Source organism: Cajanus cajan, chromosome 3 (assembly GCF_000230855.2).
Source record: "Cajanus cajan strain Asha chromosome 3, NIPB_CcT2T_4, whole genome shotgun sequence".
In the NCBI taxonomy this organism is placed as follows: Eukaryota; Viridiplantae; Streptophyta; class Magnoliopsida; order Fabales; family Fabaceae; genus Cajanus; species Cajanus cajan.
This window is the reverse complement of record NC_138519.1, coordinates 75,812,869-75,884,957: the sequence shown is the minus strand read 5'-3', so window position 1 is coordinate 75,884,957 and position 72,089 is coordinate 75,812,869. Positions and strand designations below refer to the sequence as shown.

Genomic DNA, 72,089 nt, shown 5'->3' with positions numbered 1-72,089 from the left:
GCAAACCATGGGGACCACGTGTTGTGTAGAGAGACAAATTTGTCCATTTGAAAGACTTGGGTAGAGAGATCAATGCCCCACCCAACAGCTTAATTGCACGATCATGTCCATTTTAAATGGAGAGAGAGAGAGAGCATTTTTCGTTGCTTCATTAATTTAACAAATTCCTTTTCATTTGAGCCTTACACTTTTTAGGTGCATTATGAAAATGGAAAATGCCCCACTGATGTGCATGGTCATGGTGTCCACAAAGGAATGGTTGGGAGGGCAAAGCAGAGCTTCCCTATTTATGGGGTTTGGATGTGTTCTCCATTACATCGACCACTAGTAAACGTCTTTTGAGGATTTTTTGGCCAACTTATAAAGAAATCTAAAATATTGTGACTAATTTCCCTTTCTTTTTTTTTCGGTGCTTAAGATTTGTGGGAGGTGTTGCCCAAATTTCTCGTCTGGTTACACTACAACATAGACATGACGACATGATTATATGGGACCACGGCATGAGGCAAGATACATCATCCGGCATGGGTGCTTCAATTCGGTCCATTCACCCTTAAGCATGCATTAAATTAGAATCGGGGTGCTAGTGGGGTATAATAAATTTCTCTCATAATCAAATTCTAATATTCTTCATTTGTTTGTCTCGGATTCATATTTGGATTCCATAAGTTTTATCTCATGATCAAATATCATTGGTCTTGGATCCATATTTGCATTCATATTTGGATTCAATTATGCAGCTTGTCTTTCTTCCCCACTCCTCCTCATTAATGTAGCACCATATTCAATAACATGGTCTCTCGTATTCTTGTTTAGCCGAAAATGAAAATAAGAGGCCCAATAATTAGTAACATGGTATATACTTTAATCTAAACATACAATAAGTTGTAGTACAGTAATCAGTAGCTTGACTTCTTCCTTAGACTACGTGTTATTAAACATAATTCGATGATCGACTCAATCAAGTAATTAAATTATTGAATCTTTGAGAAACCGGCTGAGTTGGCTTTATCATCATATCGCGTAATTGATTATAAATATCATATGGTATTTAATTAAAAAGATATAAAAAAAGTTATTCAATTTAAACCATCAATTTTAAACAAATGATTTTGATTGATAATCAATAACTAATCTATACTTACAAAACGGAACTTCTAGTTATTAAACATTATTTTCACATAAATAAAAAATCAAACTTAAATATATTAAGTCAATCCTCTATATCGCAAAATAAACCTTACAATTACTAGATCAAGAGATTTGGTTAAATATTTTTACTTTAATCTTACATATTACTCAAAAAAAAATATTTATTTATTGCAAAACACATCGTTAGATTTATAGATTTTATCTTATAAATTATATTTTCAACATTTAATACCAACAAATAATTAGTTATTATTAATTCACAATCATAAATATTAACATAAAATAAATTAAATATATATATATATATAAAGTTAATCATTTAATTGTATTATTATTTGTTTAATTTTTAATTCTTAAAACTATATATTGAATAATTCTTAATTTCAAATGTCTATAAACAATTTTCTTTTTGACAATATAAAGAATATATTGTTTTCACCGATCAATGTATAAATATACAAAATAAACATATTCCTCGCTCATAAAAGTGACTTTCACACTAATGCGTTATTCATATGAATATAGATGTAGGGAGAAAATCTATTTACAATCAAACTTTGTAATTTAAATATCACCTGTAATAAGACCAATCAACATTAGTATTTATTTTCTAGCTGAAAGAACATGAGTATAGAAATCAAGCACGAAATAGTAGTACAGAATTGCTTAAGCAATAGATTGAAACTACTACCAACACATGATATCATACAACAATAACTCTCGATAAAGGCGCTCCAAGATTTAAAAAATAAAATAAAATAAAATAACAACAACAACGGAATCGCTAGTAATTGCTAAACACAAAAAAATTCATTCACTCCAATTCCTTGCGATACTATTACAGATATACACTGACTTACGATCAAATTCAAGCTGAACTACTGATGCGCTCTTTTGTACAGAATCTGCAATCTATGTTTACAAACAATACAACATGATGTTGACGAAGTAAAGAACATTAGATGCACCATGTTAAGTACGTACTAGATCGTACTAATCGGATGCATCAGAATCTTCAGATGTCACATCAGAATCTTCTTCTAGGTCTTCCATTTCATTAATTTTGAGCGTTCGACAGGCAGAGGACATCTTGGTCATTGCTGCCGTTTTGCTTGCTCTCTGTGTGCGACTTTTTACAGTATTATGAGTAGCAGGAACCACAGAAGGTGAACCTTCATCAGAACTATCTTCCTCAATCCTTACCCTTCTCCTAGAACGTGCGGGCTTGGCTGGGGGTGCAACTGGTGTTTGTGGCATTGAAACAGAAGCATCCAAATCAAGGTCGCATTCAAGTTCCAATTTCCCTTCAATAGATAAGATGAAAAGGAACGTGTTAGCAATAAAAAAGGTTTTAAAGGAGGCTAAAAAATACGACTAAAACAGCTTAGCACAATGAGAAGTATATCAAAAATTAAAATTTGCTTGCTACTAACGCATTTCTTTTTCAAGATATTGATCAAAAGCTAGTTGGTTCATTTGCTTGATTGAACAAACCCCTATTTCCCCCACGACATCATCATCAAAGTTTATAATAATAAAATCAAATAGAATCAGATATCAGTATCAAAGCCCGATCACCATACGAGGTTTTTGACAGTTCAAAAATTAAGTCTGTTTTTTCAATTCTAACAACTCGAGAGAAAAATAAACAATTACCCAAAATAAGATTTACTTCTTCTTGCAACAATTCCTGATCTGGCTGCCCATCTATTGTCATGAGACGATCAGCCATGCGTTTCAATTCTTTAACAAGATCCTTCTCTGTGGACACACATTCAATCACACGATGTAAAAGCCTCCTCATAAATTTTATTGGCCCTTGTTCTGATTTCCGAAACTGAAGCAAAACAAGCACTCTGCATAAAGCCGACACATATGCCTTCTCAGCAGCTGTCTTCTTAGATTGAAAGCTTGCCACCTTAATGAATTAGAGGGTAAGAAGCGAAAAGAAAAAAAAAACTATCATTAAATAAATTTGAATCATGCAATTCAACTATCTGATACAAAGCATGTACATCATTTCATTAATTAATAATTTTTCCTTCAATAGATAACAATAAATTACTTTGGCAATAGACTTGAAGTAACATCCACCAACTTAGGCAATATTGGTGGCAATCGGATGTCAAGCATCAATGAGCACACAGTTTAAACCAACGATCGCATTATTTCGATATAAATCATACAGTGCTGATTTCTTGTAGCTCACGTTAGAGCTCTACTATAAGTGTCGCTTTTAGAACTTTGTTCAGAAAGGTAGACGAAACTCCAAGGTTAGACAAAGAACAATGCTCGTTATTTTAATTTTAAGACGTTCTGTTCCACATCCAATGATCCAATCCAACATCCACTGACGTTTATCCACTAAGAACGAATTTTACAAATAGTTTCTATATCAAATATAGAACGTAGCAAATAAAGAAGAATACCAAGGACAACCATTATCGATTCGTACTGAGGTGAAGCTTTAATATATTATGTCAATTACCAAGTAACAAAAAATCAAGTATTAACAACTAGCATATCTTAAATAACTGCAAATTTGTGGACCGTTACCTCTGCGGCTATGCGTAGTGCAAGCCCCTCTTCACAACATTCAAATGGAACTTCAGCAGAACTGTCTATGACTTGTGGATGTTCCGTGCTACTATCTTCACAATCTGGTTGAGTCTCTTTAGTGTACAAGGGAATCTGCACCATCTGCAGCATAAAACGGGAAGCTTGAACAGCACGCTTACGCATCTGAGACACCATAAAAGGAGAACCCGCAGAATTGCCAAAAATTCCGGGCCACATTGAACGCATTACTGGAATGAAACTCTTCGTTAAGCTCCTCTGTAGTTATAGAAATAAAACAATTAAGGCGTTATCTATAACATTCAAATAAAGTAAATACAAAATAAGGTGGACAAAGAAACACACAGAAAATAGTTATGCTTGCCTTATGATTGGCTGAGAGACATGGGTAAAGCTCAAAGAAAACAGATAAGCATTGCTTCAACCTGGCCGACAAATAAAATATGAATGAGCTGCTGCTAGTGCAGTGCAAAAATAGTACAAACATTTGGCGGGGAGGTGGGTCACCTGTGTAGATGTTCCGACACATCACTAAAATACAAGTAAATGAGTTTTGATAAAAGAACATGATGCAAAGAAACCGGTATGCTTGGGTAGTTGTCACTTAAAAGAAGAATTTTAGCAAAGCCCTCCCCAAGTATAGCATGAACGCACTCATCTTCGTTGCTAGGTAAAGGACTCGCCATATCATCATTTTCAAAACCGCTAAATAAGATATCAAGCGTCTCAATATCTAAATCCCCTTCTGAATCAGAAAAGTTCACAGGTGAAAAAGTCGTCTTTTCGTTGTTCATTTGGCATGGAATATTGAGCTTTAACGCCTTGTCAATTTCTTGAGGTCCATGCCACATCACAAGATCAATTAAAGCTTTACAAGACTCTATACTGATTGAATGCGGCCCCTTCATATATGAAATTCTCAGTTGTTTCAAAAGTTCGGCACTTGGTTTTCTTTCCAAAAGTCCAAAAAGGCCAAGGCATCTGACAGCAATCCTCTGCACATCCAAGTGAGATTGTTTCGCCTGCGCATTTCATTTCCCACACCAGTAAACAATTAGTGATCAATGCCCTCAAATATGTACCTGTAAGGGCTGATTTAGCCTTCATAAAACCATTTTCTTAATAATAATTGTTTTTCTATTTCATGTCAACATCAAATATTATTATGACAATTCACCTAGCCATAAGGAACCAAAATTTAGGAATGACATCAATAAATGAGGCATACATTATTCAACACGGAATAATTCATAAATTTATGTTATAGCTATGAATCACATTTTACTAAATTTTGGCACCATTTTAGTTCTTTTAGAAGATTGGTCAACTTCCTCAACAAATTTTTGATGATGAAAGAATCAATTCCTGTCGTGATAAATATGCTAAAATTTATTAATAATAAAATTAAAGATAACTAAAAGCCTAAAATCAATAAGGAGGTGCAATAATTTTTTACCCCAGGAAGTAATAAAGATTGGAGTAGCTCATCAGGTTCAATAGCCTTGCCCTGAAGAAAGCGCAGCGATTTCGTATTTTTGAGAAAAAGACCAGTAAGAGAGAGACTGTGCATCCACTGCACATAATTTGCTGTTCTCTCCCTGCAAGGTTGGGCGAGCTCTTCTATGATTGCAAGAACAACTTCTTCAAATTCACCAGCAGTGGCATGAACTTTCCTTGCTAAACTTGCTACGGCTTCAGCCCATTCATTGTCTCCACCAAAACTTAATCCATCTCCAAGAACAACTATATTTCCCTCATTATCATCCTCGTGCTCAGGAGGCTTGCACATAAGCTCATGCAGAAATGCACCAGCGGCCTTTCTATTTGAAACATCAGAAAAGTCAAACATAGCACCAAGCAAAAGCAGCTGCCGTGATGCAAACCGATGATTTGCTCCTGAAGAGATTATGTTAGCACAGTTAAGCAAATATTAAACGGTCTTGGGATGTATCAGCACCATCCATAAAAACGTATACTAACCGGCATTAGTATGAGCTCTGACCAATTCTATATATTCACCAACTGTTGCAGGAAGAATTTTTTCTAGAAGGTCATTTTTATCTGATGCTTCTGCTGCATATACTTCAGCTTCAGTGCCCATTGTGGCCGCAGCATCAGAGCCTTTGGCCTATTTGGGGCAAAAATCTTAATCCTTAGTGCTTTGAAAACAAATGATCTCTAATAATTGTAAATTAGGTTCAAAAAAGTATGATAAACACATGATGAAACTAGTAAGTTAGAATTTTGACAAAAAGAGAGGCATTCTGATTTATAATTTCTTACTAAATGCACTGACATGCTAACACGTGCACTGATATGCTGGCAGACTGTAGAACTATAAATGCAGAGAGCTTCACTCACATTAGAGATGAAAACTTAGTCATTTCTCCTAGGGGAAATAAGAAAGAATAAGCAAATCATGTAAAAACCAGTGAAAATGCAACCTTATCACTTTACAGATATATTTAAAAAGTTTTTTCTTGGAATAGGATCGGATAAGGTGTCAGGAAGTCTTCAAGATGATCTCAATAAAAATACACTATAAAGATTAACTCTCTGAAGTCAGGACAAACTTCCTATTAGTATTTCAGAATATGGTCACATTGTCACAAGATAGACAAGTGACTTGATATCAGCTTGCTCTAATTTTCTATTTAGCCACTAATGTATAATAAACAAAGTGAGATAAAACATGTCTCAACTACTTTCTTAGGTTTCACTTAATGTGACAAATCAATGAGAAAATTGGATATAGTCATTTTAACTCACATGTGCTTCTGACTGTAAATGCTTGCAAACAGTCCTCCAATAAAGAGAAACCTCTGCTTCCATTAGCTGAATTCTTGGTGGGCAATGAACCAAGTCCCCTACAATTAGAATGAGAAACAATAAAGTACTCTACACAACAGCCAGACAGGTTTATCCTGATTTCTACCTAGAAATAATTGGTTAACTTCTAATAATAGCATTCAAGAAACGAGATTACAGGAGGCAATAAAATAGCTGAAGATGTTAAAGTACAAGATGATGCAGGGATAGAGTCTCGCAGCCATCTATAAATCTCTTTGCCTTCTGAACTCGTGCTTATGAAATAGTTAGATGTCAAATATACAAAATTTAGTTCAGTATTTTGCATGACAACAAACATGATATATCAACCTAGAATTTTATATTGGTTTTGAAAGATTTAGTCAAGCAACATGTAACAACACTTAAAGATAAAACAAATAAAAACAAATTAAACTTTGAAAGCTTCGCTAACCTTCTGTCCTGTCACCATTTGATAATATGTACTGCTGGATACTTGCACCATTCTGCAGCTTTACTAAACCAGCTTTAAGAAGTGCCTCCATGACAGACTCGCTCACTGATTCATAGGTTTCAACATCAAGATACTTCAGAAGTTCTAAAGGATCACCATTACAACACTTAATAAGCCACTCATCTTTCAATAGTTTAAAACATTCCTTAGAGACAGCAACAGATCGATCAGCAAGTCCTCTGCGAAGAATTACTGTCCTAAGTTTAATGCTACAGAAACCAGGCAAATAAAGAGAAATTGGTTAGACAAGTATACTTAAGTAAATTAATAGTGGTAAAAATTAAAATGACTGAAGAGATTGCAATAATAATAGTAGGATATCTACCTTTGGCCACTGTAACTATAGGATGCGATAACGTTACATAATATTCAAATTTATATTAAAAATCGAAATCTTCACATTTGTTTTTAAAAAGGGGGACAAAGACAAACTATACCGATTACAATTTATTATATATGAAAGGTTAGAAAAGAGGACAAACATAGATGACAAGTATGAGTATTTGTACAATGGAAGAAATGATAGAGAATTTGAGATTTTCTCACTTGTAGTGTGCATGTTAGAAAGTGACCGTAAACACTAACGAGAAAATATGTGGAGTGATTTACACTTGTTCACATTTTAATATCCATTATTTATGTGCCTTGCATTTGAAGTGAAAAAATCCTGCACAGGATGATCCAAATCCTAGGGACGGTCGAAACTAGTAGACACAATGTGAGACGATAGACATAAAATTATTATTTCACTACACGTGCCATTTACCTTAAGCTTTGAAGAGGAAATTTATTAGCTAGAACACAGTAAGCTGCTTTGCGTACAGATTCACTCACATCCAAGGTACAATCAATGATAACTTGAGAAGTTGCACTAGAAGGAGGCAAAGATAACACAATCATCTTACGAACATCCTGCACATCATTTCAAAATTAATGACAGTAAAACTGCATCTCAGCATTGACATGTAGTATTAAGATGCGCTCGGGTAATCGTTAAATGTTCAGTCCAGATATTTTCCATTGAAAGACAATAATACATAAGATTCGAGACCCCATAATTAGATTAAGAGGAAAAACACGTTCAAGAAACTAAGCATACGGTTTAGGTACAAATCCAAAGATATATATCCCTTTCAGTCAAATATTTTAAGTAACAGGAAACCAAAATTTAATGTACCCAAATAACCATAAGGTGCAGGGAAGTCTCTGAAATAACTCAGCGACCATGGTCATGTTACAACACAATCAAAGACATGCTAACATGAGAAGTTAATGACCAACAGAATGAAATGCTTTCGTCTCAAACCCTCAGAACAGCTTGCACCTAATCTAACATTAACAACCTACTAAAAACCCTAAACACGAAACAGGGAAACTGAACAATCATCAGGGGAAACAGAAAGAAAAAAAAAACAAAACAATAAACATTCACATTATCCAATTGGTACACTCACCGCATTCTGTTCCAGAGGAAGCATCTCGAGGAACAAATCAAGGATGTCACTATTCACAGAGTCGTTCACAAAACGCGAAAGCGCTCTAACCGCAAAAGTACGCACCACAGGAATCTTGTCTCGCACCCTCACCATCATCCACTCTATCACCTCATCCCATAGGTCACTGCTCACTTCAGCGTCATCTGGAAGCCGCAATATTATCTACAATTCAACGAATCGAATAAATTAACTGTACTTTCCATTATCAGGTTACACTCACATCTCCAGTGTAATTGTTAACCATTAAATTATATGCGTTTTTCACTTCAGTTGCTAATTATGTAAAAATATACTAACATTAATATATTTTTTTTAATATTTAGCAAAAACAGAGGTTAAATATTTGGTTGGAAATCGAGAGAGTAGGTTACCTCGGAGACGATCTGGCAGGCGCGGTACCTGGCGGTTTTGTTGGATGCGGCGGCGGCTACGAGGAGGAACTTGAGGAAGTGGTCGAGGAATTCGTCGGCGGCGGTGACGGCGGCGAAGGTGGAGACGAAGGAGACGACGCGGTCGGCGGAGGCGAGGCGCCTTTGGAAATCGAAGAGAGGAGTCAGGATTTTGGAGAAGGCGGAGAAGAAGAGGGAAGGGGAAGGGGATTTGGATCGGAGGAGTGAGAGCTCCTTGAGCTTTCGGTTGTGCGTGGCGTAGGAACTTCGAGCCTCGTCCAGAATCGCGGCGATTTTCAGCATCAATCGCTTCGCTTCCTCTGCGTCGTTCTCCTCCATGGCTTTCGCCTCTGGGATGGCCATGGTGAAGATGATTGGAAATGAAGTTTCAACTCTGAATTCAGCAGAATCTCAAACGTCGCCTTTTGATTTTGAATTTAAGCGGGAGTTAGAGTTTTGGTTGTTTTGGGCCTCAATTATTTATTATGGGCCGTCGCGCCTGACACTCCCCTTAAGGCCCTGACGCTTTTTCTACATATCATGGACAGAAATAATAAAACATACAATACCCATCTATCCGAAATTCTGAATTATATAGATTATATTTCACTATCTTGTAATTTTAGTTAGTTAGTTTCTAATATAATACTTACCTGTGTTGACAATTTTTTTATTATGTTAAGTGTTAAATGTAGGTAACTCTCAGTTAAATAAAAAATAAGAAGATTATTGCTTGTTTTAAAGTTCATTTAGAAAGTTAAATTCATTTCAATTTAATTTTCTAACTATAATTCAAATATATATAATTTTGTTGGTGTTATTTTAGGATAAAATTGGAGTTTTGTTCTAATAATGTATACTAACATTGCATGAAATGTTTTATTACTTATCTATATATTGTATGTAAGTAAACTATAAAGTTATCTTAATGATAGAAATTGAAGTAATATACATAAGGTCCTAAATTTTGTTAATGTGATTATAATTTCTATAGTTAAAAAAACATATTTATATAAATTTTATCTTTAAAAAAATACTTACATGAATAATAATAATGTATTAAAAGTTATAATATTATATATTTATTATCTATTTAAAATCTTATATCTATATAAAGAGTTTATCAAACCTAGTAATAGCTACATTATCAACAACAACAAAAAATAATATATATATATATATATATATATATATATATATATATATATATATATATATATATATATATAAAGAGCTCATAATAACTATACGTAAACAATTTGGAAGTTCATATTAATCATAAAATGATTTTTTTTCTTGCAACCGATATTTTTAAACACTTCATCAATATCATCTCTCTTTTTATTTTCATCACTTATATTTAAAAATTTTCTCTCTTTTCTCTCTCTCACAAAGTATCTAACCATTTGAGGTGTAAAAAATATTTTTTCCTTAGCTATATGGTTTATTTCACACAATAGGATACTTTTAATTTCTATTGTTTTGATTATTTAAAATAGGATGGCATGGAGTTGAAGTAATTGGAATGCACTTCATCCGATTTCATTTAATGGGAAGTATCAAAGAGCTAAACCCATAGAGAAATATAAAGTCTTGTAATTGGTATCCATCAAATTTTCCAATTTAGCATCACCACAATTTTTACAGAAGCATCCAATGTGTTCCAATATTCAGCATAAATGCAGAATCAACCTCTGTATTCAATTGGGTGCACATGATCACAAGACTACTAAACAATTTATGAAGTACTGAACTTATTATAAAACAATCCAATCCACACATGGATCCTCATTCCTCACGTATCCATCACCCATTTTACTGTATTTCAATACTCACTTGATCGATCGATCGATCATCCGGTTGCACAATCTTTTGAATCATTGATGAAATCAAAAATACCAGCGTGATTTTCCATCAATCAGAAATGAACAAAACATAAATTAGACACTAGATTAATTCAAATCCTTATGTTATTAGATGTATGACTCCCCACAATTCACGTATATGTTGCTCAATAATAACATTTAATGTAAAACTTCTACCAGTGCATGATCACACTCTAAAACTTTTACTCTTTCAAATTGCACCAATACAAATAAAATATCATTATAATTAATATAATACTGTCAAGATCAAATCGAGGTATAAACTGCACAATTTAAATTAGCTTATGTCATGTTCCATTGATGCTTTACAGCATATCAACTTATCACATTAGTCTCGATCATCTAAAAAGTCCGATAAATTTTAACTCGTCTATAGGTATCTGTAAATATATTAGATTTGTTCAGATTTTGAACAGGTGTTTATTATTTAAAAGTAATTAAGGATGATACAGTTATCATTGATTTAACTATTTAAAAGTGCATGATGATATAAACCAGGTTGATATATAGCCCTACAACGTTGTTTACAATGACAAACTCACTTGAGCTTTTTTTCATTATTATCAAAAAGTGATGTTTTTTTTGGTGATTATAAGACAAAATATGATCTGTACAAGAGCTTTATCCAAAAGGATACTTTATTTAATGGTCCATGACCGACACTCTTTTTAAAATTTTACCTTTAATTGGATATAGATATGTAACGTATAATACTTTCAAAATACTAGAATATGTTCTATGGAATCAATATTATGGTTGAAGTGTTGGAAAATTTTAGTTCTTAATTTAAAATTTAAATTAATTTTTTTATCTGATTAGTTTTATGTTAACATTTTTTTATGATAATCAATTTCGCAATTTTACTTGTTTTACCAAGTTATATACCGTATTATATTACTTATTCACAACTGTGAATAACGGATACTTTATACTCATTAATGTTAATTTAATATTTAGATTTATTACTGCACAGTCTCCAGGTAGCAAATATTGTGCATAGCAGTTTTGTTTTATATTCTCTAAATATACTAATATATGAAGAAAATTTTAAAATAACAAGTAACAATTCACCCATCTTTTCCTTTTAAATTTTTTTTATTCTTAAATATTTTAAAATAGTGTTATTTGATTTAGAAATCTTTTATTGCACACAAACAATATGATGAATTCACATATTTTGAAAGAAGTAAGCATTATAAAATTTCAAATTACCAATATAGTTGAGGTGTTTTCTCTTTAAAAATATAATGTTTTGAGTGTTTCAACTTATATTAATCTAAATTTATTATTCATAAATTTAATTTACTTTGTGTTTAATTAATTGTTTTTGATTGTTTTATTTTTTTAATTTAAAGTATTCATTGTATTATTGACATAGATTTTTTTTATATAAATATATTTTTTATTTATTTACACTCTTTATTTTCAAGTTTTAATCGAAGGGTAATTATATCTTTTATTTAAATATATAGTTATGAGTTTCATTCTCAATTTTTTTTAAAGACAAGTATTTTCTAGTTCATTACACTATAAAATCTAATTCTATTCAATACATTGTAACTATTATTAATTCAAGAGATTTTTACACATAATCAAATATAAATTCTCCATTAAATAAATTATTCTTACATTGAATTAGTGCATAATATTTAACTTCTATATCAATCCATCAAATTTGTCATTCTTGAATTTATGTAATTAAAAGAATATGTGTTTGAAAATGTGGAATGTCTTGGACAACAAGAAAAGAAATGTTCCTCGGAGTATACAATATTAGTCTACAACTGGCATTTGTGATCTCTATTGAAAAGGAAAAGGAAAACAGCAACATTACTACTCTGCATTTGCAGAAAAAATATAACACTTGTATTTGTAAGCTGTCGAATGGGAAAATTTTATGAAGCTAGACAGAGTGACACACATTGCAGATGGAGACGAGAACTAAAGTCTGACATTGAGAAATTAGCACTAAGCAGATTGGTAGATGCCACCCATTTTAAGACTCCTATAAGAAGGAGGTTGTTTCATCTCTGACATCTACTGCACTTTTGCCCCTTGGACTCCTCCAATATTTATTTGACACAAACAAAGAACAAACTCATTCCTTGCTTTCGATAAACTCTATTCCTTTAGTCTATAATAATTCTTACAATTTTTTATATAAATTGAAAATTAATATTATTAAAGATTTAAGTACAAATATAATTATTTTAATATTAAAAAATTAAAAGAATATAAAAATGAACAAAAATACCGGATTGAAACGTTCATCCTTGCCTTTATATAACTTAAACTTTTGATTGAGATATGTATTTCAACTCAAATCTCATTCGACTAACTTTTGAAATAAGAAATAAAAGTAAATTAATCTAATGTTTTAATATAATATATTAATATTAATATGATGTATAATTAAATTATAAAATAAAAGAGATATAAAGTTTAAATTAAGGTATTCTAAGATAAATAATATTATTATAAATATGATAGTGTATTATACAAAGTATTGTTTATATATATATAAAAATTGAAGGGATATAAAAAATATTATTATTACTATTATTTTTTATATAAAAAATAAATAAATTAGGATAATCCAAAACATAACACAAATCCATCTTAAAAATTATATCATGTCTAATTTTAAAATTTGAACCATTCAAAATTAATAAAATAATATTTCTTTCATTTCAATCTTTTAATTTTTAAGATTGATGTATACAAATTAAAATATATTTAATAGATTAATGAATAAATAAAAATCTCTTATTTAAATATCTATTATCTCAACTATATCATATTGTTTCCATAAAAGTAAGAGAATAGTTAATGAATAATGTGTGTATTAAACAGAGTATAATTGAAAAAATATTAATTAAATATTGAAATTCTAAAGTCAAATATTTGAAAAGAAAAAAATAAGTTACAAAAGACTGCAATCGAAGACAATTATGGAGCTAATGTTTTATTTCTTACATACTTATCGTAAGACAGAGAGAATATATGATACCTAATACTGATGAACAAAAAAAGAGAGTAAGAGAGAACATATGAGAGTGGTAACCCCAAGTGTATGGTTCAGTAGTAGGGGTTGATTCACGCTTAAATAAGGTCAGAGGTTCGAATCATGTCTTGTGTATGCAATCGCGTTAAATCTTGAGACCAACTATCCCACCTTTTGAGATGTCTCCAACGTAGCGAGAAGATTAGTCACTACCATCAACAGTGGATACTCCAAAGACAAACCAAACAAAAAAAACATGCGGTAATTTACACCAAGCATAGGCCAGAAAAGGTTCTCGAGAGTTTTGTATCCGATAATGAAAATCAAGTTGGGTTCGTGTTTGCATATTTGATTCAGCGTTCTATACATATATTGTAATAAATTTTTACATCCAAATATTATATTTACGTAGAAATTATGAAGAGTTACTTCAATTTCACCTAAAAAGTTACTTCTACCCTCATTGGATTTGATGGGATTCGAATAAATGTACAGGCTATTTCATAACATTTAATTTTTTATCATTTTATTATTTATACATTTTAAATAAATTAAAATTTAAATTAATAACTATATTATAATGTAAATAATAAATAAATATATAAAAGATCTTACAAGTAAAAAAATTGAGAATTATATTAATTTATAGTTAAATATATAATTTTAAATTTATTACTTAATTATTGAAATAATTAATTAATTTATATTTTAATATTCATAAAAAATAAAATCCTCACTTTAATTTTTTAAGTAAAAAAGAAAAATGTATGCCCGATCAAAACAAGTTTTTCCCGTAAAAATCAGATAAGATCAAATAGATAGCAGCGAGAGGTTTAGTTGTCGTGCATGGTGCTTCTGACGCATAGGCCGGAAAAAGAAAATTGTTATATGGTTATCAACTTACCGTATTATATTAAGTTATTGACGAAGATGAATAGAAACAAAGAAAAATGAATGAATCCATGCAACATTTCGTCATTCTCAATGTTGACTTAGCTATAAAAAAATTGACAGGTAAACCTAACACTATACGTTAGCTGAATTTTCTCTTATTCTAGAAAATAATATAGACTCTTGAAAGGCATTATTCATTCTTAAACTCTCTCTCTCTCTTTGTCTTTGAATCACTATAATTTTTTTCTATTTAAATATAATTTATAAATATTTTTCTGAGTTTCTCTACTTAGAAAAATAAAAGTATATTTTTTAAAAAGAAAAGTTCTTAAAGGAACTTCACTTATATCCTAAAGGGCTATATATGTGTGTGGTTACAATATTAATTGAAGCATTGGACTGTTAGCTAGCTATACTTTATTGTTGTGTTTGTCTTTCACATCCTTTCATCGTCACTTTCGTCAAAAGTGATCTGTATGATAAAACTCTTATTCACATAATAAATCAAAATATCTTTTTATTATATGGTTGTTGTAAGGTCCAGAGGGGTAATCCTCAATGAGAAGTCCAGAATCATGTTATTGTATGGATGGGACGTCTATCAGATTCTTAGATTATTAATTTATTTAATAATTGTACATGATTTACTTAGATATTGAAAATAGTTTTGAGAGAATAAACAATTAAAGGGTCATATTAGATTTTCACGGGACACTTGATGCAAGTTTACTAATTGATTGGTATATTGTTTAGTTGATAATTTAAAATGATATGTGATGTTAGGACTAGACGCAGCAAATATATTATTAATAAGTAGTTTATAAACATAAGATGTGTATATTGGTATTGTCAAACCCACAGCAATTAATATGTCAGCTCATCGGCAGTAATGGAATAATTCACATTAAAGAGACGAGCGAACGTTGGAGAAATCTGTCCTTTGAAGCCAACCAAATAACATTCAATGAGAGCCAATACTGTAATCGTATTTTAGCATGAAATTTCCTATATTTTAATATTTGAATAATATACGTTACTAACAATTGTCAAAGAAATGTTGTAAAAAAAATAAATAAAATGACACGTCATAATCACTACAAATATGCGTCACCAATAATAGTGGAAACAACTAAATTATCTAAAATTAATATGTTTATAATGTCTAAATATGTATATACATATATATATATATATGAGTTAATCACCTATACACTACCAGTGTAAAGTTTTTTTACAGTGGCAACTAATTATATCTTTTAATTGTGTCATATCACTGTTAAAAGTAAATGTGTTTATAGTGACATGACATAATTAAAATATATAATTAGTTGTCAGTGTAAAAAAAATTTACACTAACAATATATAAGTGATTAACTATATATATATATATATATATATATATATATATATATATAAGTTTATGTTAAACATAAGAAAACTAAACAATTATATATAATTATATGTTGAGTCATCTATCTATGAAATATAAATCATGTTGTCAGTCAATAAATTACTACCAACATTTCTCACCAAAAGTAGCATCAAGTTACGTGCCAGCTATATGGCTTCTCAAAATATAACCTGTCCCCAACTAACTTTGTCTAGCTCTTATATAAATATGATCATCGTAGTCTAATCACCAGAAAAACACTATGAAAGTAAGTTGGATTTTAAAAGAGATAAGCATACACAAGTATATAAGTATAACAACTACATTATCAACATCGACATAATAACCAATTCATCATGGCATTGAACAACCTTACCAAAGCAAGCAATTCAATTACATATGAACATTCATATATCACCACACAAATATCATTCAACAACATCCTCAACCAAGTATATGAAGCACACAAAGCAACACTATATCATATGCAAACCTATTGAACCAACTGATCATTTTCACGTCTTACACACCTGCTAGATCAACAGCTAAATTGGGATATTAATTCCTACCACATGATTTCTCAAATGTTGTCACTTAAAGTATGAAAGTTCAGTACCATCATCAAGTATAGTATAGTTTAAGTGTGGGCTTATCACAACATTGACACACATTATCCAAGTCACTTATGGAATTAACTCACTATTTATCCTTGTGATACCACATACCTCGCCAATAATCAACTAAGGGTTATACCCCTTAACTTCATACCTTAATTTAACATTAGTTAAGGATTTAGAAGAGACTCAACAATTAACTCCAAGAGTTATCGCCTACTCAAGGAGGATTTTTCAACAACTAGAGCGTCACACTAATATCCACACAGTGGGATATCTAACCTTCAAAAACACCTTCATCTCTAGTCTTAAGACAATCAACATGCTTTAATGTTTATAGCATTCTCAACACCAACATCTTAACAACCATTGTCTATATGCATTACCCTATATCAGTGGATATAAAGATCTAACCATTATTAAATTATAGCATACCAGTGTTTCTCAATAATTTTAACCATACAATCATCTATACATGTCATTCCATATCAATATACATAAAACAACGTCACCAATCAACATATAACATGCAATAGATTCGCCTAACCTAACCATATTCACCATTTTATCATACAAACGACATATTTTCATAAGATAATATGCACCCAATGTTATCCAACCTACACTTAATGGCATCGAGGCAAGGAGTTGTCTCCTTCACCCATGCTCGGTTCTATGCCCCGACATGGATTAGGTAAAGACACCTAGGACTTCGTGTTGAATCCTACCTAAATATAAGTTTTAATAATGACAAATTCTTAGTTTAAAATTTTAAAATATAATAATTCTCATGTATGTGCTAATAATTTTATTCAAGTGTTTTAGAAATACATATAATTGATCAGAAGGTTATTTGAGTTTGAACAGTCAAAAAGATTTACAAGACATTCTTATATATGAACAAATTTGGTTGGACTGCCTATTAACACTAAAGTATTGTTTGTCTAAAGTAAGAAGATGAACATCCTGTGTCTCTATTAAAAAAAAATAAAGCTAAACATTTATTCTTAAGATAAATGTTTTGAAGACTTGATTCAGGAGACCAACACTTTAGTATGTCTATCACAAAGCTTCGATTAAAATATAGTTTCTCATAAAACTAATATTGAATACTCTGTTTAAAAGACCCAAAGTGTTGCTTTACATAGAAGGCACTTTGTCTAAAGAAAAAATTGATAGGATAAAAAAAAAAGTAAAGTACAACGATGCCAGTTATGCTTAAAGTATAAGCAAGCCTCAATGAATCTACTTTCAATGGCTATAAAGGGAAGATTAAAGACAAAGGTCAAGTTTTGAAGCAAGAAATATCCAAAAGATAAATCAACAACAAAAGCTAACAAGTTGCAATCTTTGTTTCGTACTTTGATTCATTCATTGGTTTTCCACTTCAAGATTTTTATGTCAGTCTTGTAATAGAAAAAAGAAGTGTGAATCCTTCCATAATGGAAGCTCTATCATAGGAGAGTTGATAATGATCTTAACAGTGTGCAAGAACACAAAACCTATTTCTATAAACATTTCCTATCCAAATCTAAGTGTGCAAAGGTGTAGGAAAGTATAAAGGAACCACAATAGGTGTTGTGTAATTTCATAGCAAATGGATGTGAGATTGTTTTCTCAACAGGTGGTTGAGTGAGGAAATTTCAACAAGTGTTTAAGCATTTGCTACTAATAGTAGGTGGTTGTGTAGTAGTATTTTTGTATCAACAAATGGTTAAATTTATTGAACAGTAGTTGGCTATGACTAGTGAAAATCTCACAAGTTTGTGTGATGACTAGATGTAGCCTAGTTGGGTGAATCATTATAAATCCTATGTCCAATTTCTACTTTCCTATCTCCTTACTTGTTTATTCATATTCTTGTATCTATTATTACGTTGTTGCATAATCAATTTTGCAAACAAGTAAGCTTTGAAACTATTTTTCAAATAAATACTCTAAGTTCCAATACTTAAAAGACTTGTCTTCTAAAGAATGGATTTTCATAAAGAACTAATTTTTAAATAAGATAACAATTCAACCTGTAGTCTAATATTCACTTCAACTCGTGGCTTGCATGGTAAAGTCCCACGCCCAACTATAATCCAATCCAATACAATTCTCTCTCCTCACACCTAATGTCAATTCTCTCACCTCATGTTCAACGTCATTCAAACCACATTTGGTATAACTAAGTGAAAGGCTTTTCGTTATCTACTGTCTGATGCCATTAATCTTGTGCTTGATAAAAGCAAAACAAAAAACCTCTAACATGAGTCACGCCCAATATCATGAAGCTGTGTCCGACATAATGGTAAGTTCTACACATAACAGACTCACGAATTAACCCAATTTGCACTTAAAACTTGAGAAATCCAACATCCATTACAACCATCCATATATACTTATCATCAACAATTCGCTTTCAACTAGAATTACAACATGATACAATCAAATAACTCAAATCATCAAAATCTTCCTTCACATGCTCACATGCACCAAAACTTAACAAATCTCAATCATTTAATTTGAATCCAACCAACATAACAACATTTCATTCATGCATAACAACTCAACACTCAATAACAATTTTGGTTTTAACTTCTCTTACTTCTAAAAATCTCCAAACTGAGAAGAAGAGAAAGAAGAAAGAAACAAACTCTGAGCTTCAAGAAGCTCCACACCACTCCTCTACAAGGATGATCTTCAACCAAGAGCCTTCGATCAACACTCACGCACCAAACAAATATCTACTGCTCTCCTCAAGAAGTCTAGAAAGAAAAGAAGAAGGATCAGAATCTCCAGAGTTTCTTTCTCTAGTTTATCTTTTTAAGATTCTCAAGAATTGAACTTATGAACCTCAATTTTTAAAAAAAAATCTTATATATTTTTTCCTTAAGATCAACCTAGGTTTATATCCAAAAAAATCCTCTAAACACCTAAAAACACTTTAGAAATTCTTTAACCCCGAGAGTTTCTCAGCAACAACTTTAAAAACAACACACCACATAATCGACACATCATAAAATATTTTTGTAATTCATTCCAAACATGCAAGGTGATATAATTGAAGATATATTTTTTTTTCACCTTCAACAAAAGTATTATCTCAATCGGTCGTCAAAGCAATTGCAGTTGCACAAATCATGTAACTGTGATTCGACTCGACTAAATACTAAACCTTTAAAAGACATTATTTATCATGAAATCTCTTTTAACAATTTTTTCATAATGTCCTTCTCGATATTTCTCTTCTCTTTAATTTTTACACAACTAAAAGTTATGTAATTTATGTTTCTCACCGGCAGTAATCTTCACTATACGTGTCCAAATCATCTTAATTAATTAATTTAATGTCATTTTTTTCTCCCTTCTTTTTTGTCTCATTGTCCATTTAAAGTCTAACATTAATTAATGTCTCTCTTCTTTTTTCCTCCCATTTTTTTTGTCTTATTGTCCCTTTAAAGTTGCACATTCACTATCATATAGTATAGATGGATATATAGTAGAGCAATAGAAATCACTTATTTTTTTTAGGTACTTACGATCACAAATAAATAATCTTTTTATGTCTCTCTTCATTTTTATGTATTGATGAGTTTTCTCATATATTTAAAAACTTAGAAACATGTGGTATGATACATTCTCTCGTTTTTACATCCAAGTCAATCCTTTTGTCTTTTGCTAAAATTATTATACATATATTATTGTTTTACACTCTTACCACTAATTAAGAGAAAACCCTTCCCAAAGCACAGATTTAAAATTAATTGTTTCCCTTTATTATCATTGGGGACTATATTTTTGAAAAAAAAATATAAAAAAAGGCATACATAATCTTTTGTATGTTCATGGTAAGTACATCTAAGACTAAGCTATATTAAACAACTAAGGACTTAGGAATGGCCTTTGTGTAGTCACATATCTAAAAGAAAGTCCTTAATCTTTTTTCTTTTTTTTTAAGTTTCATATTAATGATTACCCATTTACGTGTCGTGTATAGATAGATATTGTTTCCCGAATGGTATGAATTGTTTTTTTGGTTCATTGATGTCAGCAAGTATTATATACAAATTTGTTGATGAATAAAATCAATTCTTAATTGCAGCAACCAAAAACTACGAGTCGATAGTATATGTCGCAAATTTACCCATTCAATATAGTTTTAATGAAAGTACGTGACGTTTATATGACGCAACAAAAACCATTCACGAGCTAACTAAAATAGAATATCAAAAGGTCAATTTACATCCAAAATAATATAATGGGTCAATTCAAATCCTTATATTATCTCCTGTAAACCCAAAAGAATAATAATTATGGTGACCTAGGTTATTAACTAAAAGTTTATAAGTTAATTAGTTGAAAATTTATAAGATAATTAATTGGATTGAAATTATTTGATATATTAGTTAATAAGCTAGCAGGTTAATATAAATGATATATTTGTTTAATTAATAAGGAGAGTAAAAGATTAATGTGTAATTAAAAAAAATAAAAGGAATTTTGAGTAAAATAATGATAATAACAAAAAATAAAGATAAAAAAATAAGTTAAGCGTTTATAAGTTATGAACTACTTTAATTAACTTATAAAAAATAATTATGAACTCTTAAAATAGACTTATCTACAAAATAAATTTATTTTGATAAAAAAAAGTTATAAATTGATTAAATGGATTTATAAATTTCTAAAATGTGTAATCAAACAAATTTGTATTGTGGATCTGAACCTCTAAGGATTTAATTGATTTAAACTGTTTTCCAAATGTCAATCAATAATAAATTTAATAAAACGGGTAAAAGATAAATTTACTAGAAAAAAGAAACTATAGATGTCTGAACTGATGATTAGTTTACAATCTAAATTTAAAACATTAATTTATGTATTTGATTTGTAGTCTTATTGTAATATTTCAAATTTTCTAAAATAAAATAAATTATTTTTAATAAAAATATATTATGAGCTTAATTAAATAATTAATTAAACTTATAATATAAATAATATTTTTATTAATTAAATAAAATAAGTATTTTAATAAAAGAATTATATTTTTGACTTAATTAATTAAATTAATTAGGTTAATGATATAATTAAAATATTTTTGAAAAAAATTTGACATTGGGTCAAAAAAGTGTCTTAGATTGGACTCTTGAATCTAACTTAAAGACTTAATAATAATAAGAGAAAGAGAGTTAGGTCACGTATACACGTTAATTTTTAAAATTCTAAGAGTTTATTTAGAGGAAAAACCTAAAGAATAACATGATGACATGTGGAGTAGTCTTAGAATAATAGAGATCGTGTCTATTATCTTGGAATTTATCATTTGAGGAACTAATAAGAAAATACAAGTTGTCACGGTTCAAGAGGGTAAGATAATAAATAGGAAAGTGTTATAAGAAATGATGCAAATGATAGTAATAACAAATAGGAAAACCTATAGGAGATCACTAAAGAGAGTGTAGAGTAGCGATTGAGATTGCAAAAAACACGCTTGTATTGTGGAATTATTTTACTATGCATTTGATGATATGAGTATCGTTATGAAATCATTATTGTGTTTGGCCATGGATGATGGTGAAATTTTTTAATTATGATGATTGAGTGGTGATATGTTATGTATATTTTGAAAGTTTTTGTATGGTTTGTTTAATTTTGAAAATTTTGGTATGTACATATTTTAGTATTTAGGTGATTTCTATCCACGTGATTAACCAAATAGAATTTTGCTTATTGGATTAGAAACTAGACATTTGGGACTTTAGTTTAGACTTAAGAATTACATAAAAAAGAGAGATTTATAACTCAAGTTATGATTCAAATAGTTAGCAATGGTTAAACTGTCGGAACTAGAGAAAATATTACAATTTTTGTATTTTTTAAAATATTAGATTGTAAAATTAACTTTTAAAGTCAACATAAAAGTTGTAGATGATTAGCTTAACTTTTTGATAAAATTAATATCAACTTTATATCATAAGTATAACTCTAAGTATTGCATTTAGATCGCACGATGTCATAAAAGCTCGAGATAAGAAGAAATAATTTGTAAGTTGTATTATTCTTTAAGTATCTATATTTGATATGAGTAATAGTAATGTATAATGTTATGATATGTGGTGATGTTTAAGGTTCGATGATGATGTTATGATAATGATGAATGTTATGTGATAAATGAATTATGATATCAACTTGATACCACACATGTATAACTCTAAATATCCTGTTTAGACCACATAATGTCATGAAAGTTCGAGATAAGAAGAGATAATTTGTGACTTGTGTTATTCTTTGGGTGTCTATATTTGATATGAATAATAGTAATGTATAATGTTATGCTATGTGATGATGTTTGAGGTTTGATGATGATGATGATGTTATCATGATAAAGGTTATAATATGTGATGAATGAATGATGAGACTTTATAGTAATGATGATGTGTATATGAGATGATATTGATATATTCTTGTGAGTATGAATGATGGATTTGTATGAGTATTGTTATATGATGAATGATATAGACGGGTGATGTATTGAGTTATTATGAGTAATGTCATGAGACGTGAAAGTTAACGCTAATGCTACAAACTAACAAATGAGGAAGTTGCTTATTACATATTGTGTGGTTCAAATGTGATTGTTATAAGTCTATACATTCATATTTTGTTATCGGAATAGTGTGAGTCTATGTTGGGGAATATCACAAGTCATTTACCTATGTCCTAAAGGGTGTTATGTGGAGAAACCTTTAACAAAAATGGGAGCCTACCATAACCAGCAGGCGTAACACTTCGACATGATCGTGATAAACATCTCTTGATTGAGGGTGATTCAGGGAATTACTATTGATGAGTGATCTCATTTCATGACTCCTAGGTATTTTGTATTGACGATGATCAAGATGAGATTTGGTAACACATACATGTAGAGTTAAGTGCATATATTTGCATGAGTCCTTATATTTATAATTATGAATGATTGAATTACATGGTTATTGGTTATTGATGATGAATGAATGTATTTTGGGAGGTGTGACTAAAAAGAATGTTGTCTTAGATGTGGAGACGCAAATATATATATATATATATATATATATATATATATATATATATATATATAGGAGAATGCTAATATACTCCCACCTATTTTTTAGTGGGAGTATGTTAGTAACCTACACCAAAAATTTTGGACAAAAAAATCACTCATTTATTTTGATTTGGTTAATTCGTACAAAGGATATTATAGTAATTTAATTTAATTTTAAATGAAAATAAAATATTTTCTCTCTCTTATTAACTTCATTCTTTAAGTCATTTCTCTTTCCTATTAAATTCTTTCTCCAACTCATTTCTCTTTCCTATTAAATTTTTTTTCTAATTTATTTATCTCTCTCCTATTAATTTTAAATTCTAATATAAGATTTTGTGTATATTATTTTAATTTTCAATATATATATAATTATTTTTATAATATTCTTAAATATTATTTAAATTTATTTATTTCTGATTGTCTCACCAATAAAAATTCACTAAAAGATTATAGAAGATTTAATTTGTATTAAGCTATTGAAAGAGAACTAAGAGCAACTCTAATGGGAGTTGTTTGTCCCATGAAGCAACTCAAGCCCCGGTTTCTTACTATTGGAGGACTCTGACGTGGCAACATGAGTTGCTTGAAGAAGAGAGAGAGTTGCTTCCTCAAGCAACCGTTTCTTACCAGATTTCAAGCAAATCTTATTGAATATATTTGGGAACGTTTCGAAAATAATAATGATAAAAATTAATTTCGTATAATATCTATGTATTTATTATTATTTTATTTTATTTTTAATATCTACTTATTGTGTATTTTTTCTCGTAATTTATTTTCTTTCATTGTAGTGCAATTACCCTTTTTAATAAAAAATTAAAATTGGTTCATAAATGATTAGAAAAAAAATTCTAAAAGTTGAATTTCTTAAAATTTCTTACCATTGGAGTAAATTTGCGTTTGAGTTGCTTAATACTGACATGGCACACTCGGGACCACTTTTTTCATTTTTCAATGCATGAAGCAACTCAAATGAGTTGCTTCCATTGGAGATACCCTCATGATGTCTCTCCTCTATCTTTGAACAAATAAAAATTAATTAATAGAAGAAAAAAATGAATTGGAGAATGAAATTAATAAGAGAGAGAAAATATTTTATTTTCATTTAAAATTAAATTAAATTACTATAATATCCTTTGTACGAATTAACCAAATCAAAATAAATGAGTGATTTTTTTATCCTAAAATTTTGGTGTAGGTTGCTAACATACTCCCACTAAAAAATAGGTGAGAGTATATTATTAGCATTCTCTATATATATATATATATATATATATATATATATATATATTAGAGCTGTCAAAGTGGGCTCTAGCTCGTGGGTCAACCCGGCCCACATTGAAAACGGGCCGAGCCGGGCCAAAAAAATGAAAAAATTTATGATGGGTCAAAAAATGTGACCCGGCCCACCCGGGTTCAACCCGTGGTGGGTCGGGCGGCCCACCTGACCCACTTACCAACCCATCTCCTAAACCCACTAACAACTCACTTAACTATTTATTATTATATATGCATTATTTTAATAAGATATCATTTTTTATAGATAAAGATAAAATCAATGTTAAACAATATGAAATTACTATAAATTTATCTATCCAAACCTCTAATAAAATTTAATATTGATGAATAATCACTCTCATGAAAGATTTTTTTATTTTATTTTTGTTTTAATTTTAAAGTTACATACTTATTAATTTAATTTTAATGTTGTATCCATGATACTTAGTTTAATAATTTTTACTTTAGATTAAATATTATTTTATATTGAAATTTATTTTAAATTATAAATTTTTTTTTTAAATCAGGTGGGTTGGTGGGCGGCCCGTTTAGCCCACCAACCCGTGGTGGGCCGGGCCGGGCCGGGCTAGAAAAATTTGCATAATAAATTTGATGGGCCGGCCGGGTTGGCCTACTTAAAAAGTGGGTTGAGGTGGGCTGGGCCAAACGAGCCAGGCTGGCCCGTTTTGACAGCTCTAATATATATATATATATTGTACATGAATGAAATGTATTTTCACTTTTTGCGTGTTGTTGTGTATGTATTTCAACTAATAATCATTTGTATACTTGGATCAAGTATAAGATGAGAAATTTGATAAAGACAAAGCTTAGAACTTCACTTATGTTAAAATTTATTCAGATAATATGACATTGGGATTGAGTTTATAATTTATTAGTTATAGTTAAAGTTAATTTTTATATGATCATTTATATTTTATACTTAAATATGTGTATACAGATAATTTATACCTTATTTTTAAATTTATGCAATTATTTAATCACACTTTTATCTAAAGAAATTTATTTTAAGAATTGTGAACCTCTTTACTATAAAATGATGATTAAACAATTTAATTTTTTATATATACCTTTTATTACATTTTTATTGAAAAATTTATTTTAATTAAATTTAAGACAGAAGGAATTACACTTATTCACTCTAATATATTAATTTTGATAATGTTGGGACTTGAAAGCGTGCAACTAATAGTCAGCCCTCAAAAAAGAGATAGAAGAATCCTACTTGTCCGTTTAAACTAATTTATCAATGAGCGAAAAACACAATTTGATTCATAAATAAATAAAAAGTCACATTGTCTAATGATTTTTTTAAGAGAGACCTAGTAATATATTTTTCTTGAAACAATAAGTTATGTAATAACAATATACAATAATTCTATACTGACATTTAATTATAAACTACTATAAACATGTTTGTTTTCTTGTTTAGCTTCGTTGAACGGAAAAGTTATATAAAATATTTTTATTTTAAACGAAACATTAGAGTGTGTGATTTGTTCAAAATAAATATGTTATTTATAATAAGTTTGTAACTATTGTAATAAATAAGTAAACAGGTATATCAATTTTTTATGGTCAATAGTGTAATTAGTACATCATTATTAAAATCATTTTTTTAAAATAAATTTTCAGTTATGTTGAAATTTATTTATTAATAATAACAAAATCATAAATAAGATTCATTAAATAAAAAAATGAGATTTGAAAAGAAAAATATCATTATAATAATTTAAAATAATAATAATAAAATGTTAAAAATATATATATACTACACTTTCTGTTTTATTAAAATAAAATCAACTCCCAGAAGAGTATTTTTGAAACTAACATGCATGTCATACTTTGTCTATCATGGGCACAAGGAAAGTTAATAACACAACTTGAGTCTTGAGGACTCATTAGAAAAAAAATAATTATGTTTTTGGTAGTGCTAACTTTTTTTGACTTTTTCCACCAACCATCTTCATTCTTCATCTCCTTTCCTTTTCACTGTTCCTTTCATCCTTTGTATACTTTTAAAAGTAATGAAAGGAAAATAAAATAAAAATGTCAATTTGTTATTACTTATTTGAAAGGAAAATTTAAAATGAAATTTTAATGAGTAAGATATACGCAAAAAATCCTCAACAGGGAAAAAAATGAGAAAAGATATATTTTTTAACTTAAAACATGTAAATAAATTATATTTTAAATAATACATTAAAATCAATAGATAATTTATATGTTTAAAAAATAACTTAGTAAAGACTTAAATTTGGACGTTAAATTTATTTTTATTTGTATGATATTTTAGAAAAATTATTTTCCTTTTATTTTATTATTATTTTATCTAAATATATATAAATAATATTTTTAACTATCCAAATGATGTTCTTTTACATTATGTTTATTCCTTTTTTTCTTTTACTTCTAGAAAATGTATATATTTCTTATTATTCTTCTTTTCTAAGGAAGCTTCTATGATTTCGTCTTCATGCAATAATCTAATTTAGAGAAGAAATAGTGCTTGGTGGTAGCTGATTTTTTGGCGTAAAATCAAATATTTGTGGGTATAATTTAGTCAAATAAAATAAATATTTTTTTAAAAAAAATACATAGAGATGCTTATTTATATATGTGTGTTCATTTCAAAATTAAGTTTTAATAAATTTATTTCATGTATGATATAAATAAATAAAATCTTTTTGGAATTTAAACAAGATTAAATTAATAAAAAAATATTATATTTAAATTGGAAAGTATTATATATTTTTTAAAAATTCAAATATTAAAGTTTATGATAAAATGGTATTAAATTATTGAATAGATTAAATTACTCATTTGATCCCTTAATTTTATTATTATTTTTATTAAAATGAGATGAATGGTATTTACATTTTGTACACATGATATAAGAAAATGAGACGTGTTATTATATTTAAAAAAAATAATATTATAAGTGTCAATTATAAAAAATAACCACGTGACATCATTTTAAAAACTTACAGAGCGATAAAAATAAATTGAAAAAACAAGAGTAATTTAACATATTAAAATGCATCATGATTCTCCTTTTATATGAAAAAGAAAAGTTAACATATAAAATATTTTTCCACTTTTGATTAAGTTGAGTGGCGGTGGGGTATGTATGAGACTATGAGGATTCCGCATTCGCCGCTGTGCATTGAATTGGGAGTGGGTGAGAATCTCGAGACTAGCAGAAGACAGACACGTGTCGGTAAAAACCCTCGGGTTCAGTGGCGTCCTTAACCGTACATTCACGTGCATTAAAATCCCAATGCGCCCTCGCTTTAACTACACTACACGACAGCACAAACACAGCTACCAACTTGCCCTAGCCCTACTCCCTTCACTTTTATCTTGTCTACACATTAAATAATCTTACTGCCCACCTTCCCCTGTTCAACGTCTTTCCCACTTTTAACCCTTTGTCTTCATTCTCACCTTCTTTTGCATTTTTATAACATCATCCATATCATCAATAAAAAGTAAAAACTACTACTCCTATTGATTAAATACTGTCTCCTAATCAAGTTATAAAATAAAAATCTACCATAGATAACATTTTATATGTGGAATTCTTTTTTAGATCATTGATACTCTCTACAGTTGTCAACATATTACATTTTATATGTGGAAATACTTCTATTATTAGTTAAACTAGTAACCAGTAGGATCCAAACACTTTGCTTATTTATATATAAGAAAGTAATTCAGTTTATTATATGTTTACAATGATTTAAAGTAGAGCTTCAATTATTAAAAGTGAGTGTCTACGCATGATAAATAAATAAAAAAATTGTAATTATTAAAGATAAATGTAGTTTAAGAAAAGTATAAATTAAAAATAATATTTTCTTTGTGTTATTATAGATTTGTATGGACATTTATATTTTATGTGTTAAAATTTTGTTTAAATCATCCAAGGATCTCTTATTTATAATAAGGTTTTTCATCTAATATATATATATATATATATATATATATCAAATTAGATGTTTTATTATTCCCAATTATTTTATTCTCATGTATATGTATACATATATTTAGGTAGCGTGAATATATTAAGAATTAATCACCTATATATTGTTAATGTAAATTTTTTTTATATTAGCAACCAATTATATCTTTTAATTGTGTCGTGTCACTGTTAAAAGTAAATGTGTTTTTAGTTACATGGCACAATTAAAAGATATAATTAGTTGTTAGTGTAAAAAACTTTACACTAGCAGTGTATAGGTGATTAACTCATATTAATCATAGGTAGTTGTAGTTATTTTTCGCTACTAATTGCTTAATTCCGTTAAATGTAGGGACCATAGGTGTCGTTATAAGGAATATTCATTGGATCAAATCAATTTAACAAATCTAAAAATCTAAAATGAACCAATTAAATTAGTTTTTTTTTTCTTTTTTGAGTTCAACTCGAACCAAACCAATTGAATATGATATTGATTAATTTAGGTATTAGATTTACACATTTAAAATTTAAAATAACTCGAATCAAGCAAATTAATTTATATTATTATTTTTTTGTTAACAAATAATATGTATATACCATTTTGATTATTTTAAAGATTTTTTGTATATAATATGTGGATTTTCCATTTTTTTCTCAAATATTTAAAGAAATTAAGATGAACTATATTACAATATATTGAGTGTCATTTGTAACGACCCGCCATGATCTCTGCACTTAGTGGAATCGCACTAGTGTTAGTGAAAATAAGAAAAATATTAAGTTGGATAACTCATACATACATGTACAAATAAAAATAAAAATAGTTAAGTTTCTGGTTATAAAATAAAACTCCATATAAGTACAGTCATCCCAAAAATAATATTTCTTAGTGCCGATCAAGCACAGACAAAACCGCTATCCAAAATGATAATTCTAACACGAGGATCAAAACTCCCCGTCTCACAGCGGACACCTCAACTCCAAGCTAGCCCGGACCTGCTCCCATACCAAGTATGATCATCGCAGTTCCACCACATGGAAACAAAAGGGTAAGTTAGAGTTTAAAAATCAATCATACAAGTACAGACAATAGTCTATACCACACAATCATCCAACTATCAATCATGTTCATAGAGTCACACCATACTCTATCCAATACTACTCATGTATAACATACAATCCATCAATCATGAAGCTAAACACCACACACTTCATCATATTAACAATCATGTAATAAATGTATCTCATGACATATATTAATACAAACAACCATACAACTCAACATGAAAACCCAACTCATTCATACAACTTAGAAACAACTTTAATACAACAACAACAACAACAACAATATACAACTTAATATTTAATGCGTCGTCACGCATGTACAACTTGAGATCTCCAACAACTAAGGTTGAGCAGTCTAGGTGGCATAAACCCTACCGAATCCAGCGTTTGACCTATCTCAACCAGGTCAGGTATAGAACAACGTTAGGAACTCCGAAGAGAACCAGGTATAGACAATAATAGTCAATTACTCAGGTGTGCCACTTATACTCGGAGATCCAGTACTACTGTCAGGACAGAAGGGTTTGGGTATGAGCCTACCATGGCCTTGGCTAGCATCACCAATCCACATGTGGAGTTAGCCCACCCATTGTCCTCCAAGTACCACGCACCCTCTAGTACCTAGTCAAAGACTACACCTCTAACTAGATACCTTACTCAAATTGGTCATTCAACCATGTCATGGATCGACTATTTCCATGTCGCCCACACAGTACTAAGGGATTTAACTTTAAAACAACTTTCAGCTTATCACCTTAATACTATGTATCTCAACATAGGACATATATCTTCACCATATGTCCCCAACTTTTCAACTTTACAACAATAGACACCATAACAACTTTACAACAATAAACATCTGGCCACTTGTAATCGGTATAGCTCGGCCTGGCCCCTATACCGTGGTCGCTTTGTACACGTGTGCCTCGACCTTGCCCACACACGGGATCAAATAAGTCCTAGAGGAGAACAACACAACGTCCACTCCAAGGGACAACTTCACAAGGAGGGTTTTTCAACAAATTGGGTTCTCAGAGCACCACAACTATCTCAATCCACATAATGGGATGAGCAACTTCGAAAACATCTCTCCTAGTCCTAGTGATCAACAACTCATCATCACAGCTTAATCAGCTTAACAACTTAAATAACATACAACTTTTCAGCAATAAACATCTTAACAACTTTACAGCAATATACAACTTAACAACAATAGACATTATATACCAGCTTGACAACTTCTTATTCAATCATACAACTATGCAACTTTAATAATTTTAACAACATGCAAACAACTTAATTAAACAACTATAATCATTACAATATCAACTTAATGCAACTTAACAACTTTATAAATAACTTCAGAAATATACAACATATTTAAAATTCATCTATCATGTCAACTTACACATAAATAGCATAAATCAACTTAAGCACCCAACAACTCAACTATTTCAATAAAAGAACACCATACATAAAGCTTCCCTAATTCTCCTGAAATTAAATAACCTACATTCTAGCTTCCCTCACCTGAAGATTGGCTAAAAATAGCCAATAACTGAGAAGAAGTAGAATTATCTTCCGAAGCTCAACCCGAAACTTCAATCCTCCCAAAGCAAGCTTCCTAATTTGAATTTCAAGAAAAGACAGAAGACATTAGTGATCTAGAGGAGAAAAAGAATCATACAAAGAAATTTAGGAGAGAAAGGAGCTCACAGACCTAGAGTCCTTCTCTCTAAAACTTCTCTCTAAAAACCTCATTTTCTCCTCAACCACCCAACCCCTATTTATATTAGTTCAGGAGTGGTCACAACGGCCTGTTTCGAATCCGGAACAGCACGTTTTGGGGTTTGGAACAACCCGTTCTCCCTCTAGAACGGCCCGTTATTAACTACAATTTATAAATCAATTCAGTAATTTGGAATGGCCCATTCTAGTTTGGGAACGACCCGTTCTGGCTACAGAATCACCTAACCTACTACGTTACATCATTTTCACACTTTATAGTGTATTTGAAATCCTTATGTAGATTAAGAAAAAAAAAACTATATTACAAATCAATTAATTAATTTATTTTTATGACAATATATCAACTTAGTTAATGTTAAAAAATCTATTTACTTTAAGAAAAAAAATATTTTTGTATTTTTTTTTAAAAACTCATTGGATATCCGATGACCTGAACCAATTAAATTAGTTTTGTTTGAGTTAAACAAAAAAATTATGAAATCCGAACCAATTAAATTTAATTGATCTAAATTGAATATTCACTCAAATTTAATTCAATCAACCCTTGAACACATCTAAAATAATCCATTGGTTTTTTTATATAAAATCTTGAAAAATAAAAAATAGTACTTTCTTAGACATAATTGTTGGTTTCAAATATAATAAAATATCAATTAATATTATTCTATTTAATATTTTCATCTCCATAATATTTTATTTTTATATCAAGTTTCAAGAAAAAATAATTTTAAAAATAAGTCATGTTTAAAAAGTGATTAATAAAATTAAATAATGTAAATATTTTTTTTAATTAATATAAATTATTTTTTTATTACTTATATTCAAAGCAGGAAAATATTAAATATTCACTGATTAGAGTGTAGTCAAATGAATTAATATTTTTAAAAGATATAGTCTGCTTAGTATTCTATGTCATTTTTCAAATAATAAATAGAAGTCAACATTTAGTCATACCATAGTCATACTTATAATTTTTTTATAATAGCCTTTACCATATTAATTAATATTTTTAAAAACATTCATCTGGTTTTTTATTTTTATAGTTTTTAATAATATTAATAATACTTTAATCTTATAAAAAATTCACACCTTTTCAAAACTTTATTAAATTGTTTATTTTATTTTTAATATTTTTAGTTACATTTTTACTTTCTAAGGAATATTTCAACTCATGGAATGCATAAATATATTTATTATATAATTAAAATTTATAATAGATTATATAAAAATATTATATTTAAATATATAAATTATATTTAAAATTATCATAAATATATATTTTTAAATATATAAATTATATTTTAAATTTATGATAAATAATTTATATTATAGTACAACTTTTATTTATTGATTGATAATTTATTTTAAAATGTTAATATTTAATTTATAAGTAATCATTGTGAGACCCGCTGCCTTTCTTTCATTCTCTCATCTCCTTCACTTGGTTTTCTCCCTTTACCCTTACACTCTCAAACTTCATTCCTCTCTATAGCTGAATTTGTGGACTCCTAGAGATTCAAACTCTCAAACGCAAGCCGTGTGGAGCTAGCCAGAAGACGAATTCCTTCTCCATTCTCTTCTCTGTTGAGCCCTCTTCTTCGTTTAAGCTTCTTATTCTTCCCAGAGCTCGGATTCTTCGTACCGAGGTAAGGGAAGTTAGTTTTGGTTGTGATTGATTGTTGGGAGTGAGCTAGAAACTCACATGATGGCTGATTGTTGCGGATTGATGGCTGAGATTGATGAAAATGGATTTTTCCGGGGTTTCGGGGTTTTGATGAAAATTCGGAGATTTTTCTTTGTTTGATGTTGCATGTGTAAAAAGCTGGGATTTTTGAGCTGTTGGATGAAAATGTGGAGTTTTGAACCGATTGCATGTGTTTGGATGACTTGATTTGTGCAGGATTGATGAAATTTTTGAAGTAGGTAAGGGTTCCTAATTGAATTTGCGCCGGGCGCAGTCCTTCGCGCCGGGCGCGATTTGAAATGGGAATCCCTGGGTGAATAGCGTCGGGCGTGGGGAGAACCGCGCCGGGTGCAATAGACATCTGTAGGTCTCTGGTTGAGAATGGCGTCGGGCGCTCTTTTAACGCGCCGGTCTTGCATTTTATTTTCAGAATTTGACTTTATAGTCTTCATAAAAGTTGTAGCCTTGGAGGTTAGCTTTCCAATGGCGCCGGAATCACTCAAAAAGGAGTTTTCGAACTCTAGATATGGTTGTTTTAGTGAAGAGGGGTCAAGCTGCTCGCATTACTTTTAGCTGTTGCGGTTTTTAGAATTTTTAACAAGGTAGATGAAGGAATCAGGACTTGGTGTATTCATGAGAGTTGTAAGAAATCTTCTTATCTTTCATATGAGATAAGGATGAGTATGGTAGGAGTAGTATAACTCCTGATGCGCTGTTTTCTGTGAAGGCTACCATTTCACTTTTAGTGATTTGGTTAAGTTGAAAGTTGTTTTAGGTGCTTAGGTGTATTGATGTTGTTTGGGTGAGTAATTTGACAAGATAGATGAGTTGTAAACAAGATGGTTGGGTCGTATTATGTGTTGAACATGTTGTACGTTGTGAAGTTGTTGATCATGCTGTTTTAAGCTGTTAATGATGAATGTTATTGAGCTGAGCTGTTAATGATGAATGTTATTGAGCTGAATGATGATATTGATGTGCTGCGCTGAGCGCGGCCCTTGTCGCGCTGGGTGTGAGACTCCTTGGGAGTCTCTGCCTCGAGGGCGCTGGGCGCAATTTGATTTGCACTAGGCGCGAGACCAAGGGAGGTCTCTGCCTTGCCTGCGCTGGGCGCGGGTTGGGGCACGCCGGGCGTGTGAGACTCCTTGGAGTCTCTGCCTGGCCTGCGCTGGGCGCAATTGGGTATTGCGCCAGGCGCGAGAGACCTTCGGACTCTCTGTCTAAGTCTCGCCGGGCGCAGTCACGCTTGCGGCGGGCGCGCTGGCCCTGGAGCCCTCTGGTTGTGCCACGCCGGGCGCGACCATGAGTGCGCCGGGCGCGTATGAGGATGTGAAGTTATATGCTGAATTTGCTGATAATATGGTTTTATGCTGATTAACATTGCCAATGTTGTGTGATGAAAGGTTGTGTTATGCTGTGTGATGCTAATGCTGAACCTTATTGTTTGAGTCGAGCTGAATGATATGCTGATAGTTGTTGAATTATGCTCTAATTGCTGAGCTGAGATGTAATTGATAAATATGTTGTGCTGACTAGGTGTAAATGCTAAAAAATGATGTTAAGCTGTAATAGATGTATATCCCTATGCTGAGCTGGGCTGTTATTGATGATTTTAAATGCTGATTTATAATATGGCTGTGCTCTAGAATGATAAGCTGAGTTGTGAGTAGTAAGCTGTGTTGAATACTACTTAGCTGTTTTGGTGTGCTGTTTATTGCTGAGCTGTATGCTGTGTTTAGCCACTATTGTGGTGCTGTTATAGCCGCTATGTCGGTGCTGTTAGCCACTATTGTGGTGTTGTTATAGCCGCTAAGTCGGTGCTGTTGTTGCCGCTTTGCGGTGCTGTTATCGCCACTTGAGTGGTGTTGTTATTGCTGCTAAGCAGTGCTGATATTGCCGCATTACGGTGCTGATATTGTTACGTGTTGTGAGTGGTATAAGCTGTACAGGTGTGCTGATAGTTGTAGCGGTTGTTTATCATATTGATATATATATATTTGTATGTTGATTTTAATTACACTAGCTTACCATTTGTTGTTTCCATGATGTTTGAACTGCAATGATCATACTATGTATGGGAGCAGAGCAGGAATAGGTGGGAGTCTTGTGGTGAGTCTTCAGCAGACCGGTGGAGCTGATCTCTTTTGTGATTCTTTTTGTTGTTGAGCTACTTGGGATAGTAGCATATGATTGTATATTTGGTACACTTTAACTCTGTTTCAGATCGGATCATGTATATGTATATTATAGACTCTATATGTATACAGTTGTTCTTTTCTGTACGGTGTTTCTAGTGTGCTGTGCTGTGTGTAGTGACCAGCCGGGTCGTTACAATCATGATAGAAAAATCAAATTAGATAAGGAGTTAAAATTTTTGTGATTTTTTATCTTACTTTTTAGATTCATTTTGATTCTTTATATGTTAAAATATTTATTTTGGTCTTTTATTTTTTATATTTGAATCAATTTTTCTTTTAAAACAATAATCTTTTTTATTTTTGTGAGATAATTTTGAATTAACTTTTGACTGATTCAAAATGTGAAATTTGTAACATTAGATTCACTTAAATGAAAACTATGAAATACAATTGATATTCAAATCCAAAAGGGGGTTAAATATAATGAAAATTGTGAAAATATATATCTCATAAGTAACTAAAAAATAATATGAAATTATGTCTTTTGAAATTTTTATTTTCACTATGTTTATAACACGTTTTTGTTTGAACTTCAACTACATTCAATAGTTTTCATATATGTAAATCTTATGAGATGAGTTTTAAGTCCTACATTAGTAAAGAAGGTTTTACAAGGATCAAATTGATCTAAATCTAGAAGATAAAGAATAAAAATAAATATTTTAAAAGATAAAAGATTAAAATGAATGTAAAAAAAAAAGATAAATGATTAAAAAATATAATTTAACCTAAATAATATTATAAAAAGTAGCACAATGAGACATTAATTTATTAATTATAGACAATTTTAATATAAATGTAAGTAATAAAAAATGAACAACTTTTAAAATATAATTTCTTTCCAAATAAATTTATTTATTATCTATTTAATAACAACAAACAACTCTTCATATATAATACACATAAATACATAATATTTCCTGTTTTATATAATATACTTGGTTTCTAAGAATCAATTCTAAAATTAAATATGATTTTTTTTTCTTTTATCATCAAATTTCTCCTTTCTTACTCTCACCATTTTTTTTAACTTATTTCTTTCATTTCTCTTTGTGAAATTTAAATCCCTCATAAATATTTGAATATTTTTCTCTATTAATGGTAGATTCATAGTAATGAGATATGGTATCTCAAAGAGACCTGCATGATTAAGACAAAATTTGTAAGTATTACTTTCTACTTATATTTTCTCTTTACCTAAAACTATTACTATAAAACCTATTTTATTTCTCCAACAATTCAATATTTTTTCTTTAGTTTTTGGGTTTGTGTTAACAATTTTTTTTGTTCATTTCCATTGGTAGATTTTTGTACTCTCCCATATGTATTATTCTTTGTGACAGAGGTAAATTTAAAGTTTATTTTTTGAAATCATTATTTTATTTCTATAAAATATGATTTTTATTATTTTTCTTTCATTTCATCTTTTTGAAATTTTCAAAATAGTATGTAATTTACTCATAGACTTTAGTTTAATTTGTCTTCTTTATTAGAAGTATTTGTTCTCTTTTCTTTAATAGTTAATTAAGTTTATTATCCGTGGATTATGGTGAAGACTCAAGTTGTAATGTAATATACACATTATCATTAATATATTATATAACATTTATATATTGAGTAATTATTATTATTATTATATATATATATATTAAAATCTTATATTAATCTTATTTTAATAATATTATATTATTATTGAATTAATTAAAAAGTTATTCGTACATCGTACATGTCACTGATTTAGTTAATTATTAATTAAAGTGATGTTTCTTTTTATAAACGTCTATGGTATTTATTTTTATATAGTTTTTTTTTCTTTGTTTATGTATTTTTAAATATTTATTTATTTATTTGTTACTGGTATAAAGCTGAAACCAGTCCATCAGTTAGCCGGTGAAGGAGTACTCATGGTCCCCACCGATTTAGATTCTTTCCCCATACCATTCCAAACACATTTTTAAAACGGACCTGCCAAATTGGCAATTTATTATCATTTTTTTATTATTTAACAATTCCACCTAACATCATGCTTATCATTGTTATTAATTCATTACTGTTTATAATGTGATTAAAATATCAAGAATTCAAGTGAAAATTAATTCGAATTCTTAAATAATATTTCTAAGGTTAAATTTTATAAATGGATTTGACTTCTCTAAAATAAATAGTGTATTTTAGAAGATAAAATATAATAATGATTATTAATTAAGAAATTAAAGACAAATATTATAAATAATTATAAATATTATTATATATATATATATATATATTTGATTTTATTATAATTTTCGATGTAAAAATTATAATATCTAATATTAATTTTTAATCAATCGTTATTATTATATTTTATTATCTAAAGTTAAATATTTTCATTTTAGATGAGTTAAATATTTTATAAATAAATATAAAAATTAAATATATTTTTAGTTTCTCAAATTTGAGACATTTTTTTTAGTCTCTCAAATTTAAAATTGATCTTTTGACTCTTTTTGATCTTATAATTTTTAAAATTTTATTTTAGTCTTTATATTCAAGTTTTAAAAAATTGTCAAATATTATTGCATAAAATTTATTTATTAGTGTCTTTATTAGTTAAAATATTTCTGTCTCAATTTATTTTTTTAAAAATATGTTATTAGTGACTTGAAGAGCTAAAACAAAATTTTAAAAAAATTTAAAGATTAAAAAATAATTTTAAATTTAAGAGATCAAAAATATATTTATTTTAAATTTGAGAGTCTAAAAATATATGTTTTAAAATTTAATTAAAAGTAGAAGTTTTATTCAAAATATCAAATCAAGTTTTTAATAAAGATTAATTAAGTTAACAGATATTTTATATCAACAATATAATTATTAAATAAAAGTACATTATTAAAAAATTGATTTCTAAAAGTTCATAATTATAATAAAATATTCGTTTGAAAATGTTAGTTTTTTTTTATATAAATTTTAGAGCATTTACAATAGCTGTATCTTAAGTAATCTTAATTTAAGATACCATATTTATTTATTTTTTTAATTGGAGTCAATCTAGATGACGTCATTAGTTGCATAATTTTAAGCACATATCTTATATAAGATATAGCTGCTTCACATAAAAATTATTTGGATGCAAAGTTCAGTACATAAAAAAAATATAAATAACAAAATAACAAAATATGATATCCTTAACCGTTACTTAAAATCTTACTGTTCGAGTAAACTTGTATTAAGTGACTTACTAGCTGATTAAATGTGATCAATCCTTAATAAAATAAAATACATTTTTAAGGTTAGATGCTCTTAAATGTTAAAAAAGTAGTCTTATCTCTCGACCATGAATATTAAGATTTCACCCACTAAATATATATATATATATATATATATATATATATTATATTATTATATAAAAACACCGCGTTAAAAATTTCTCACATAGGTTATTGGAAAATATTGTAATTATTTTCTATAATGGCACCTTATTATTATTAATCTTTTCAAATCCATTATTTTAATGAGTGTTCAGACTATGTTATGTAATTAAATGATTATTTAAACACATTAAAAGAACCATTTAAAAAAAAAAGAATTATTTGATCAAATAAAGCTAAAATAAGTAAAGATTAAAATGATTAATGGATGAAGCACTAGTGTTGAAGTTAAAAAAGAATGCAGGAATTCTGGGGGCATTATTATAATTTTAATAAAAAAAAATATTAATATTTAATATGGTTAGATTAAAGGATGAATTGATTAGAAAAACAAAAACCTATTATTGTTGAAGTCAATTCCAATGTGTAAGGGACTATAAAATCCAGACGCAGGCCTAGCTCTGCTCACGTCTACTACGCTTTGAATTGAATCTGAGGATTCAAAGAAGAAAGAGTGAGAGAGGTTGCTCCGGTGAAGGGTCTTGTTCTTCATTTTCGACATGTCGTTGCTCTCAGATCTCATCAACCTTAACCTCTCCGACACCACCGAGAAGGTGATCGCAGAGTACATATGGTTAGTTTCTCGCACTCACAGTCTTTCCTTCTTGTTATTGTTCCTTACGTATCAATAACAGCAGACATCACAATATGGGAAATGTTTTTGCGTCTGTCTGTTAGTGTATGCATGATTTTACGTGTGCAGGAACGTTTTTCTTGGATCAAATGATGGCTGTGGTTAATTTTCATCAATCTTATACATGATCCATCACTCTGCTACTTATTTTTGTTACACTCCTTCAAAAACACCCTATAAAATTTTGATCCCGGGGTTCTGAGTTCATCATATATCATTCACTTTAGTATTGCAAGAATGAATTTTTTTCCTCCTATTATTTCCCCTGTTTTTCTTTTTTATTTATTATTTTATTATTTTTTATTACTCTCTTGCTCTGTTCCATTTTTTTGCCCTTTTTGTTATGTATTTTATTCTCTCTCTATTTTTCAGCCCCTCTCTGAGTATTGGTTTGTTTTGGGGGTTGAATCTAAGTGTTTCCTCTGTTTTGGCTCTGTCTTTTGGTGATTATGCAGGCTTGTTTTTTTATAGTATTTGATCACTTCAAAGATGAGTTTGCTTGTTTGTTTGGAAATGATTTTAAAAAGGAAGAGTTTTTTTTTCTTCTCTGTTTCTTTGTTTGTTGCTTGTTACTTAGTTTCTTTCTTTTACACAATACAATCTAAATTAACCTGGATATTCACTCCCGAACGACAACAACTTCCTGTAGTACCTTTTTTGGGGGTTAAGATTTTCCCTTTTCATAAATTCTAACTTTTATTTTTCATTATGGTAGGATCGGTGGATCAGGAATGGACCTAAGGAGCAAAGCAAGGGTAATTCACTTTTGTAGAAAAATAAAAAATTGAAAGAAAAAAAAAGGGTGCGTTTGTTGTGTTTTCTGTTTAACTAAATGTAAAATGGTTTTGGCATATAGACTCTCCCAGGACCAGTTAGCGACCCTTCAGAGCTGCCCAAGTGGAATTATGATGGTTCCAGCACAGGTCAAGCTCCTGGAGAAGACAGTGAAGTGATTATATAGTATGTTTATTTTATATTTTATTTAATCATCTTTTTCCTTAATCAATACATATTTGTAAACTTTTGATTCCATTTTATTGATATTCCATTCTTTACTGATTTGGGCTTTATTCAATATAGTCCACAAGCCATTTTCCGGGATCCATTCAGAAGGGGCAACAATATCTTGGTGAGTTTCTTTTTGCCTTTACAACTTGGTTTTGCTAATAAGTTCAATTTTGATGCACCCAGTGACAGATCCACGATGTTTCTTTTTGGGACAATTTTTTTTACAACATTTTCATTAAAACGAATTTTTTATTTATTTACAAAATACATAATTGTTGAGTTTCTTAATCTCTCTCTATTTGGTACGGTGTTTCTTCTTCAAAATCTGATGTCTTGTATCGCTGGGTGCTTAGTGTTAGAAAAGTGGTAAAAATTGGGATACAATTTATTCTCTTAAATCTCTTTTAAGTTTTACCTTTCTACATCCATTTAAAAGAAAAAAGTCTTGCGAGGAGCAACATTACTAAGATTTTTATGTTGCCAACGATCTAGAAATTACTCATTTCTTTTAAATTAACTATTATATCCAACAATTTGCATACCCAAAATGATTTGTTGCTACATTAAATCGTTTAGATAATAACAGCTTAAAATTATTAAATTACTTACCAAATGTATGTAGTTGACCTTGTTTCCATGGTGTAACATTGTTTTTCATCTGCAATTCACTCCAGGTTATCTGTGATGCTTACACTCCTGCTGGAGAACCAATTCCCACTAACAAGAGGCACGATGCTGCTAAGATATTCAGCCACCCTGAAGTTGTTGCTGAAGAGCCCTGGTATCAATTTTTGTTTCATTGCTGTTTGTAGTAACCATTTGCCGCTAGTTTTCTTTTCCTCTGACCAACTCTTGCATGGTTTTTGGTTAGGTATGGTATTGAGCAGGAATACACCTTGTTGAAGAAAGAGGTCCACTGGCCTCTTGGGTGGCCTGTTGGTGGTTTCCCTGGACCTCAGGTGAATACTCTCTTTCGTTGATGTGTTAAATTTTAGTATAGTTACTTTACGCATGAAAACTTATATTGTGCATTTCACAAAGTCACTAGATTCGGTCTAGTGATGGAAGAATTGGAGTAGTTTATATAATATTTGAAGTTTAAATTTTATTGTCGTTATTCTAATAATTTTTTAACAATAAAAAACATTGGCCATTTCACATATTAACTCGAATTATCAATTTACACACATGGGGGATCTACATGACACTAATCACTTAGCAGTATCAAAACATATCCTTAACCCTTTTTAAAATTTGTTGGAACCGTAATTTTTTATGGAAGATGAATAAGCCAATTTATGAGTGACTTTTGTAGGGAATGATACTGTTTCCTTTTCTTATACACGTGCTCTACTTTTATTTTGGAATCACAATGTATTTTATTTGTTCAACAGGGGCCATACTATTGTGGTGTTGGTGCTGATAAGGCTTTTGGCCGTGACATTGTTGACGCACATTACAAAGCCTGTCTCTATGCTGGCGTTAACATCAGTGGAATCAATGGAGAAGTGATGCCCGGTCAGGTAAATTGGATAAATAAGAGTATGTTTGAGGAACCTATGAGTTGATTTATTATGCAAGACAGTACTTTTTTTTATTATGTATCTAAACAAAATTAAACTTCCTATAAATACTAAAAATACTTTTTTTTAATTTTATATATAACAAATTTTGTTTCCTTTCTTTTATACATATAAATATAATCGATATTGTTGAAATGATTTAATTCTCACTTTTGTCTCAAACACATCCTACATTATGCCATATTTTCGTAATCATCGTTGATTACCCTTTATTTTCATTTTTTGTTTGGTAAAAATGTATTTTCAATTAAATATCACTCATGGTTTTGATACTTTTAAATATATAGTGGGAATTCCAAGTGGGTCCTGCAGTTGGTATCTCAGCCGGTGACGAATTGTGGGTAGCTCGTTACATCTTGGAGGTAGGTGGCACACGGCTACGTGACTAGTGTTACTGCACCTATCTTATGATTGCAACTAACTTTCTTTTTTCTATGGTAAACTATCAGAGGATCACTGAGATTGCTGGTGTGGTGCTTTCCTTTGACCCCAAGCCAATTAAGGTTAATATTTTCTCACATCGCTTCCAACCCCATAGAAAAACTTGGATCTTTTATTTATTTTTCTTTATGAGGAATGCTAATGACACTCTCTCTAACACTATTAATTATTGGTTGAAATTACAAATTTTGTAAATCTTGAATTTTTTTTCTTCTAATTTAGTGGTAAGATTCACAAAAATTTATAATTTCAACAAATAGTATAAAGTGTTAGGAAGAGAGTTTTTGAAGAGAGCTTAGCTAATTCTATTGTCATTTGGGTTATTACAAAACCAGGGTGATTGGAATGGTGCTGGTGCTCACACAAACTACAGGTAACCTTTATTACTTGAACTAAAGTGCTAAATTAAATTTTAATCTCTATGCTTTTATTAACAAGTGCACAATGACGATGAGAATAATAATAATAATTTTGCAGCACCAAGTCAATGAGAAATGATGGTGGCTATGAAGTGATCAAGACAGCCATTGAGAAGTTGGGGAAGAAGCACAAGGAGCACATTGCTGCTTACGGAGAAGGCAATGAGCGTCGTTTGACAGGACGACATGAAACAGCCGACATCAACACCTTCTTATGGGTAAAGCTACAATATAAAATGACCATACCATGTTCCTTTGTAGTTTGAACCACCTTCTATTTGGCATTATTTTCTATGTGAAACCTAACATTGGAGGGACCCTTTGAGAAGATAATGTTTCCCTTTCACTTTACTTTTTGCCACGTTTTTGTAATCAAAAGTGAAACTAGAAAATATTTTGTTACACCAAAATTTCACTAATTTTCTCATTGCTTAGACTTTAGAGTTTAGACCAAGTTGTAAGGTGTTTATTTATATAATTTGATTGATTTTTCAGGGAGTTGCAAACCGTGGAGCTTCTATTAGAGTTGGGAGGGACACAGAGAAAGCAGGGAAGGGATACTTTGAGGACAGAAGGCCTGCATCAAACATGGACCCATATGTGGTTACTTCCATGATTGCAAACACAACCATTCTCTGGAAGCCATGAGTAGCAATGAATGAATCTCACATGCAAATTGTTGTTTCCCCATCGGATGGAACGAGGAGCAGTTATGCTTTTCTAAGTAGGATTTTCATTTTCTTTTCCTTTTCCTAGAATTTCGATTTCAATTTCAATTTGGGCTATTGTTATGGTTGGCACTGTGCTTGAGAACCTTGGTGGTTGGTACAACTAACTACCCAGGATTCTTCACTGTTCATTGCTTTCTATTTCTTCCCCTCGTTTACCGATTGTTATAATAATAATAATAATAATAATGTAACTGTTCTCTCTTTTAAACAAAGAAATACCGATTGTCAAGTATGTTAATATAATATATGAAACTGTCCGTTGCAGTATTTATTCTTAGCGAGTTCCTAATGTATTCTCAAACATCGAGGACTTTTGCTAATTTTTTTCAGACATGTCCCAATAAAATAAATATATATCATTTAATGAAATTATATTAGTATTTTAAATAATTCTTATCTTTTATTTTAATTTTTATATTATTTATGTTTAACTGGCTGTTTATAATGTTTTAAAATAAAAAAAATATTAATCAGTTTAAAAAGGTTGGATTTGTTGAAAGTGTTATTTTTTGATCAAAGGTGTTGTATGTGATTTTTCAATCAAAGAGGGTTTTAGGTGGTTTTTGGATCAAAGTGTTTTACACTTTTTCAGTTTTGACCAGAGTGTTTTATGTTTAAATTGTACAATTCTTCATGACCAATGAGATTTGGAGTGTGAGTGTAATTTTCTTATCAAAGAATGTGATTTTTCAATAAAAGAGTGTTGTATGCAATTTGTCAATCAATGTCAAAATCCTAAAATTATTTTCAACGAAATCGTCTTATTTTTTATTTATTTAATCTTTGTGTTGAACAAGTTAAATATTATTTTATTCTATGATTTTATTAGGTGACATCCAAGTTTTTGCCTGTCGAAGTGCGTTAGAAGTGCATGATCAATGCATAACTCGATCACACCTTGGGACTAGGGATGGCAAATAAACCCGTAGCCGTAGGTAATACTCGAATCCGTCCCGACTTTAACGGGGAATATCCGCTTTGACCGGGTACGGGTACGGGTATAGGTAAAACCCGATAAAAAAAATCGCGTACGGGTACGGAGTCGGGTATATACTTACCCGCCCCATCCCCGTCCCCGTCTCCATCCCCGTCCCCGGTTAAATACCCATCCCCGTTTAATTATTTTAAAAAAATTAACATTTTAAATATTATTGTAAAATCTGAACGTCACGATGAGCAAGCAAACACTTAGGTTATGGTTTTAATTTTTCAAATCTGATTTGCAGTCCAGACAACAACCCCTTTCTGCTTCTCTCTCTTACTCTTCACATTCACATTCACATTCACCTTCTCCCATTTCACCCCATCCGCCACCGCCGTCACCACCGCGCCCGACGCTTCCGGCGATATCGACTTCATCCGAGCAAGTTGCAACACCACGCTATACTCGGACCTCTGCCTCTCACGCTTCGCCGCCGCGGTGCACCGCAGCCACGCTAACCTCGCCCGCGTGGCCATCGCCGTCTCCCTCTCCAAGGCCCACGGCGCCGCCGCCTACCGCACCAGCCAGTCAGCCACGGAGCCACCGCACCAGCCCTTTTTTTACGGGTACGGATACGGGTATACTCGATACCCGACGGGGACGAGGATGAGACAAAATTTACATACCCGACGGGTATGGGGACGGGGACGGGGACAGGTATCGGTTTCAGTCCCGGGAATGGGGACGGGTATCATGAAACCCGTACCCGCCCCGCCCCGCCCCGTTGTCATTCCTACTTGGGACTTTGATTTGAGTTTAATCTCATCATGCATTTTACTTAGAATTTCTTCATACATGGATATAATCTTTTTAATTTGAATCTCCTCCGTAAAATTAAAAGTAAAAATTAATATAATTATTTAAAGACTGAATTAAAAATATAATAACTTTAATATTAAAATATAAAATAATAACATAGATCAAAATTGATAACATCACATAACACTAAAACCCTTCAAATAGTTTGAATTTGAATATACTACAAATTAATTTCCTAACATCAAAAATAATAGTTTGTATATGTTAGTATCATCAAAATATTTTGGGTGCATGTAATTTTTAAATTAATTATTTCTTAATATCATAATATGTTAAAAAATTGTTTAGATAGATTTTTTCGTAAGCATTTTTTGAAGAGTAAAATAAGAAGAATAAATAAAGTTTTTTTTTCATTATGGTCATTTATTTTTTATATTTGGATCAATTTTGTCCTTTCAAAATAATCATCTTTTTCAATTTTAAGATATGATTTTGAATCAATTTTTAATTGATTCAAGATGTGAAGCTTGTAACATTAAATTTACTTATATGAAAATTATAAAAATTGAATTGATGTTTGAATCTAAAAGAATTATAAACATAACGAAAATCATGTGAAAAATTTGTTGTATATATATGATATTCCAAAAGAAAATTAGATCCAGAAATATTTTTATTTTGATTATATTAAATTATTAAGGAAACCTTATTTGAAAATGGTAGTTTTTCACATTTCAAATTCAAATTTGATTCTGTCATTAATATCTTACTGTTAAAATTTGGATTAATTTTCTTTTAATTACCAAATTAATTTGCTTTAATTACCAGATTTATTTTTCTTAATTATCGAATTAATTACGTGTTTTTTTTTAGGATTTTTGAGACTCTATAAATAGAGGTCTCCGGCACACTATTTTCTCATTCAAAAATTCATTTCTCTCTTCCTTCTTTATGAGTGCTCAAATTTTCTAATTACTAGTTTTGTTCCTCAATTCCTTGAGATAACTCTGTTGTATCCTGAGGGCTTGTGCGTATCCCGCGGATAAGTCCTTAAGGTCAGTGCTATCACACGCTTCAGGGAAATTTTATTAACGTTTGTTTGATGTTTCAAGTTGCTCATAGCTGCGTCCACAATTTTATACAACAAAATTTATCCCATGAACAATTAAAAAATAATGTGAAATTAAATTTTTTGAATTTTCACTTGCTTTCTAGACTTTTTTTTATGTGATTTTTGTATGTTTACGATAGTTTTAGTTTGAATTACATTTGTTTTCAATAATTTTCATACAATTAAATCTAACAAAATAAATTTTAAGTCTTAATTCAGTTAAAAAATAATTTAAAATTATGTCTTAAAAATGAAAATAATTATTATTTCAAAAGAATCAAATCGACTAAACATTAAGAAATAAAGGATAAACTAGATAATTTAACATATAAATATAAGCTAAAAGATAAAAATATAATTTGACCTAAAAGAAATTTAATTATTTGATTCAAATATAATATCTTAAAATAAAGAATTTGATTATTTTTATGGAAATATAAATTAAAAAATTAAGAAAAATTAAATTCTTTATCTAAAATTTTGAAAATAAAGAAATTTAATTTCTTTATAAAAAATGTAGAAAATTCATTAAAGCAATTGAAATTCAAAGTTTGTAATTCGTTAGAATTTTAAAGTCTTTTTTTAAAATACAACCTAGCTAAACGCAATTTCAATAGTTACAAATATCGACCAATAGTTTACTGTACAAACAACAATGATACAACAAACAACCAAATTAGTAACCAAGAGAAATTAAAAATAAAATAAAAGTACAAATAGAAGATTATAGTGTTCTTGTTTACTTACACCACGATAATTCAGTGAATATACTTGCTATGTCAAAGCCAAATCAAATGAATCGAGGGAAATCACTCAAGAAAGGGTAAAAAAAGTAGTATTAAAAAGGAGAAGACAATCTATGGAAAGATCTCCATAAATTAGTGGTTAAAGATTATAATTAAATTAAATTGTATAAGAATATAATTAAAATCATGAGAGTAAATGAAAAAGAATTCACCTGGAAGTAGTTCTTGAAATTGTTGTGCTTTTACCGCGTATGTTTAATTAATTTCAGTAATTGATCACAAAAACACATACCCTTCTAGCAACGTCGAAGGAGATATTCTTCACCTCGATGAGAAGAAAGTGATAAGAATTTTTTTTGCGTGAAGAAGTATAAGGGGCATCCATGAATACTTTCTTGACATTGAGGTGCTAAAGGAGTATGTCTTCTTCTTCTTCAACGCTGGACGAGTATGTGGATTTGTGGTCTATCAACGAAATGCATGCATGCACCAAAAATGCCAAGAAAGAAGAGAGATCTAGAATGAATGGATGTGTGAGTGCATAGTCAATGGGTTTATAGGTTGTGCTGTGGCAGAAAAGTTAAACAAATTTAAATCTAATAGATAAGATTATTTTCTTGAGTCTCATTATCTTTTCTCATCTGAATTAGAGAGATAAATTATTGATATTATCATTAAATTTAATAATCTTAATGGGTCACCACAACTAACTAGCAAGACGGTTATCATATTTCTTTTTTCATATTGTATGCTACAATCTACGATCACTTTTGGAATGACCAATAAATAAAATGGGTATTGGGAGATTATTTTTGTAAGATCTAAAAATGACAAAAAAGAAGAAGATATTCTGTTGAATAATCTAAATATATTAATTTATTTTATATCTTTAGTTTTTTTGTTAAATAATTTATTAGTACTTTAATTTGTATAATCCCCAACATATTTATTATATATAATTAAAATTTATAGCAAATTATATATAAATAAATATAATAAAATTTGCTTTTATTGATAAAAAGAGATCAACACATTCATATTTTATATAGACATATATCAGTAAAAATAAATCTTATTACATAACAATTTGATCTATTTTATCTATAAGTAATAAATTATACCGATAGATTATAATAAATAACAACTTGATCTATCTAATTTATAAGAAACAAATCACTACCGATAGTTTGAATTTGAATATACTAGAAATTCATTTCCTCGCATGATCAGAATATTTTCATGACATTTTCAAGCAAATATATTGTCATTTTCTTTACCGCCCATGTCTATATATCTTTTATGACGAAACTGATTGTTGGAAACTAATCATCAAAAAGAAAATAAAGAAAAATGAAAATTATTGCATTAATTAGAAAAAGGCTAGCTGAAGGTGAATGTTCATGATTGCAACATTTATAGGAGTCTATTCATCCGGTGAATGGAGTACGCAAATGCTATATGATCAACTAAGCTCAAAATAGCCTAAGAATTATTGACAAAATGTCCTCATGCAATTACCAAAAAGTAAAATACAATAATTCAGCATTGAAGAGAATCATTTTTATCTAAATGTAAACTCAATTCTCTGCATTGGTTCTCAGTAAAATGAAACAAAGGTTTAAGAACTAGATTTCTCATCATTTAATCATGCTAACTACGTTGATAGATTCTGATATTGAGTTGCTAGCTGAAGTAACACATGCGAAGTAGCTATTCCCTCCTTTTGATTCCTTTAAAATCGTCTTTGCATTGTATACTGTAGTTACTGATTACAATTTACGAAGGGATGTTATAAGATCATGAACAAAAGAATAATAAATACACGAAGCATTCCCACACACTATATAAATGACTTTCTGTCGAAAGAAAAATGGTTTAATCGAAAATGGATTTCACATGTAAGTTGTACCTGACATGCAAAAGTAAATGAAATTGTTACTTAATACATTTAATACTAATTTATATCTTATTATTTTAGTTAAAATATTTTTTTAATGAACTTTTAATTATAATATTAAATATTTATTCACATATATATATATATATATGTATATATATATATATAGTTTATCAATTAAAATAAATTATTTTCAAATATTATAAATAATTCACAATTTTTTCATTCTAAAATTTAATTTCATAACTTACAATTTTATAAATACTTTAAAATTAAATATATTATAACGTATATTTAGAATAAAAAACACTTTTAATAGTTTATAATTTTATAAAATACCTTTTATTATATGTCAATGTCATATACCTACATTATGCATTTGAAAGAAAAAACACATATAAGTGTGATTTGATTTGGCTTGGTCTATTTCAAATTTCAATCTGAAAACTAAATCAAACGACTTAGTTTATGAAAATAATTTTTTTTTTTGAATAGAATGACTTTAACAAATTTTTTTTTACAAATTTTCAATTGTTTTAAATCGATTTTGATCATTTAGTTAGTATGATTTTGAATGTCCCTGATTATAAATAACTCTATAAGAATTTGGTTCCATAGGATGTAATCTATTCTTTTGATGGAACCATGCCAAGGAGAGCAAGAAGAGATATATTGAAGGATCCAAAATGAATTTGTTAGTTAGGAGGATTTAGTTAGTTCGGAGTCTGGTGAGTTTGGTGGGCCCAAACTGCTTTTCTCATGGGCCATACTCAGAGATCCTTATTATGCATTATTTGTATATATTATATATAGTATAAGATTCATACATTTTGCTCTTGTATTTTAGACTAAATAAATTAGGATTTTTGGGCTATAGGCTTATTGAGTCTATTTTTGGGCTTAATGGGCATTGGGTATTTTGGTATTTAATATTGGACTCATTTTATTTCTTTTATTATTTCTTAGTGTTTGAAATAGTTTGATCATTGTATTTAGGTCATTAGAGTAGGTTCTGAAAGAAAAAGTTTAATTAGGCAAAGTTAGCTAAATTAGGTTACATTTAGGTGTAACTTGAGATGCATTTGGTGCACATGTGCTAGTTTAAGATTGGCTACACATGATCAATCCCAAATAATTTCAAATTAATATCAAATGCAACCTAAATGACATTTGGATAGCACATGGGACCGACATGTGCTTGCCAAAGAGTTTGAAATTCAAATTTTATTTGAATTTCAAACTTTTAGGCGCCAATGTGCAAACCTAGATGGGTGGTGTCAAAGCTAGCTTCCCTTGTCTATACATTAAGCTTTCCTTCACTCTTTGTACTCATTTTTTAGAATAATATTCAGAGCATTTAGTTTTAGTTGAATTCTCTCCTCTTGAAAATCCAAAATAACTTAGGAAATTCTAGAGTTCCTAGAACACTTATAAGAATTAACACCTTTGTGAACAATCATTTACTCCTTTGGCTCAGAAGCTTCCAACTCTTGAGTTTGGTGCGCCTACACCTCTATTCCTCATCCACTTGCACGTTCAAATTCACTCAAAGAAAGTCCAAGAAGCATTAGAGAATGTCCAAGAAGCATTAGAGCAATTTTAGGAGGAGTCATCCATCATTCTCCTAGATTTGCCATCATCTTTTGTTTTGTTTGTCTTTTTTTTTTTTTTTTTAATTTATTTATTTATTTTTTTTTTATTACCAATATCAACAGGAGAGAAGTCATTCTCGTACAGACGCAGCAGCCAAGGGGTATATTTTTCTAGACCCTAATTTCTTACTTTCCTTTTTCTTTTGTTTTTTGGTTTTCTCTTTTACTCTTGTAACTCAAAAAAAAAAATGACAGTAGAGAAGTCATGTATATATATATATATATTTTTTTTTTTTTCTTTTTGGAACAATATTACCTAAAAAAATACATTTGGAAAAAAAATACGTGATTAAAGTTTGAAGATTTTTTTCTTCTTCATTTCAAGTTAAATTTAACAATTCAATTAATAATTTTGAGTAGACTAAGATGTATAATTATTGTGAGTTCTAAATTTAAATTTTTATTTTCATTGTAATTTTTATCGATAAAATAAAATAAAAAAATGTTTCTTAGTGCAAAAAATAATAATAATTAAAAAAACTATTTTGGTTGAATTAACAAAACACACACACACTACAGAATAAAAGTAAAATACTGAAGCATAAACCCACGCGAACAACTCTTTGAACTCTGCAGCAGCTACCTCTTGTCAATCTCGGGTGGAAGAGATGTTTCTGCGTGTGTCGGCATCAAATTTGCTTAAAAAACTTCGCTTTCCTGCTTCCCATGCCTTCCCTGCCTCTACAGCTACCAAAAATGCATTGCCCATTTCATTTTCCGGTATGTAAAACCATGCCTACTCTGCCAATTATGTCATTCTTGTTGTAATTTGATGACACCCCTTAGTAGTGTGTTGGTTTGTTTTTAATTTGTGTATTTATATGATGATTGAGGTCATACCTTTTTGTTTTTGAATTTTAGATGGTGGGTTTTGAATAAATTTTAAGTGGTATATTCCATACACAAGAAATGGTTGTGAAGGTTGCATTGTTATAGCATCATGGCTTTAATTGCCAGGGCTTTTTTATATCCTGTCTATTGTGGTTTGATGTAATGCTAACCGGCAAGTTTGTGGCAAATCAAAATGGAAACTTTGGTGGGTACAAGCATCTTTTCTAGAAAGGAGTTCCCTTCTTTAGTGTCCATTTTGAGTTTTGTGTTTAGTGGAATTGAAAATGAAACAAAAGATTGTTACTTCAGATTTCCCACGAAAACCCTTTCATCCACTTCCTAATTTTAAGGAAAAGAGCTTTTTTCTCCTTTGACATTGAAATTTTGCTTATTTACATGTTTTGCACCCATCATTGTTGAATTTGCTGCATAGGTAGATTCATGGTTAATTAATTGTGCATGGAGAGTGATTTTATTATCCTGCAAGGAAGATGATATTTGCTTATTCTTACTTTCTTGTTGTTTTTGTTATTCCAGGTAAACTCAAACTTTCCCATTGCTACCATACTGGTTCAGATGGTTGGAGGATAGATCTTAGGGATCCTTGTGTATGGATCGTTATATCTGGACATGTAGGTATGATTTTTTAACTAGCAGATTAAACTGTTGTATTGTCATTTAATCATTTTCAAATTGTGATGATGCTATCTCAGTATCTCTCTCTCTCTATATATATATGTATATATATATATATATATATATAGAGAGAGAGAGAGAGAGAGAGAGAGAGAGGGATCCACTTATTCCACTCAATAACTCATATTCTATATCAAATTTCAACCATTAAATTAAAAGTTTTTAATGCATACATTAAATATGCAAAGTTTTAAAATTTGAAAACCATTTGATACTCCATTTCATTAATTCAAACTGACAGATAATCATAAAAATATTTTATATGTTGATTTGAATTAATTAAATGGAGTATTAAATAGTTTTCAAAATTTTTAAAACTTTACAAACTTGATCTATGTATTAAGAACTTTTAATTCAACATTTGGATTGTTGAAATTTGATGTAGAACATAAATTATTTAATGGATTAAGTCTAGATAAACTTATTCTTAGAGTATGTAGATCCCTCCTCATATATATTCCATGTGATGCATAGATAGTAAAGTTGAACCCTTTTCATTTTTAAATGAAGATCCAGGGGTTTCTGATCTTTTTAAATGTTAATATCTCAATCTTGTTTTTATTTTCCTATCAAGTTTTTTGCTTTTACAAGCTTCTATGTTACATGCTTATAGAACAATGCCGCAAAAGTCTTAATAAGCTTTCTTTCCTTTATTGTTAAAGAAAACTTGTTCAACCAAAAGGTTAGGTTTCTAGGTGCACGCCCGAAGATAGGTTTCTTCTCTAAGACGCTCCTCATGAAAGACTTCAAGCTTGAAGCATGGAAAAAGCGCTTGCCCACTCCTATGTTGACTTTAATTTAATTAAGATAGTAAGGACTGTGAGGATTGAAATCCTCCACAACTTGTCTGAAGAGGCTTTGGTACTGTTTAAAGGAAACATTTCAACCAAAACTTTTAAGATGTCAAAGCATGGAGAATGGTTTTTGATGTTTGAGTAAACAACTTAATTCAGTGTTTATTTAATAAGAGTTTATCATGTTTGCTTACTTTGACCATGAAGCTTATTGAAAAGCTTTCCATAGTAGAAGCTCTTCCATTTACTTTCCATAGTACATGACTAGCACCTGACCATGAAGTTTGTTGAAAAGCTAAGATTATGATTATAAGTCATTTTCATAAGCTTAACCAAACATTTGCTTAATTGCTCTTATATGATAGGATAAGCTCAAATAAGGTTTGTAGAAGCCCTTCTAAACTCCCTGTTATCTATCTATTGCATATTTATTATCATTATCTGTTGCAACTATTTCAAAGCTATTTACACTTGAAGCCAAACAAAGTTATTAAATGATTTTTTCCTGAGTCAATTGCCACTTTTTTGGCGTACACTCTATCAGTGCAAGACTTAGAATATTTATCCCATTGATTATTTTTGCCAGTCTCTGAGTTTCCATATTTCAATCTGACATTAAGAAGTATTGGTAGCTATTTTTAGATTTTTTTTTGGGGCAATTCATGTCTGTTTTATTTTTTTTCCTCCATTTGCTGCTTTGGGTTTAGCTTCATTCTCCTCTCTTTGCTCCTGAGATTCTTTTTTCAATTAGAGTAAGTTTGGTTCACATAAAAAAATAGGTTGAAAGGTTCAGAATAGAAGCTCCTACATATATAGTGACAGCATGGGAGCATGATGGGAGTTAATCTTGGCCATCCAATCATGGATTATTTTAATTACTTTTAATCTCAACTATCCATTTGAATTGTATGGTTGAGATTTGCTTCTCTCACCTCTCATGCTCTCAACTTTTTATTAGAAGAACAGGTGCAACAAGGATTGAACTAATGAACTCTAGATCACTTGGTCATAGATTCTTTGATACCTTGTCTTGAGTCAACCATCCCCAAAACTTAAGCTGTTAAGTAAGAATGATTTTATTTTGACATCTTACGACTAACAACAAATTTACCTGATGAATATTTGTTGAAAACTTCATCCCATGGAAAACTTTAATATCTTAGCACTCATTATCAACATTTATAGTTGATTGAACAGTATTCTCATATAATTTAAATTGACTAATCTAATTTTTGTGCAGCAATGACTTTAGGAATTAGTGCCTGCACTGTATTTGCAGAAGGTGCAACAACTGAAGCATCTTCTGATAATGGACTGGGGGATGACATAATTGGATTAAAAAAAGTTGAGGATGACTCTGTAGTATCAAACATACATACAGCAAAATGGAGAGTCTTTACAGATAAAGCGAGAGAAGTTTTTCTGCAGGCATGCTGTTTCTTCCTATTACTTTGTTATTAACTTCTATTATACTCCTCACCTTGGGGAAAAGATTGCTGTTGTCGTTGACTATCTAGTATTTGTCCATTTTCTGCCAGGGAAAATTAGATGAAGCTGAAAAACTCTTCCTTTCTGCTATACAAGAAGCTAAAGAAGGTTTTGGGGAGCAAGATCCACATGTTGCTTCTGCATGCAACAATCTGGTCATTTTACTTGCAGTTGATGATTGTTTCTTTCTTAATTGTTGTGAGAATTGTACAATAAACCCTTTGTTTTTCTTCCTTTGGAGAGTGTTATTTTTCTGTTATATTTTTGATAAAGGAGTTCTATAGGAGGGAAAAAGGTAAAAATACAACTAGGGGAGGTCAAGGTTACGTCCTACCTGAAAAAAGTAAAAGAAAAGAGACCAAGAGTCTTATTATTTATAAATGCAGTAAAGCTTTCCAAGCTCACTCCATATCAGACTATCAAACCAATCATCAGTGCATCTCATAAAGGCTGAAAACACAATCTTCTAATCCTTAGAAGCACTTATTTAGTCTCTGCCTTTCTTTCCTTTTTTTAAAATGTATTTTTAATCTTTCTTTGATGCTTATGGAGGATTTCTTATCTTCAGTTAGTTAGGAAATTCTATGTTATATTTCATATTTTTTTCCTGAGATTTGTTGAATTGTTTCTGAAGTATTTGGATTTCTGGTATGAAATGTTGGTACATCTATCATAATTATGATTTACATGGCAAAAAGGCTTATGGTATTTACTTTTGATGCACAACTTGTAATGCTCAAATCTTATATAATTGAATAAATCATCAATTTAGTCCTTAGAGTATTACTCTCTCTCCTAATTAGTAAGGGAATAAAGTTATGTAAGTAGTCCCTTAAGTATTAGAAATTATGCTACATAGTCTCGAACGTATTGAAAAATCCTTCAAATTATTCTCGCAACATTAGTAAAATATATCATAGTAGAGATTAAATTGATGAATTTTCAATACTTTAATTATTTTAAGGACTATTTAGAAAACAGGGTGATACTTCAAGAACCAAACCAAATTGATGGTTTACTCCACATAATTTGGTGACAGTATAATGGTAGACATGTAGTGAACACTTTCAGCTTCTTGCAATGTTAGGTATTTTTATTTCTTTTGTAAAGCAGTCCAATTGGTCGATTATTCATGAACGCGACCCTTGTTGTTTAGGCTTCTTGAGAAAGTAAATGACTCTGATATTACACAACTCATTTTTTTATTGTTATTTCAGGCAGAACTGTACAGGGTCAAAAAGGCATTTGACAAAGCAGAACCATTGTATTTGGAAGCTATCAACATACTGGAGGAATCTTTTGGTCCTGATGATGTACGGTAGGGTGAAATTACTGTGCTGCCACCATCAATAATGCTTCATATACCCGGAACCAAAAATGTGTATACAGTCAATGAATAGAAATGATGAAATAGAGCTTGCATCCATCAGATTTAATGCCCATGAAGTAACGACCTGTTTGGTAGTCAGGATATGATAAGAGTGAGATACGTCAATAACAAGATAAACTTTAATTTTATCTAATGCTTGGTAAACATAATGTTAACAGATCAAATAACATTATCATATATATATATATATTTATTTAATATAGACCAATAAGATATGATATAAATTATGTTTGAATTATAAAATTACTATTTAATTAAAATTACATATAACTTTTTAAAAAACAAGTTTTAATTTAATTGTTTAAAATTTTCAAATTAAAACAATATAATTTCAACTATATTATGTAAAAAAAAATTTAATTTATGTAATTACTCTTCTTAAAATTAAAAAAAAAATACAATTTTTTAAAATTATAATTATTATTCAAATATTTTCTTTAAAAATAATAATTTTTATTTAACTTAATAATATACTTTAAATTTACATGTCAAAATTATAATAATTATATAAGATAAAATGCTAAAAGAAAACTTTTATATATATATATATATTATATAATTTAAACAATACATTATATAATATAATTTTATATTATATTATAATATAATAATAAATGGTATAATGTATATAAAGAATAGAAAGAAAACTTATCTTATCATGTTACATTTTAACCTAGTTCTTCCCACGAGATAAAAGATACACTAGATCAACATGATAACAAAAGATAGGATAAGACTATCATATTCCATTGGGGCAATATACAATGAATTATAATAGGATATGATAATTAACCTTTCCTATCCTTCCTCTGTCTGTTATAAGATTTTCTTAGGGATGCTATCACAAAATCTTTGTGGGGACCTTGAATAGTGTATATATGTGACAAGTTGGATACATATGATATATGCACCCTAGCTTGAGAGGGATTGTTGAAATATTTAGTGTAATTAGGGAAATCCTGTCCTCTTTTCATTATTTACCTAGATAGATTGATTCTAATCCCTAAATTTATGGGATTGATTCTCTCAGCCTTGTATATAAATATGGCATTGTTATCACGGAATAAACACATCATTCTATAGTCTCAACTAAAGTAGGGACCAAAACCAAAATTGAGGTAAATTATATGGCTGAAAATGTATTTAAAGTTTTAACCAAATGTGTTTGTATGTATGTATAGCCTTTAGTACAATGAATTCCATTGGGCCCAATGGCTTCAATTTGAATCTTTGATCATGCAGGGTTGGGGTTGCTGTTCACAACCTTGGGCAATTCTACCTTGGACAGAGGAAGTTGGAAGAAGCCCGTGTTAGCTATGAGGTAATTTGTTGAATTCAGCCATCTTGGTCTTGGTGATGTGTTTTCCCACATTATTGCATAGAAGATAACTATATTCAACAATTTTAATTAATCTCCGTCAACTTAACCCTACTCTAACATAACTCTCTTGTACTGTCAATTATAACAATTAAACTCCCTCAATTTCAAGCATACTACATAATTTGGTGCCTTTTGTAACGACCTGATAGATGTCTATACTTTATAGTTCAATAACTAAAGCAGCAAAAAACATAAATATAATTACCTAAAGTTAACATGCAAATAGTCCTAGATATACATGTAGTAATATATATATATATATATATATATATGTATATATATATATATATGTGTATATAAACTTCATCAACGGGTAACATAAATGTAAGTCCCTCTCCCTCATTAGGACTACAACTACAAGCTATACATATATGTATATACGGTTATACTGGATAGAAGCATAAAACCTAGGTTGTTGGTCAAGCAACTACTAAGAACTAACTACATTAGAATAACTCAAGGAACAGTGCCATCCTCCAACATGTCTCTGAAAACTTGTACCCAAGGTTGTCAATATCGAAAGTTTACGTAATCTCGTGGAGGCTCCGTAAACTCGTAAGAGTTTACTTAATATAAAAAATATGTTAAAAATACTTAAAAATAACATAATAACTACCATTTAATTTCATATTAGTAAATTGCAGCAAATAAAAACTAAAATGACAGCAAATAAAAAATTAAGAAAAGATTAATATGTTAACTAGAAAATAAAAATATATTAGATAGAGAATAAAAAAGGAGAAAGAACACGGTCTAATGCAACTCGCGGAAGAGCACAACGCTACTCGACTTAACGTCCGCGCGGAGAATGACGAGTGCGGCTGCGAGCGTTGACAGCGAGTGACTGCGACTCTCGGAGAACAACGCGCAGAGGAGGAATGATGCGCAGAGGAGGCGCGGCGTGGCATGGATCGGAACGACGCACTGAGGAGCAGCAGCACGGCGCGGATCTGCATAGATCGGAATGATGCATAGAGGAGCAGCAGCATAGAGGAGCAGCAGCATGGCGCGGATCCAAACGACGCTCGAAGGAGCAGCGATGTGAAGGAGAAAGACATGCGGAGGAGAACCAAACAACCTGCGAAGGAGAGAAGAAAAGAATGAACGACGAGGTTACCCTTAGGGTTTTGGGGTTTGGTAAACTCGTAGATCTCGTTGTAAACTCGTGATTTCATGCGAGATTACTCGAGTTTACCCGAGTTTACTCAAAAACGAGTTTACCTCCGAGTTGTCCCGTTTTGCTTCAATAAACTCGTAATCTCGGGAGATATTACGAGTTATAACTCGAGATTGACAACCATGCTTGTACCTCCTTCAGTCTATTCTTGCCCTGCTCCCATGACAAGTATGATCATCACAATTCAATCACTAGGAAACATACAAGGATAAGCTCACAGAAAATAACTTAACAAGTATAGAGGTAAAGTACAACTATACTATCAACATCAATATATAACCCACACCATACAACTAGAGCAGTCAAAGTGGATTTTAGACCGTAGGCCAACCTACCCACCTTGAAAACGGCCAAAAAAAATCAAAAAGCTTATAATGGGTCTAAAAACTTAGCTCTGCCCACTTTTGCCTCGACCCACTCGAACTGAACCCGTGGTGGGCTAGGTTATCCACCTAATACACTTACACCTTTCAACCCAATCCACTAATGAACTGCTTAACCATTTATTATTATTGTTATATATATATATATATATTATTTTAATAAGGTGTCATTTTTTTGTAGAGGAAGATAAAGTTGATGTTAAACAACATGAAATTGCTATAGATTTATCTACATAAGCCTCCAATGAAGTTTAATATTGTTGGACAACTACTCAAAGACAAGAATTTTTTATTTTATATTTTTTAAAGTTGTATGCTTTTTTAATTAAGTTTAATATTGTATGCATGATACTTAGTTTGACAATTTTTATTTTAGATTAGGGGTTATTTTAGATTGGAGTTTATTTTAAATTAGAATTATTTTTTTTAAAAAAAATAGGTGGATTGATGGGTTGACCTGTTTAACCCAACTATTTGTGGTGGGTTGGACTTGGTTAGAAAATTTTGAATATTAAAGTTGGTGGATTGAATCGAGTTAACCCACTTAAAAAGTGGGTTGAGGTGGGTCTGGCCAAACGGGTCAGGTTGACTCGTTTCGACAGTCCTACATACAACTCATACTCATACATATTTTTCAACTTCAACAACACTAACACCACAACTTAGAACAAAACATACAACTTAATAACACATCTTGTGTACAACACAACAACTTAAGCAACATTACCACATATCAACATGTTAACTTTGTAACTTATCCACACAACAATACAATGCGTCATCACATATTTCAACTAAGAGTTCTCTTATTACATAAGTGAGTAATTTAAATGGTTTCACCCTACTAAACCAACTTAATAACACAATCTTTTTGAGCTTGCTAGATCAATAACAAATTTGGATAAAAATTCACCACACAATATGGTTTCTTGGATTTCATCATTTAAATTGAGAAAGTTCAATATTCTTGTCAAGGTCAGGATAACTTGGATATGAGTCTACCACGATTTTAACATGCATAACTAAGCCTATTATGGAGTTAATCTGTCGTCTATCATCCAAATATTGCATCCTTTTCAATATTTAGTTAGAGATTTTGATCCCTGACCTTGTACCTTACACAGTTAGTCACTTCATACACGTATAGCTCGAGCTTGTCCTCATACAGTTCTACATTGGTTGCTTATAATCAGTATGACTCAACTTGACTCCTATACTGTATCAACTAAAGTCCTAGAAGAGACTCTATTTCACTTCAAGAGTCAACTTCTCAAGAAGGATTTTTAATAATCGGGCTCATAAAGCACCACAACACTATATTCACAATGAGATATTCAGATTTTAAAACAACACCTCTCCTCTAGTCCTTAGTCAATCAATGCAACTCAACTCTGCATTTAGCATTCACAACACAACTACAACTTTATGCTTCACACAACTCTACTACAGTTCAACCTTTAATCTTAATCAACTTGCATTTTTCAACAAATTTAGCATTAATATACATCACCTTAGATCAATGTATAAAGCATTAGAGTCATACAACAACTTATATCATGTGAGTAATCCAATCTACTAGTACATGTTCAATACTTATCAATAAAACAAGTTTTTCATTTAGAAATTCATGCTTGGCGCCATTCTCCCCGCATTCGGTGTCGTTGAGGTAGAGAGTCTCTGACTCGTCCACGCTTAATGCCAATCTACTTGTGCTTGACATAAATGAAACAGAGGGAGCCCCTCTGTCTCTCTCTCTCTCTCCTTCTATTTCTCTTTATCCTTCTCTCTTTATCTTTCTCACTCTCACTCCCCCTCTCCCTCTCCCTCTCTCTCATGCACTCTCCCTCTGTCCCTCTTTCCTATTTCTCTTTCTCCCTCTCTCACTCTCTCCCTGCCTCCCATATTGCTATTTCTCTCTCTTCCTTGTATCTCATTATTTCTTGACCTTGTCAATTTTAATAATATTATTAAAGTTTGTTTTGTTTCTACAGATTAATGATATTTGTTAACACTTTTTTATTTATTTTTTTTTATTAGAATAAAATGAAATAATATATTTTTATCCTTCTTATTTATTATGTAACATTTTTCTTTGTTTATTTCTTTTGTTAAATTCTATATTTAAATAATTTTAACTATAAGTTTTCAACTTTTAAAAATAGTTTAGAGTCATATTTGTAATAAGATTTAAGTAAATAAATATATCTAATGAGATTATTTTAATAAAGCATATTTTTGTAAAAAATATTTATATACCTAGGAATATATTATTGTAATCAAACATGAAAATTTTTTAATTTCTAAAAATTCTATATGAATATTCCCAAGAATTTTTATGAGTAATGAATCCAATTTTAATTATTCCTAGAATTATCATTCCCGAAATTTGTAATTTCTAGGAATCATGATTCCTAGGGATGAAAAAAAATTTCTCCTACCAAACGCCCTTTTAGAGTTTTACAACTAATCACAACTTAAAACAATTAATAAAAGCACCAATTATTAATAGAAATCACAGTGTAGGGTTTCTGGCAAGGCTTGGTGTAGCTAGTTTGCTACCAAGATCTTCCTTACTTCAATTATGTCACCTCGACACGACAACGATGATGGACAAAATCACGTAAATAGGCAATGGCAATGTTGTTGACCCAAATATGATAGTGGAATTTTAGGTTAAGCTGAGGGACTAGATTCTTAGGGTGTTCATCAAATCTTACAACGAGAGACTCAACTTAAGGGCTAACAGGGAGAGGTTGTTGTGGTTTAGGGCATATCCGATTGGAGAGATGGACCGTATCCCAATAGCCAAAATACACGAGTTTTTGGAATGGAAGGGAAAGGGCAAGATGCCCGTGATTTCGCCCTATGATACGAGTCACTAGAAGTACAATGGATTGGAGGTGACACAGTGACACCATCTAGCAAATTGTGAACTGCCCCAAGGGAGTCATACTGACCAGGCTGGTGTTTGACCCTAACTGCCTGACGCCTAGTAGACAAGTTATTACTTTTGACCATGTGATCAAGATGTTCATAAATACTGAGTGGCACAAGGACCCAACTAATGCAAATCTGAAGGATAGGCAAGGCCTAATCATGGATGGAAAAGGCTTCCACTTAAGGAGAAGCATATCATGTGAAAGATATTCACACTTGTGGAGGAGGTTGTTGGAGTGCAAGTGTGAATGAGAAGTTTTGCATTCAATAGATATAGATATGTTAAGCAATATATAAGTGAGAAGGACTCAAACTTGATGCCTTAAGATTTTGTATTAATATGTGGTGTCAAGTTCACTTGTATGATTTGCTCATGACCCATTGATTGGTGTGTTTAGCCCCCTCGTATTCTCAACATTTATTTTCTTCTACTTGTGGCTAAAAAGAATCTCTTAATGAAGACGAAAGTTACATAAAAGTCTTCAATAAGTTCTGTACGAAAAGGTCCTGAATAAGGGTTAAATAACCACCTTAAGAAACAAAAGCACTCTTCAATTTTCTTAACAATTGAGAATCTTTGACCATTTCCTCGTTATGTTGTTGCATTATTATGTAATGAACCAAATTTCATTCTTTTTGGGATCTTGAACATTGATATTTTGTTTGTTCATTTTTGGTTGTGCTCCTTTTCCTCTCTCACATGTAATTTGTTTTTGACATTTACATGGTTACATATTGCAGTTAGTCCTATTCCTTTCTGTTCTTTCATTCTAGTGACCACCTTTGGTTTTACTTTTTGGTTTTTTGACAGCGTGCTTTGAAGGTATGGACTTATTATTCTCAGGGAGAGACAAATACGTTCCTCTGTACATGCTTATCACTTTGTATTTCATTCTTATATCCTGATGTTTTGTGTTCTATGATTGAGGCTGTATGTTGTCATGATTTTAATATGTGATATGACTATTTATCCAGATAAAAAGGCGTGTTCTGGGATATGGCCATTCAGAATGTTCAGATACAATGTATCATCTAGGAGTGGTAATTATTTGTCCTTTTAAACTAATATTATTTTTTTTCTTGTTTTCTGTTTATTGAAGTAAAGATAAGGGTGATGTTGGGATCGAAAACAATGGTAGTGTTCTGTTTATTTTCAGTTGATATGCTTCTACACTAATAATTACAAAATTCAACCTTTTTTGTTTACTATTTTCAGTAATTTGGAAAGGAAATAGTATAAACAACTAAATTTGTTTTCACCATTTCCTTTAGAACATATTGGAAATAGGAAACAATATGAAACATGATGGCATTTTTATCACCACCAAGTGATTGAAAAATTAAGGTTTAAATGTACATTTTGTCACCTATTGTTTCACGCTTTCACAAATTTTGCCATCCAATTTCTAAATTTGCACATTTTGTCACCCCACTAGTTGATCGCAACAATACATGTTGATTGCTTACCTGAACAAATGTAGTATACAGATGGTGGTGTGACACAAAATGTCACTTTAATGATCGTGTCACGTCATTGGTCAATTAATAGCTCAAATGCTCAATTACTGGAGTGACAAAATGTGCTACTACAACTGTTTCCCCAAAAATGAGTTAAGATGTGGATGGCAGACAGTTTATTTGTTTTAGCATGCTGGGGAGAAGTGAGATACATATTTGGCGCGACTGAGAATCTTAATTTACAATAATTGTTCAGGTGCTGTATCTTCAAGGAAAAGAAACGGATGCTGAGGCCATTATTAAGGACTCTATAAGGATGCTAGAGGTGTGTGGGACATCTTTTTCTAAGTTAACCCCCATCCCCCCAAGTGGGAGTTGTCAATTTTGATTATGATTATTGTTGTTCTTCTTCTTAAGCTATTTTGTTTACAAATGTAGGAAGGTGGTGAAGGGGAGTCATTTGTCTGCATTAGAAGACTACGGTACCTCTCACAGGTTGCCTTTTAACCCTTCCCACCCTGAATCTTCTTTGATAAATAGTGATATTAGATAGATAGATAAATAAATAATGGATGGATGGATCATAATGTAAAAGAATGTAATTTTATCTGTCTATTAGAGGTAAGGATGAAAATTTACTTTAATATTTATCTCGAATCTCTATCTAGTATCAATTGCCAAAGAGGTTGAACCAATGGTGCACATAATGTTAATAGAAATTATGCTTTTTGAAGGAATTGAGATCTAGGGTGTTATGTCAGTTATTGGTAGAAAGTAGGAGCAATCATTTATTATCAAAATGTGCAATAATATCCGTCATTAGCATTTATGTATTATTAGAATATGTTCAATAGTAACTAACATGTTAACAGCTTAGGGCAGAAAGTTAGGAGCAGTTACATGTTAAATGCGTGTAGTGGTGTAAATAGAATGATACTGTTTGTCTTGTAATTTGGACAGAGAAGTGAAAACTAATCTCCGTGGGATCTGTGACTCTGGGACGGCAAATAATGCTGTATTGTAAGCATTTTATGTGATTTGATAATAATTTTCAATTAGTGTTCTCACTATCTAAGCGGAGAAAGGGGACCTAAAACCTAAGTCATAAAATCCAAGTAGATTTGAGAGGTCAGTCAATTGTACATAAAAGCACTCAGACACAACTAAAAATTAGATAAATAAAAACCATTCTTGGGTATCCACCTATCAACTTTTAACTTTGGGAATAGTTGGTTCTTGGATTGTATTGGATTCTTTTTTACCAATTGGTAAGGAGTTTGACATTCCTCACATTCTTCATAATTTAATTATGAATTCCAGCATAAGCCAGAATGATTTTGTGCATTATTACCCTTCAAAGTGGGTACGTTCCAACTTTCTGTTTATTGATTTCTCAATCTGACTTTCTTAATTATATCGACTTATTGCCATATATTCTTTTAGATATATTTGAAGTCACATCGAGTTGCTGAAGCCGAGATGGTCCAGAGAAAAATCCTGCATGTTATGGAATTGTCCAAGGTTCTTTTTGTGCACATCTTTCTCCTTTGCTTTTGAATTGGCTTTCTTTGTTATGGTGATGCATGCATGTTAATGGAAAGAAAAAGTGGTTAATGTAAAGAAACTACTGCTGAATGAAATTACCCTCATCAGTCAAAGTAGTATACGTAGCACTAATATCATATTGATATTATGTGATCTTCCTCGGCAGGCAATTTGTAATTTTTTTTATTCCATTTGCTACTTTTTGTTTGCCTTTAGAATTAGTTGCCTTGATCTTACTAAATGAAATTAGAAATGTTGTTGCAAGAATAGTTATGTTTGAAATCTGCTCATTGTCAAAAACACGATGCATTTGGTGCAATACAGGGGTGGAATTCCTTGGACACAGTTATTGCAGCTGAATCCTTGGCTCTGACCCTGCAAGCATCTGGCAATACAAAAGATTCAAAAGAACTTCTTGAAAGGTTATTACAATACTTAAAACTGAAAAATTAATTTTAATTTTTTACGTATGAAATCCTCACTTTTTTCCTTGTAGATGTCTTAATGTCCGAAAGGACTTACTTCCTGGTGACCATATTCAGGTATGTAGTTCCAATTCTATTTAGATTTCAAATCCCATAAATTTGATTGGAAAGCTAATGTTTTCTTGCACAGAGATTTTGTTCTTATTTGTATATGTGCTTGTGAGAATATGCTGTCTATTCGTTATTGACTAGAATTAAAAATAAAATCACGAGCTTTTCTTTCTTTATCCCATGGTCAGATTGGAGCAAACCTACTTCATCTAGCAAGAGTTGCAATGCTTGACTGCAGTCAACATAAAAAGTTCGATGTATCTAGAGCTAAAGCTGAGCTTGATATAGCAAAGGATCATTTACATAATTCCATAAGGTTCCTATTTATTCGACATGCCTATCTCTATCACAACTACTTTTGGATATAAAAAATCAATTTATCATATGTTTGTTTTTTTCTCCGGTGGTAATTTTTCTATTTTTGGTTTATTATATTAAGTTTTTGCTTGATTCTCTATCATGTCTCTTTTTGAATAGATGTTTGTCAGGAGAAAATAAATGAAAGATAATAGTTCATCTCTGGTAAATTAAGTTGTAACGCATGCAAGAGAATAACTTTTGATAGAAAATCTGAGAAATATCCCAGATGATCTCTTGGGATTTATTCTTTTATATTTTATGATTTGGTTTCTTATTTAATTAGGGTCTTTTTAGTTATAGGCATATATTGTATCATGTAAATAGGATTATTATCTCCTATATTTATTGCATGAAGTCTATATAAAACAGACACAGATGCGTAGTTAATACACATGCTTTCAACGTCTCTTGCATCTAATTCTCTCTTTCTCTCTTCAACAATTTTGTTGCACTAAATGCTCTTCTATCTATTTAAGTCCTACTTGATCCCCTCGGCCCCCCTTCTTATGCCCAAATCCAATAACTCATTTGTTATTTTAAAAATTGGAAATGGGGCGTAAGTTTCCCTTTTTTGTTCATTTTTGCATATTTGTGACAGGCCATTACTTGTTCATTCCCAGGATTGCACGTCAATGTTTAGAGAAGGTATTTAAACAAAAAGAAAAATTAAAGAAATACAGCAAGCTTGGAGATTCTAGAAAGGAAGGCCAAGCTGCGTTGGCCATATTGGTTAGTTTCTCCCCTTTGATTATTACTCTCCTCTTATGCATGTCTTTTAAAATGGCATTGTTATTTGTTCTCTTCTGTGAATAAAATTTATTTGTTGATTATAATAGAAATGTAATTTTTATAGTTGCAATCACTCAATACATTGTCATCAGTGGAGTTGGATAAGCAAGAATTGCAGGAAACTCAGGTTAGATTTAAGCCTTGATGGCAGTGCAAAATTCACGTTTCTTCTTGGTCTAAGTGTTAGTGTTCTTTATAAAAACAGGGAGGGGATATTAACGTTAAAGCTCAGGATGCACTTCTTCAATGCATTTCTGCTTACAAGGAGGTAAACGTTTTTACATGATAGTTTCTTGGGAGCTTTGCATACTCCAATTTTTCTAGTGAATTATTCATCATAGGTAATTAATGTAGTATTATTGAATACTACTTAATAGTAGAATGCTATTTCAAGTAAAAAAGTTTTAATTTTTTTCCTTCTGGGTAAAGCATTTATATTTAGCAATGCCTGCAATTATAGTTACAGTGAGTGTCAATTTATTGTGACTTGATTTATGTTGTCTCATAATCTTTTCTTAAATCAAATATGAAGCAATTATATTTGTGTTGTCCATTACCATGCTTTTTAGCAAGATCCAAAATAAACAAGTGGAGTCGTTAGATTATCCATGGTCCCTAATATTTTGTGACCATTGAAGTTGTTACTTTACAAATCTGTAGCTTTATGAATTTCTTGTAGCATGTAAGGAGACCAAATGTTGCATAACCGTACTTGCATTTCAGACCATTCCTAGCCACTAATTTAAAAGAATTGAATTATACATATAGTAGTGATTGTATTTGAATTGTAGAGATCACTTCATACAGATGATGCATTAGCAAATCGTTACATTAAGAAGGGCATGTACGTACATTTTCCATGCATTTCTTTCACATGGGGTTTTGAAAATTTATTGCAAATTCACTCTTCCTATGCAGTTTGTATATTATGAGAGGTCAATTGCTGATGCCCCTGAAATAAAGAACGAGTATCTTTCATGTTTAAGGCGCGCCCAAAATTTGCTTGGTCATAAACTTGATGAAGAGCTAAGCAATCAGAAGGATTTCCGAAAGCTGAATCTAACACCTTGATGGGTTTCTTTTTCCTTTTTTTTTTTTTGAGAAAAGGTGGGGGGTTTACTTAATAGGAAATTTATGTTGATAAAGAAAATAATATACAAGGGATTTTTTACTTGGAAGAAATAAATAAACCAATATTGATAACGAAGTCAATTGCCACTGGCTATGGCGTCAAAAATATTGTTAAACCATACTTCGTGTGGTTATTAATTACATTACCTTGATATTGTATTGTTCTATGCTTAGTATTATGCCCTGATGTCACTTCAATTGCCAATTTGCTACTAATTTCTCTTCATCTTATTCAAGTAATAATGTTTTCCATGCTGAGATATATCCGTTTGTTTAATCACATTTGATGATATAAAGTTAACTTTATAAAATAAATAAACAAACGGATGTTAAGACAGTGAAAAGGATGCAGCTAACAAATGTACAATTGCCTAAAAGAAAGATTATGATAAGACCATAAAGGATGTGCTGATCATGATCGTTTAATAAACCACCATACTGTAGTGGGGCATGTGAAAACGGCACAATTTGGAGTGGTTTCTGACTCTGAACCAGAAAGCCTCTCAAAAAACTTTGGAGAATAATCCTCTCGGTGTAGACAACTCAGAAAAATACATTGCCTATGCCAAACCAGTTTTTCACGGGAGCCAAACTACCACATATCTTGAAACTTCTAGTGGGTCCCCATACCCATTTTCATTACATAATGTTATTAAATTCTGACAAGACCATTGTGAACACCTCAAAAAAGTTACACACATGCCATTCATGACACGTGAAGATTTCAACCACAACATATTGCATTGCATGGTGGAACATAAATTTTCCAAACACATTCACATTCTTCAAAAATAAGTGGTCTCATGTCACCCAAGCTATTCTCTTTAAACTTTCTCCTTGAGAGAAAGAGGCCTCAAGAAACCACAGATGAATTGGCTATTGTGAAAGCAGCTGCACGGGCATGGTATCAACATGGTTCAGGCTCTGAAGGTAAGGCTAAGAGTGAGTATGATGTCACAAGAACTCAACGTGTAGCCAGGCCTTCACGTTACAAGTTAGAAGCTATGAGAATGGCCAAGGAAAAAGCACCTTCAATTCACACCAATAAACCTCTTCTTGACACATATGAAGTTCAATGCATTTCAAGGCAATTGAATAGGCTTATAGTATCTGGCCACAACAAACTTAGTAACAGCAACAACTCTACAAATAATAATGATGGTAATAGAAGGATGAAGAATGAGAAGAGGATCAGAAAAGGGTATTTTCCAAGACATGCTGTTGAATGCAGGGGAGGGGATGAAGAGGTTGGTGGCACTGCTTTGTCAGCCAAATGTGTACCAGTAGTTAATCTGGCAAAGTGTTTGCCAAGGGTCAATCATTCTTTGTGATCATGATCTGTTTTCATCACTTGTTTGGTGATTGCCATGTATTTAATATCTCAAATACATGTACTCCATCAACGTCACCAGAATAAATTTGTTAATGAACAGATAAGAAATTTGAGTTAAGCATATCTTTGTTGATAAATTTAGTTTTGCTAAAAGTTACACATATTTTTGTGGAACATTTTCTTTTTTCCTTTTTATAATCAAGTTATTAGTTTAAAATATTTATCAACTTTATTAATGATTAATTTTTATCAAAAAAATCTGATTAATCATTTTTAACGAGGTATTTCCTTTTAATTAAGTTTTAGTTTATTTAGTAGACTCAAATTCAAGATTTTACGGAATTGAGTCTAGTTACTCTTATATGAACAACTTGGTTAATTTTATGGAGCATTTAAGAAATGAAAGTGTTCATTTAAGGAGAAAATAAAAGCTTTAATTTCTAGGATGATGGATAATAATGAGGAGTTGGGGCAATTGAATGAGTTTTGGTGAATGGCAGCTTGTCAAAGGGCCTTTTTGGACCCAGTCATGTGATTTCTGGGACTGCTAACCTAACTTTCCATGTAGGGCATATAACTAAAAGATATTTGCTGATCTCTACCCCAATGTGCTGGAAGTTTGTGAATTCAATCTAGAGTCATAAATTTAAAAATATTCAACATTTATGATGAGATGCTAGTGCTTATACTAAAGGATGCTTTAGTATGGTTGTTACAGAGTTACGATAACTATCTGATGGTTTTTTAAATGGTTACGGTGACTCCCACCATTGATTCAAATGGAGTGTTCCTTAATAAACAAAGCATATTGTTGCAATTGCAATTTGCAAAGGACAGAAACCGAAGTTAGGGTCATTGGTTATCTTAAGATACTGAATGTATATGATTCAGTGGGGACAAGATCGAATGGTTCGCTAACTACCTTATATGATGACCAAGTTGATTTTTAAAGAAAAGTGTGCGATGCCAAAGTGGTTATAGTCTGATAGATATGCAGAAGCAAACAAGATGTTTCAATGTTGCTAATTTTTCCTCGCATAGGAATTCTCACATAATATATATATAATAATCTCATACATATTGATCTACAAGTTAAGTGAAATTCTTACACATTATATCCTAAATTATTATTTTTTCAATATTCAACAATAATAAGTTCTTATGGGGTGCACTTTTGATTTGTCAACAAGTTTTTTTGGATTAATCTATTTTTATGCTTATCTCGATTTCTAATAATCTATTTAATGAAAAAGTTGACTCACTGAGTTTTTTGGTTCAATATAAGAAAATGGGAAACACGCCTTTAATTCTCAGTAATTAAAAATGTAACAAGGATGTATGTAAGTGTCCTTTTTTGGGAATGTAAATGCTACCTGCTTGAATTCCCATGCTAGTGATAGGGGGTAATCGTTTGAGATTGGGGCCTTTGCCTTTGGGAGAGGAGAAGCACGCATGGACTGAAAATCATGAGTATATTTTGGCTATTAGAGACCGAAAATTTGGTCTTTAATAAGTTATTAGTAATGGAAAAATGGTTTCTAAATAAAATAAATAAAATATTTTTTTACCATTATCTATTTAAAATTTCTTTTAATTACACTTCAATTAGTGCTAAAAAAATAATATATAAATAAATAAATAAATATTAATGACTTTATTCAATCTAAATTGGTTTCAACAATTAAGGAGTCTATATTAATTGATTAAGTAAAATGTATGAGTTTTTATAAATTTTTTAGTATTAAGTTTGATTCTAATATATAATAAAAAAATTTCATTGTGATTAATTATTTTATAATTTTAAACCTCCACAGTCACTAATATTTTCATCATTTTTTATTTATTAAAATTATAAAAATGACAATTAAATTTGAAATTAATATTATGTGTATATTACTATAAGTTTTACCAATCGTAGTGATTGATATTTTCACCCTTTAAAATAGTCTTTAGTAGTTTTCGTTAACTGGCGTTATTCTTTTTGTTTGCTAGTAAAAGTTATGATTATAGATCCAAAGTAAGAACTAGCCAGTAATGCTAATTAACATTATTCTTTTTCATTTGCTAGTAATTTGTAATTATTAGGGAGCAAATGTTATTATGTTAAATTGTACTTTGTACATAAATTGAACTCAATTAAGTTTTAACCCGGTTATATTTATTATTGAACATGGAGATCAAATAGCATGAAATCATTCTAAACTTAACTGAATTAGTGGGATCTTGTCAAAAAAAAAAAAAAAAAACTTAATTAGTGGGATCACTCGTGATGGTGTTATTCATTTCGAACAGTATTGTGTTTAATGAAAAATACATGTGGTATAAAAAAAAAATAGTTATATTTAATTTTAGTAAAACAAAACAAATGACAAGAAAAATCAGAAAAAGTGTATATACTATTGTGGGCCCAAACTTATACTGTTTATGGCCATGTTTCCAGGCTGATGGTGATTTGGGCTGGACAATGTTTTTTCATTCCTGTTTTAGAAGCGACCAATTCACGATCCAGAAGAATAACAACAACGAATTCAAGTTTTTTCTTTTGGTAATTGCATTACAACTTGAAATGACAAGAACCTATCAAGAGAGGGGGCGAAATGTTACTTAAAGAAAATAAGGGTATAATTTTTATTAAAATTCTTTTTTTTTTTTAAAAAAATCTTTCTTGAAATATTTAATAAAATTAGATACTAAAATTTAAACTCGGAATGAGTACTTAAATTAAAAGAATT

General features: G+C 30.5%; 4 protein-coding genes and 2 long non-coding RNA genes across 8 annotated transcripts in view; 3 read left to right on the top strand and 3 right to left on the bottom strand.

Moving 5' to 3' along the window:
• LOC145955907 (uncharacterized) overlaps positions 1–185 on the bottom strand; it is a 1,103-nt gene extending 918 nt beyond the window's left edge. Inside the window, exon 1 of the long non-coding RNA XR_014432682.1 lies at positions 1–185. This exon is cut by the window's left edge and continues 195 nt beyond it. This is a non-coding gene — a long non-coding RNA (uncharacterized LOC145955907).
• Positions 186–1,804: 1,619 nt separating this feature from the next.
• Positions 1,805–9,365, bottom strand: EMB2656 (ARM repeat superfamily protein). Its single transcript, XM_020360048.3, has 12 exons — positions 8,919–9,365; positions 8,506–8,709; positions 7,818–7,963; positions 6,992–7,260; positions 6,499–6,596; positions 5,710–5,857; positions 5,186–5,625; positions 4,237–4,751; positions 4,094–4,154; positions 3,709–3,987; positions 2,809–3,070; positions 1,805–2,456 (listed from the first exon to the last, which is right to left on the bottom strand). The coding sequence occupies exons 1-12, from the start codon at positions 9,297–9,299 to the stop codon at positions 2,146–2,148; spliced, it is 3,114 nt and encodes a 1,037-aa protein (XP_020215637.1). The 5' UTR covers positions 9,300–9,365; the 3' UTR covers positions 1,805–2,145.
• Positions 9,366–29,289: 19,924 nt separating this feature from the next.
• Positions 29,290–41,547, bottom strand: LOC145955906 (uncharacterized). The gene is made up of 3 exons (XR_014432681.1): positions 41,417–41,547; positions 31,655–31,748; positions 29,290–30,055 (listed from the first exon to the last, which is right to left on the bottom strand). It is a non-coding gene; the product is annotated as an uncharacterized LOC145955906 (long non-coding RNA).
• On the top strand, positions 39,528–44,197 carry LOC109809496 (glutamine synthetase nodule isozyme). The gene is made up of 12 exons (XM_020372865.3): positions 39,528–39,739; positions 40,515–40,554; positions 40,656–40,759; positions 40,880–40,928; positions 41,482–41,588; positions 41,679–41,766; positions 42,202–42,330; positions 42,678–42,752; positions 42,840–42,893; positions 43,167–43,204; positions 43,309–43,468; positions 43,746–44,197. Exons 1-12 carry the CDS (start codon positions 39,666–39,668, stop codon positions 43,896–43,898), a joined length of 1,071 nt encoding a protein of 356 aa, XP_020228454.1. The 5' UTR covers positions 39,528–39,665; the 3' UTR covers positions 43,899–44,197.
• A 7,010-nt stretch (positions 44,198–51,207) lies between these two features.
• On the top strand, positions 51,208–68,189 carry LOC109796654 (Tetratricopeptide repeat (TPR)-like superfamily protein). Of its 3 annotated transcripts, XM_020356396.3 has the most exons (19): positions 51,208–51,229; positions 51,705–51,848; positions 52,497–52,595; positions 54,690–54,877; positions 54,988–55,092; positions 56,155–56,255; positions 57,570–57,648; positions 63,017–63,028; positions 63,181–63,246; positions 63,920–63,988; positions 64,102–64,158; positions 65,107–65,184; positions 65,533–65,630; positions 65,705–65,750; positions 65,933–66,060; positions 66,725–66,833; positions 66,958–67,020; positions 67,099–67,161; positions 67,812–68,189. In XM_020356396.3, the coding sequence occupies exons 2-19, from the start codon at positions 51,737–51,739 to the stop codon at positions 67,962–67,964; spliced, it is 1,626 nt and encodes a 541-aa protein (XP_020211985.1). In that variant the 5' UTR covers positions 51,208–51,229; positions 51,705–51,736; the 3' UTR covers positions 67,965–68,189. The 3 variants fall into 3 exon arrangements, with proteins under 3 accessions (XP_020211985.1, XP_082927466.1, XP_020211994.1); XM_020356405.3 differs by lacking the exon at positions 51,208–51,229 and having other exon boundaries at positions 51,692–51,848; positions 52,497–52,591; XM_083071340.1 differs by lacking the exons at positions 51,208–51,229; positions 63,017–63,028 and having other exon boundaries at positions 51,652–51,848.
• Positions 68,190–68,308: 119 nt separating this feature from the next.
• Positions 68,309–69,475, top strand: LOC109816600 (uncharacterized). Its single transcript, XM_020382021.3, has one exon. The coding sequence runs from the start codon at positions 68,828–68,830 to the stop codon at positions 69,353–69,355; it is 528 nt and encodes a 175-aa protein (XP_020237610.1). The 5' UTR covers positions 68,309–68,827; the 3' UTR covers positions 69,356–69,475.
• The last annotated feature ends 2,614 nt before the right edge of the window (positions 69,476–72,089 follow it).

What these genes read in the sequence shown, in the direction of transcription:
- LOC109796654 (XM_020356396.3), top strand. Translation starts at nt 51,737, where the DNA reads ATGTTTCTGCGTGTGTCGGCATCAAATTTGCTTAAAAAACTTCGCTTT. An exon ending in CGTTATATCTGGACATGTAG is followed by an intron (nt 52,596 to 54,689) that starts GTATGATTTTTT and finishes ATTTTTGTGCAG; the next exon opens with CAATGACTTTAGGAATTAGT. An exon ending in ATGTTATGGAATTGTCCAAG is followed by an intron (nt 65,185 to 65,532) that starts GTTCTTTTTGTG and finishes GGTGCAATACAG; the next exon opens with GGGTGGAATTCCTTGGACAC.
- EMB2656 (XM_020360048.3), bottom strand. Translation starts at nt 9,299, where the DNA reads ATGGCCATCCCAGAGGCGAAAGCCATGGAGGAGAACGACGCAGAGGAA. An exon ending in TTCCTCTGGAACAGAATGCG is followed by an intron (nt 7,964 to 8,505) that starts GTGAGTGTACCA and finishes AATGATGTGCAG; the next exon opens with GATGTTCGTAAGATGATTGT. An exon ending in CACTACGCATAGCCGCAGAG is followed by an intron (nt 3,071 to 3,708) that starts GTAACGGTCCAC and finishes TAATTCATTAAG; the next exon opens with GTGGCAAGCTTTCAATCTAA.
- LOC109809496 (XM_020372865.3), top strand. Translation starts at nt 39,666, where the DNA reads ATGTCGTTGCTCTCAGATCTCATCAACCTTAACCTCTCCGACACCACC. An exon ending in GACAGTGAAGTGATTATATA is followed by an intron (nt 40,760 to 40,879) that starts GTATGTTTATTT and finishes TATTCAATATAG; the next exon opens with TCCACAAGCCATTTTCCGGG. An exon ending in GAGAAGTGATGCCCGGTCAG is followed by an intron (nt 42,331 to 42,677) that starts GTAAATTGGATA and finishes TTAAATATATAG; the next exon opens with TGGGAATTCCAAGTGGGTCC.
- LOC109816600 (XM_020382021.3), top strand. Translation starts at nt 68,828, where the DNA reads ATGTCACCCAAGCTATTCTCTTTAAACTTTCTCCTTGAGAGAAAGAGG.